The sequence below is a fragment of the Silene latifolia genome, chromosome 5, assembly GCF_048544455.1.
Source record: "Silene latifolia isolate original U9 population chromosome 5, ASM4854445v1, whole genome shotgun sequence".
Lineage (NCBI taxonomy): Eukaryota > Viridiplantae > Streptophyta > Magnoliopsida > Caryophyllales > Caryophyllaceae > Silene > Silene latifolia.
This window is the reverse complement of record NC_133530.1, coordinates 26,042,723-26,114,811: the sequence shown is the minus strand read 5'-3', so window position 1 is coordinate 26,114,811 and position 72,089 is coordinate 26,042,723. Positions and strand designations below refer to the sequence as shown.

The following is a 72,089-nucleotide window of genomic DNA, read 5'->3' as shown; positions in this document are numbered from 1 at the left end:
CTGCACCTCTCGCAAACCACCCGGTGATGATTGGGCCGCATGTTTGCTACGCGGAACGATTTGTGACAGTTCGTAAGTTTATCGTCAAGTGATTGCTCAAATACTAATGTCTACCTCTTAGTTGTCATCTACGTGCCGATACGGTCGTTTTGGCAGTAATTAGAGTACATTTGGAGTCCGGACCTAAAACCGTCTTCATTTTCTGATAACCGTTAAATCCCGAGTCAGAATGTTCTGGAATGTTCCGGATATTTCTATTCCATATTTTATAAATATTTCACAATCTTTAATCTTTGGTAAACAATTTCCCGTAATATTCACATAAGATATTAAGGAAAACCAAATTATTCCGTCCTTCTATAACTCAAACACGGAAATCTTTCTTCCGCAGGAGGAAACCCCTTGGGAACAGACGCAGCAGGTGCTGCGCCTCTTCCAGGAGACGCAGTGACTCCTGCGCCTCTTCCCAGGTCCTTTTCTACGTAATTTTCGTATCTTTTTCATATCTTTCCGAGATTCACTTCCAAAGACTCTTCGAAACCCTAATTCATTCACGTGATTAGTATAAATAGGAGCCTTCGCTCCTCATATTTCTCACGCGAGTGTCCGCCCTTCTCTTCTCCCTTTGCATTCTAGACCTTTGTTCTAACTTTTTGGCGTCTACGTGCTTGAACATTCGACCACGTAAGCTCGGATCCTTCTGAGTACCAGCCTCGTTTGCATGACCGACCAATTTTACCAACTCCACAACAATCAACTTAATTAATCTAATCGTTTTTCTCTTACGAGGGCACTTTCGTATTTGCATTATAGTTCGAGTCGAGCATCGCTAATCGATAACTTAGTCCTTCTTGTTTCGTCAAACATGTAAGTCTGAGGGTGTAAATCTCTCCTTTTATTTATTGTTATTTATCTTTTTGTACCACTATTGTAAGGTTTATGTCGAAAATACCAATTAAAACCGATTTCTGAAACCGTGCTTTAAAACCTCTTTTTACGGATTTCCAGAAGACAGACCGTCGAGAAAGGACGTAGCAACTGTTGCGCCTCTTCGAAGGAGCGCAGTTCCTGCTGCGCCTCTTCGTGAGGCTGCCGCAGTTCCTGCTTCCTTTCTTCTTCCTTCGTCCTCTGTAATTCGTTCGTCTTTGTTTTGTTTCGTTTGTTTTCTCTAATTCTTTGATACAATAGTCTAATAATTTCATGTATGTTATTTATCATTCATTCATACGTATAATTCATCATTAAGTCTGACTTAAATCCCTTATAATCTCATATTTGCGGGTTTTTCATCATAAAATTCAATCCGGGTTGTAGGGATTCGATTTGTTCATATTGAGTTTCTGGAATTCGACCTTTGACATATTTTCATCTGTTTATTGTCATGTTCATCGCATGTTTGCCATTAATTTGTCATTAATTCATCATGTTTAGTCTATTTCATTCACCCATGTCACTAATCAATCATTCTTCCATGTAAATAATTAGTAATATTCCGTCTCATCCATGTTTATTGCTTTTATGACCATTAATCACATGTAGTTAACCTGATAATCAGTTTCATCTGAGTAAATATCATTAATCAACCATTAAATTAACCCAATTTACATTAATGATTTGCAGTTCCGGCTTCACAGCCAGAACTCACTCTTGGAACAGACGTAGCAATCGCCGCGCCTCTTCAGGGCGCTTGATCTCTGCGCATTGTTCCAGGATGATTTCTGTCTCTGAACTCCGTTGTTGCCTGACCTAGTTTATTTAGCTTACGTATAATTAACTATTATCCGTATTATCACCTTCTGACTTGTTCGTTAATTTATTCCTTTATTCGTTTTTCCGAATTATCCGTTTTAAAGGTATTTTCGACATAAATCGCCTAATCCATTGTAATTATTGTAATTTTCGTTATTGTAATTTTCTTTTATTGTATTTATCATATTTCCTGTATCATTTGTATGTTTTCACATGTAATTGAGCATAAATTCCTACTTCGACATCAATTGTATGATTAAACTACGTGTTAACCGACTTAGCCTAATTCTCGCATGTTAGGATTAAAACTTGGATGTCGCATTGCATGCATATAATCGACGATATATCGAGTATAGATGATATCCCTAATCATTAGTAGAGGCCGCTATCGAGGCGGGCGGGATTAGGTGTTCGATCAAAAGAGCTTCCTAATACGTACCCTCACTCCTTACTCTAGATCTCTGTGAACATCCGTGTTCATTGGCATCCACGAGAGTCATTCTAGACATAGAATGCTAAGGGTAACGATTGCTTGGTGTTCATGTCTCTACTTTGTGTCTTGACATGGCACGAGGTATTCGAACGGTTCCAATTTCCCATAAAAATTGGTGGCGACTCCAACAAAAATGCAAACGTTTGTTCTCTTCCTCCCAAGCGCCCCCGTGGGCCCCCGCTGTCCACAAACATGCACGAGATGGCCCTTAATCAGGGCATAGGGGCACAGCTAGCTCAGCCTGTCTGGTGGAGAGGACCTGGAGTGGACACGGGAGTCTACCACAGCTACGGAGTTGATCCCGGTTTTTGGAGGCCACCTGAGGAGACCGAGTTTGGCTGACTCGCGGGACCGTGGGGAGCCAACTACGGCAGCCAGCTAGGAGAGGACTATTCAGTAGCAGCGGGTTTTCAAGGAGCAGGTACTTTTGGTGCAGGTGGTGATGAGAACATGGAGGAGGGTCCTAGCTTCTGATCCTTTTTTTGTATTTCTTGGATTCGTTTCATTTGTGTTGGATACTTATCTTCCGGATTTATCTTTTACTTTTGGATGACTGTACTCGGCCATAAGGCCGCTACTTATTTAACATGCTGTGTGGTGACTTATTTGATTTGGATATGCTTGGTAGTGTGGTAGTTAAGTTTGGTTGCAGGTGAATATGTGGATGCATTGTGTCGAATTGCCAGAAAAAGCTCTCTGCCTGTAAAAACTCGACCGAGTATAGGTACTACTCGACCGAGTAGAGCTTACTCGGCCGAGTATGCTATTATACTCGACCGAGTAGAGCTTACTCGACCGAGTAACCACTTACACTCGGTCGATTATTACTGTTACAGGAACTTCTTCTGTTCATATTTTAGATCAACAGATTTCTTTTGGATATTTATATATATATATATATATATATATATATATATATATATATATATATAAGCTTGCGGGTGCCTAATAGTGTCGTTTAGCGTAACCGATTGTCCCGGTATGAAATGCGATCGTGTTATATGGATGTATGTGCTTTGATAATACGTCAAAATATGAATGTTTTGTCACCTTGCCATGGCTAACATGAATGCTTTTTACTTTGTTCAAAGTGCTGCATTTGGGTGTACATATATAAGTTGTGTGGGTAATGACTATATAATGACAAGAGAGTATTGTAGCTGTCACGAGTACTATACATGTATATGTTTGGTTATCTAACGTAATCTTTCGTGGTGTCTATGATTGATTATCATTATAACAGGTCAAATTGGATGAGTGAAACTCAATGGCTATAATTTTGTAACATGAATTACGTGACTAAATAACAGATAATTGATAAAATTACTATTATTCAGTAATAACATCTCGAGAAATATATTACCTAATTTTCGTCAGATTCTGTTGTTATGAATTGTGGCTGTGTAATGTCATAGTTTAGATTCCGTCAGCAGGAATCAATGTTGGTTGCAGTTTGCGAGTAATGTCAGTAGACGGATATAAGTGTCAATTTAGGATCGGAGAAGCGGTTTTGTGGTAAACTTCGGGGACGAAGTTCCTTAAAAAGGGGAAGAGTAATGTCGCAGAAACAAATGATGAAATTATGTCTATGTTATTGGAATTGTATTCATGTCATGTCTATGTTATTGGAATTGTATTTATGTTACGTGTTATTGTAATTGTATTTATGTTACAGTGTTTTGGTACTTGGTGGCATTTTGAGTTATATGAACGAGAGTTTGAACAACTTTGTATGATCGTTAGTGGTTGGTGTTTAATGAAACATATTTTGTCAAGAATCTATGATAGGATTATTTTGCTGTATGTTTTGGTAAGTGATAGTTGTTGGCCGGTAATACATAGAGGTATAGTTCTGTGGTCGTATGGACGTTTTTCTGAATAATGGGATGTAGTGGTGGTATAAGTGATGGCCAAAGTTCATATGTCTTCATGCATGTGGATCGTGTTCATGATGCGTGACCTCGCTGTTGGAGTCGTGTGGGTTGAACTTTGGGGACGAAGTTCTTTTTAAGGTGGGAAGATTGTAATACCCAGGATATTTAAGGACTCTGATGACCGACTCTTTGACCAAGAAAGACCTTAGGGAGGAATGGTGAGAGACTAAGATTGGAACATGTACTATATAGATTGGTGACTCGACCTAGTAGAGGCTACTCGGCCGAATATCATCTATACTCGACCGAGTAGAGCCTACTCGGCCGAGTACGCTAGTACTCGACTGAGTATGGCTACTGTTGACGCGTTAATATAAAAACGCAAGTTCGCGAGATTCATCTCATTTCTCATTTTCCCGACATTTCCTCTTTCTCTAACCCTAGCCTACCATTCTCTCCTATCACCCCTACCTCCATACACTCTCATGTACATAGCCTAAACCTCCACCATGGGAAGGATGGGATTTGCTTAGGAAGGATGCGTGCATGGTCGTCGTCCGTGTCATCGTCGATTCGCGTTATTAGGTAAGTTTCTACCTTGTGTCTCTTTTGGTTGGTTATTGAGGATAGTTGTATAATAGGGGATGGTTATCGTTGTAGGATGCATGTCGGAGTCTTGCTTGGCTATATGTGGATGCTTGTCATGATTGGCAATGAGGCAGGGTTTCCCTACTCAGTTACTGTTAAATTGATTTAAAATTGTGTGGTTTTGTAATTGTTGTTATCTGCTGATCATCGGAGTATGGGTGTTGTGGTGACGGTGGTGATGTGGTTGTGTTGTGATGGTTGTGGTGTTGTGACAGCTGTGATGCTGTGGTGTGGTGATGATTGTTTTGATTGTGGTGGGGTCACTTGCGGGAGTGGCTTCACACCCTAGTTCGCCCTCCGTGGAACTTGTCACGGGAGGGGATATGCACATTAAGGGACAGGGTTGTCGCTCGTTGATGAGCGGGACTTAGGTGGGGATGGGCTGCGGTCCCCCACCGGTGGAGTGGATTACCTGTTGCGATGGGTAATTCGGCAGGGCTACACACTTCGGTGTGTCGTCAGTTACTGTGGAGGATGATCAGCCGGCTACATTGTTTGTTTGACTTTTGTTGATTGGATAGTACTGACCCCGTTGTTTTTGTTTTGTGGTATCTGCTGTGATCCATTCGGGGATGGTGAGCAGTTGGCTTAGCAGGTACTGTTGGTTTGTGGCTGCTGGGCTTGGAGGGATCGAGTCATTACATTGCTGGTTTAGAAGTGCTAAATCACGTGTTATTGTAGTCTCTATCATTATATATACTTAGTTGTACTGAGTTGTAAAGAGTACGGTAATGTATTATAAATGTTCTTTTATTGTCTATTTGATCTACTACCTCGGGTAACCGAGATGGTAACACCTTCATATACTGGGACGGTCCTTGGTACGACATCCTGGTGTACGGGGGTGTTACAAGGTATCCCTTACGGTCTTATCTTAAGACTAGAAAATGCCAACATTTTTTAATAGAAAGTAACTATTTAATGATATAATGTTATAACTGAAATTGTCACTTTTAATAATAAACTGATGTAAATATTTTATCAGGAAATATTTATATTTTCGTAAAATGGTTTCGTCAAAAACAAGGATTAGCCTTTTATGGAGACATAGTTAAGCGTTTTCAGAACATGAGATCTCGCCGGGTTTGTATATGTAACTTTTTTTTAATATTTGTATTTTTCTTTTGGGCGTGTCGTTTAATATTTAATCACTTTATATTAAACGAATTTTTTTTCCAACTGTGCACTCCCATTCTAAAAGCTCTGGGTCCGCCACTGTTTCTTATCCCCTCCATATCACACAAATGGTAACACTGAGAATCTTGACATTATTCATGGTCGTTAGAGAATATTCGATATTATTCTTAATCTGTAAGACAAAATATACATGTGAAATCTTGTTTGATTTATCGTCATGAATGCTATAAAAATATCAAATATTTTTAATTTTTAATAATGTGTAATTAAAGATAATCACGTTGTAAAACGTGTCCAAGTGAGAAAAAGTTAATGTTACTATTGGAGTATTATTCTCTCTACTAAAAGAAAAAAATAAAATGGTAACAACTGCCAAATTAACATTTAATATTGCTTTACAATCAAAATCTCCCATTTATTTAAGAATACAAATAATGTATAATGGTTTAAAAAACATTACTAGTATAGTTTCCGTGCTAAAGCATAGTTTTTTTAGGCTGTACTGATCGAGATATTAACTATTAATTAATTAAAATTTTAATGTTCTTTTTATCTTTAACATTTATAATTGATGACGCGTTGTATTATGAGCTAGAATAGATAAAATTTGACTATTTTAACAAGAATAAAATTGACCCTTTAAATTGTATTAGGCTCAATCATAAAACCTTTAATATTAGGACAACTTATATCTAGATTAACCCCCAACAAATAAGGCCAAACTTCTTGCTTGATACTTTAAGCGCGAAAATATCTAACTTTTTTATTCTCTTAATATTATAGAGGATTCTTCCTTAAACTAAGAGTATAAAATCGCTTTACAAAATAAAATCATTCAAAAGAAATATTATTTTTCCTTAAACTAATATAAGAATACAGTTAAGTTTTTGCCAAACTCAACTACCGTATAATATATAATTTGATTTTTTATTTAAAATTAATATAAAATAACTTCACAAAAATAAAATTGTACTTTTGTTACTGTAAAATATATATATATACTAGTTTTCTTACCCGTGCGTTGCACGGATATTAAAATAATGTGTGATAAATTTCACAATAAAATGGAATATAGACATATAGTACATCGTTCATGTCTAAAATTTTATGTATGCCGCATGACCAACAAATAATTCCCGTTAACATAATATTGACATAAGAATAAAATAGTGTTTGATTAATAAAATACTTTTTTTAGGAAAATAAAACCAATATGAAGTTTATATATATGATACTTGGACTGATAGTTTTAAGAATTTGTTCATTAATACCTGTTTATTTTTCAATTGGTCAAGGAAAACAATAATATCTACTCTGCATAATCAACTCAATGATGCAACAAATCTCCTTCTTTCGAATAACAACCATAATTTAATCATTGCTGGATCAAATTGTAATTATGTAAAAACATTTAGAGGTAGTTAGATGTTACATCTCCCGGTCAAACTATAGAAGTACGTTTGAATGTGAACCAAATTCTGACGCAATACTACATGCTTAGGGCTGCATATGACCCCCCTCTCTATAACAATAGTCTTGGCCTCCATCTTCTCATTTGAAACAAAATATTTCACGCAGACCCCTATTTTTCTTCCATATTCACACACATGATCTAAAACAATCTTATCCCTTGAAAGATCGATCCTTGTCTCCGAAACTTATCTCATATTTATCCAATCAAGTGAAAAACTAAACCCCTACTTCTAGAAAAATTCACCATCCAATGGAAACTAACCCTTGCTCTCGACAATGTTGTTTTTTTAGGAAAATAAAACCAACATGAAGTTTATATATATGATACTTGGGACTGAGAGTTTTGAGTTTTTAAATTTTGTTCATTAATACCTGTTTGTTTTTCAATTGGTCAAGGAAAACAATAATATCTACTTTGCACAATCAACTCAATGATGCAACAAATCTCCTTCCTTAGAATAACAACCATAATTTAATCATTGTTGGGTCAAATGGTAGTTACGTAAAAACATTTACAGGTAGTTAAATGTTATATCTCCCGGTCAAACTATAGACGTACCTTTGAATGTGAACCAAATTCCAACGCAATACTACATGGCTGGGGCTGCTTATGACACCCCCTTATAACAATAGTCTTGCCCTCATCTTCTCATTTGAAACAAAATCCTTCACGTAGACCCCTATTTTTCTTCCCTATTCACACACATGATCTAAAACAATTTGATCTCATCCCTTGAAAGATCGATCCTTGTCTTCGAAACTTCTCTCAACTTTATCCAACCAAGTGAAAAACTAAACTCCTACTTCTAGAAAAATCTACAATCCAATGAAAACTAACCCTTGCTCTAGACAATGTTGTTAGAATTAAGATTTTACTTTAATTTGGATTGATGGGGTCAAGATTAAGTTTATCAGTATGATATTTTGAGGTTTCTGGTTATTATTCATGTTACCTATATGTTTTAATGCAAGCGATATTTTGTTGATAAATAACCTTATTTATTATTACTATCCTCATTAAACTCATCACCCTCCACAGATGCACCCTCCCTCCACCCCACTAATTTACCCGCAAAATAAAACATCAGCCACTGTGATTAGTTCTTACTACTTGAAACAACCTTGAATCCACTACCACTATCACTACCTTTCTGCCACGTTTTACATCTATGAAGTCATAAATCACATTCACCTTTATGAAAATATGGATCCCCGTCTCCCTTATCGAAGACAATTTATTTCTCCTTCAACAAAGAAAAGTTTAAGAAGCAATCTTCCCTCTTATCTCTCTCCTTTTCCCTTCCTAGTCTTTTTCTCGACCCCTCCCCTACCTCAATTCCATATACTCAAACAAAGTGTTTGGGTACTATGTTTGTAAACTGAATAAGTTTGAATATTATATATATACACGAATTTTGCTATTTATTTCATTTTTCATAAATAAATCTTACTACCTCCATCTCATTTTTATTGTCATTTTTTCTTCAAATTTTATTATCTCATAATTATTATCCTCTTTCTAGATCTAGTAAGGAAAAACTTTAGTCAACCAACTCGTCGCAATGAACCTCATTCCCACTCAAAACAACCTTTAGCCCACTACTTAATCCATTCGGTTCACACATAAAACGGTCTAAAATGCAAAACTTTCATCTCTCTCTTGAAAAGTCCATCTAACTAACAGAAACCTAACCGCTACTTTATGAACTTCATCATTTTTACATCCCGTAAAGATTAAGTTGAACATGACAAAAAAAATGCAGAAACTTAGGTTTTGTTTGATAACACGACAGATTGAACATTTTTTTTAGCATTTTGAGAGTTTTTGCACTATTTAAATAATAAATGTGCTATTTTGAGTGTTGATCATCGACATATTGAAATAGTTTTTTTTTATCTCTCAGGAAATTAAAGATCAAACTTTATCTTTATCATATTTATAATTAATATTCTTCACTTAAAATATATAAATTTAAGCAAGTTCAAATAAGTTAGCTAAAAATTATAAATCACACATTGTACGAAGCTGTATAATCATTTTTTTATTAATATGAAATAAATGTCATAAACTTCATGAGAATATTAATGCGGTAGAGAACTATAAAAGAGTTGGCAAGTACGTGACCCCCTTTTATGCATAATCAACTTAAAGTAAAACAATCGCCCAATAAAGTTTTTCAAAACATTTACTCATTTGTTATAATATGATATTTCGATTTGCAAATTAGCGACAACTTTCTTTATCTTTTAATACTCCTTGAAAAATAGATACTAAACTTTTTACTTATCAATAATTTGTAATATCTTATTTATATTTTGATTAATATACTTTTATATAATGACAAATGAATGTAAATAATATAATAATAAATTATCAATAGAAGTTGAGTGTATTGTGAGAGAAATAACTTTAAAATTAGTAGGGAAAATACATATGACATTTGAAAAATAAACTTCGTATTATGTATAATTAAATATGACATTAGCAATAACAAAAGACGTAGGGGCATATTTCAGCGTTCATTTTACTCTTTACATGAGTAAATTCCATGTAGTACGTATTATGCATGCACATTTTGTCACAACCCAGTTCGGCCTAGAGCCTTTTAACCTCATAATACCTCATTTTTTTAATCGGAAGTTGTTATAAAATTGGATATTATAAATATATCAAAGGTTTTTTGGCCTTCTAATTTAATAAAACGTGAACAAATACTAATGAATAATTTTTTAATATTAATAAATTGAAGATAATTAATTTATTTCCTGTTTTTAATAATAAAATTGTAAAATAATTAATTAATTCTCATTTCTAATAGGAAATCATATTCCTAATTATAATAGAAAAATTTTAAATAATTATTATCTCCTAATTCTAATAGTATAATTAGGAAAAATAAGCCTTAATAAATTGTTACTTTATTTCCTATTTCTAATAGGAAAATTGTAAAATAATTAATTAATTCTCATTTCTAATAGGAAAATTATATTCCTATAGAAAAATTGTAAATAATTAATTATCTCCTAATTCTAATGCTAATAGTATAATTAGAAAAAAAAGCCTCCTTTAGTTATATACTAGATTTAATGCCCGTGCAATGCACGGGTCTATTTGTAGTATTCTATATATAATATACTCCGTTATAACTGTAAAATGTTAAAGTTTATTCCTAATCAGATGGTTGTTTATTTTCGCAACACATATTTAGGACCACTTAGATTTAAAGTCCTGTTCTTTTGGAACTACTTTTGATGAACTGATCAACTGAAATTATAGGAGCTTAAATTTTCTGAGCTGAATTTATTATAGGAGTTGAATTGAACTTATAGAGATGAGTTGAGCTATGCACCGAGCTGAAATTATAGGAGTTAAACGGAATTTATATGAGTTGAACATAACTTGTATGAGTTGAACTGAACTATTATCCTCTTAATAGTAAGAGGGGTGTAAATTGTAGTCTAATCACTTTAATGTAGAACTCTACTTTCACATTTGTACTAAACTTAGGATTCGAAAAAATTAAGAAGTCATTTGGTAGTATATGTTACGTAACTATTAAAAAACTACTATTACTCTAATCAAATTAAGATCACATCATGCATAGTGTACACCCTTTTTATGAATCGTGCGTGTGATCAATTGTCCAAATTCTTTATTCTTAGTTGTTAACTAAACAAAAGAAACTACTTCATAAATTACTTCGTATTTGTCTAGCACTCCGTACTTTTCTTTGATACTTTTATTTTCTATACATACTTGAAGATATCTAATACTCCGTATTTAATGTAAGTGAATGTTTCTAACATAATTAAAAATATGAGAATTTGTAACCCTATTAGGGAAAATACTTGTGTCCTCCGAAAGAACATCCTCCTTATATCCAAAGGAGGAAGACCATGCTCCCGAGGGACACATCCTTTGGGTGTAAGGAAGACGTCCTCCCGGAGAACACAAGTATTTCTCCCCTATTAGAAGGTTTTATATTTTTATGGCACTTTGACCATTTTATTCCGCATACATATGTTACTTTTTGTTTGCCTTGAAATACGAAGTAATATTTTGTGAAAGATGTTCATAATAAATGTAAATATTTCAATTTTGATAATTTCTATAAGTAGGAGGGAAAAAAAAGAATAGAGTGTGTATAAACAATACTCCTAATATCTTACAAAGGAAATATGGTTTCAAAGTTCAAATCTAACTGTCACATAGCTTGTTAGCTTCCCTACACATTAACCTAAGCCTTATAACTTGGTTCCATCATGATTAGCACGGGACAATGAAGGTGAGTAAACAAAATCAATATGAAACTAAGTCGATCAAAGTAACTCATTGTGATAAGATTGGAAAAAGTGAAAACCCTTACAAAAATAAGGGGCAATATACTCCATATACAGTAGTTAGAGACTCCAAATTAAAATATATAATATGATTTACATACTTCAATCCCATGCACGGATTAGTAACAAAATCTATTGTCTTCATCCTAATGTACCCTCCAAAACACAGTCCAAATAGATAGTCCGTATTACTCTAATATTTTGATTTAGACCTACAAAAAAAAGAATCAAAGTGTCAGTATATTTAACAAAAACCAATGCAAACTCAAAGCTTTAATTAAGTAACACCAATTACAGGTTAAAAACAAAATGTATAAAATATTGCACAATGAAATATTGAATTAAACAACATTAATAACAATTAATAAATACAGAAAAAACGGTTAATCCTTAAAAGTTGGGTGTTGCGACTTGCCGTCTTGGTCGACCTATTTATAGTGGGAGAGAGTTAACATAATAGTAGGGCACAATTACTCCAAATATTATGAGGAGATGAGGAGTTTTTATTAAAAAGAATTAGTTACTAAACTCTATCCTAACAAAGTAGGTCTCGAATTAGTTACAGAAGTCGGTCTCCAACATAATAAGGAGTATAATGCATATGAAATACAAACAATAAATAACGTCTCAAGAGATAGAAATTCTATTTAATATCATTGAAACTCTATCGTATAAATCATTTAGTTTGTATATCTTTCAAACTCTATCACATAAATTATTTATTTATTAAAATTATTAAATAAAATAAAGATTTATTTTATGTGGCATGCTAAAATTGGACTCTCTATAAACGCTCGAAAAAAGCTTCCTTTATTAATATAAATAGATATTGATTTTGTTAGGGTTATTTGATAGGAATACTCTGAACTATAAGAGTGCTTCTCAAAATACTTCAAACTTAAGTTTAAGTACCAATAATCCCAACTTATACACACCTTCTCTTATATTAGAATATGTGGATAGACTACCTGTTGAGTAGGTAAAAATGTTTTAATGCCTTCGTTAACCCCTCGTTTTCTTTTCTAATATCATTGTCTTTCCTTTTCTTTTCCTGTACCAATGATAATAAACAGTGACACATTATCCCTCTCTCTTCATTTTCCCCAATTCAGACCACCATGTCGTATCTTCCGGCTCTGTCCTCCTCTTCCTCCATCATGTTTCTCTTTTTATGACAAAAAAAATTATCATCTCTTTCTTTCTTTCAAATTGCAAACCCTAGAAATCAAATCCAAAATCAAAAATAAAATTTTCCTTTAGTTGAACTTGTATATTTTCCTTTGCATCTCCTATCGTACCAATTGTATTCGTGATTTCTTCAATCGAAGTTGTAAATTGTGTTTCAGACCCTTTTATCTAATTTGGGGAAAGTTAACTACCGAGTTTTTCAATTTAGGGTTTCCAAAATACAATCTGTGCATAAGTTCTATATATTTGAAGTATGGTGCTATATTTATCAGGTTTTATTTGTAGCTTTAATTGGGTTATGTGGATGTGAATAAGGAGTAGAATGATTAAAATTGGGAAATTTGAGGGAAATGATGTCGTCAGTTCTAGTAGTTGCTAGTAGGACGGATGAATTTGTATTGGCTCTTAGTTGGTGGTGATGATGGTGGTGGTTTTGTGGGAAAAGTGTCAAAGAGCCATTATTATAGGAGTTTGGATGTGTTTACAACTTTACATGTACAAACAAGTGATTTATGATAGTCAGCTGGCTAGAATGTATCCGCGTAGTAGAGGATACCTTTAGTTTGATTTATTATTCTAGAAACTTTTTGTATTTTGTGATAATATGTGCATGCCATTATTATACAGCAACTGTTTTAGCTTCTTTTCGTCATCCTCATCATTTTTTTTAAATTTCCAGAATAGTCCTTTCTCTTTCAATATAGAGAATACACGATCTGATTAGGAATTATGATTGAAAAACATGGCAGCTTGCAATGAATGTAAGTGTGCGATGTTTTTAGTTTAATGATTTTTGAATAAATGTATTTGGATGTAAAGAGAAAGAATCACAAAAAAAAATTAACATGAAAGTTTACAGAGAGAACAGTGGGAGATGAAGACAGATTAGAGGGATAATAGTGGGCCAGTGCAACAAATTACCTGCTACACCAAGTTAACAAACTACCTATTCTATTCATAGAGGACGGGGGTAAAAGTTTGTATTATTAGTAATTAAAATAGAGTTTGGAGTAATTTGAGAAGCACCCTAATAGTTCAGAGTATTCCTATTAAATTTTATTAAATTAAAGAAATGTGCCTCATGTCCTACGTATCACGGGATGCCGTGTCATGTGTATGTGTTTATATTATTTTGGTGCTCCCTACATTATTTCTACTCTATTATCTCGCTTTAGTAGACCTATATTATTACAATTGGCCTCCCTTTTGACGGGTTATCATTTGTGGCGGATATTTTGTGAGATAAAATGGTAACAAAATGGGTTAGTGGAGAAAGGGGACCACATGAATAATGTTGCAGAGAGAGAAAAAGTGGGTACTTTGTGAGGTAAAATGATATCCATCACAAGCTTGTGACGGATATGTCATGTCTTCAATGAGATTTTGTGATATTATTATTATTATTATTGTATATGGATATTAAGTTATTTTTTAACATTATCTTCAACCCGAGCACGCTTATAAGTGAAGGTGGCTAATTAGGAAGTCCCCAAGAAGATGCAACTGCGATAGATGATTTACCGAGCTTGTTAGGCATAAAAGAAGGCGGACTTGCCGGATAGATGTTGAACAACACAAGGTGAATAAGAAGTGTCTCGATAAATTGGGAAGCACGGAGGACGGGAAGGCACCACCCACTCACCACTAATGGATGAAATTGTCAATATTTCATAAATTTTAATGCTATTATATGCCCACCAATCTCTTATAATAATTGTTTTCACACTACTAGTCATCTACATTGTCATTGTTTATTTGTGGTCGTAATAATAAATTGTTATGTATGCTTGGTAAACGGTTTGTCCAAGTAACGTATGAGCTGGGTCAATTATGAGAACATACGTACAACTAACTACTAACATAGAAAATAATAGCAAATAAGTTTAACTCAATAGTATAAAAGATGGTGTAAACAAATGCTAAATCATTTGTTGGAAACACCTAGCCAAATTCGAGTCCTCGCTAAATCGTTGTAACTCGTGTCTATACTTGATATGTATTGAAGTTCGTCATAAATTAATTGATAAATTTTAATACATAACCCTTGGTAAAGGAGAAAGTAAAAAATATAAAGAGATAATTGTTTATTATTTGATGCATATCAATACTATATATTAAATCCAGAAACCAAGGGACTTCAATGTAATTAAAGAAAGTTATACAAATTAATTATATTATATAGTTTTAAATCACTAGCACCGTGTGATGGACCCGATTAAGGGATCTCAATGCAAATATTATATAGTTTGAGTTAAAATTAAATTATATAGAAGCTTGGTAATTTTCCTAATTGTAAGAGACTAAAACATGGTTAATTTCTTAAAATAAAATAATTAATTAAGGTCAATTCCTTTAAAATAAAATAATTAATTAAGATGGTCAATTTCAATGAGATTAAAAGAAAGAAGATGCTTGGTAATTTTCCTAAATATTTATAGAAGACTAGAAGATGGTCAATTTCCTTAAAATAAAATAATTAATTTGTATAAACATGTACACTTATGATATTAATTATTATCATCATAAAATTATGTATTAAATTTAAAATCTATCCCATTTTATTAAACTATATAGTTTAATAGATGTATAGATGTTAATTATTTAACATACAAAAATATAATAAGTAGGTTATAAATAATTCAAGTTAGATTTCATAATATATAATATTGCATAATTTTTTCGATTTGATTTAATGCATAATCCTCTTAAAATTGCATGACTAAGTAGTAAAAGTAATTTCGTCAGTAAAGAAAAGAATTGTAGTAACATTGGATATAGTTATATGATAGTAATCACTCATTTGAATAGTAAAAGTAACAATATTATCAGCAAGATTAGTGAGAGTGGTAGAAACAACAACGGGAGTAGTGAAATAATCCATATTAATACGGCAATAGTTAGTGAAGGTAAGAATAATTACGGCGGGAGTGGTGAAATTATCAATATTAATCCGGCAGTAGTGAAAATAACAATAATTACGGCGGAAGTAGTGAAAGTAATAACAATAATTACGGGCAAGTAGTGAAATGTTATTACTATTGTTTCTTTAATAAGAGTAAAATATAAATAGCAGGAGTAGTGAATTGTCTCAAAATTTATTTCTGTAATGGATATGTCATAGAAAATATATTAATGATTAATTTATGGGTTATATAACTTTAAGTAATTTTATTTAATGAAGAAAAATAATAATGGTAAGTAGAGGTAGCCCGGGCGAAGCCGGGCACCAATACTAGTTACAAGTAAATTAGAGGCCTTTATATAGCCTTACATATGACATTTTAACGTAGAAACTAAATATATAAAATAAATACTTCTACGTTTCTATCATAAACTATAACTTAATCTCAACATTAGCACACTAACTCATAATATCAATAACTCACCTTTATACTAACGCATTATTATTGTAATAACTTATTTGAAGCATTATTCAACACACCCCCTTGCTTCAAAGCTTGCAAACACCCATCTGTGATCGGAAATCATCAACTTTTTCTATTGAAAGTGACTTCGTTAGGATATCTGCTACTTGTTGATTTGTTCCACAAAACTTGAGCTCGATCATTCCTTTTGCAACCATGTCACGAATGAAATGATGACGAATATCAATGTGCTTAATTAGTCCTGCTGTAAAAAACGGCATTCTTCGACAGTGATATTGCCGCTTTATTGTCACAGTAAATAGTTGTAGGAGACTTTCGCTCGGAGGAGATCTTTTAGCAACCGTCTAAGCCAAATTGCCGCATACTCTGCTTCAGATGAGGATAAAGCTACCGTCTCTTGCTTCTTTGAACTCCATGAAATAGCTCTTTATTTTTGAAGGAAAATGCCCAAGGGCATTACTCAATAGAATTACGGTCGAAAATTACAGCAGCATTCACAGACGGCGGTAATCTCGCGTCCCAAAGAACCTTACCTACAGCACGTGGAAATAAATGAGCTAGCTCGTGCGCAACACAATTGTTTGTTCGACTTACATGTAACCAAATAATAGACTCAAGCTGTAAACTAAGATCGATAATTTCGTCAATATACAAAGAAAAGACACTCCGACCAGTCCTCCGCTCTCTAATAGCATCCACCACGGGCAAACAATCGCTTTCAACTTCGACTTTGGTGATCCCTCGGCTAGCTGCTTTCTCGAGCCCATCAAGAATCGCCATAGCTTCCACAAAGTGAGCCTCCCATTCCTGCAAGCGAGTAACAGACAAGCCCCATAACACCGACCCTCTTGAATCTTGACACACCACTCCCGTCCCCACCCCTTCACCCTCTTTCACACCCGCGTCCACATTTAGTTTCACATAGCCTTCCTTCGCTGGTTTCCATCCTTGCTCCTCCCCATTGCTCCTCCATCTTTGTTGTCGGGCAGAACGCAGACCACCAGCTCCCTCCCCCGAGTCTCTCACACCCTCAAGAAGCACGTCCCTGGCTCGTCGAATAATCATCTCCGGATCCACCACCACATTATCAAACACAACTTTATTGCGGAATTCCCACATCGCCCAGCAGCCGATCATAAACTTCACACATTCGTCTACACCCATATTCCTCCAACAGTCCTCCACCCATGACTTAACATCACCCCCCAGCCGCCGTCACTCCCTCAACACCCAACCCATCCCACACCCAATTAGGGACCCCACAATCCCTAAATAAGTGAAGACTTGACTCAATATGTGAAAGACAAAAAGGACAAAAAGAGAACTCACCTCCAATTCGAGCTGCAATGTTTGCTCTTGTCGCTAAAGCTTCGCTACACAGTTGCCAGACGAAAAGTTTGATTCGGGGCCAAACCACAGTGCTCCAAAGTCTGTTCCAAAGCCAGCGTTCTCGTTCCCAAGTCGAACCACCCGCCATATCCCCTGGGTCTCCAGCGAGCATTTTGTAGGCACTCCGAACCGTGTATAACCCATCTTTTTCGAAGCACCAGTACCATATATCTCTCCGACTAACATTTCTAATCCGAATATTAAGGACTCGTTCACGTTCAAATGGTAGAAGAAGGCCCAATTTCTCCATGTCCCAACCCCCTCCATTCGGCAAAAGCAACTCCGCCACCCGCATGCTCTCATAACCTCGTAAACACGGTGAAATATTCCTGCCCGATTGAGTATTAGGAACCTAGGCGTGCCCCCACACCATCGTCTCCATCCCGTCACCAATCCTCCTTCTCAGGCCTCGGCTCAAAACTTCTCCCGCTTCAAGAATACTACGCCACGTGTAGCTCGGATTATGTCCCAAATTAGCAATCATGAACTCCCCGGTTGGAAAATATTTTGCTCGCATCAATCTCGCCCAAAGACTATCCGTGTTAGTGACCAATCGCCATGCTTGTTTAGCTAAGAGCGCAAGATTGAAAAGATGGAAATCACGAAACTCAATACCTCCCGTGCCTTTTGGTCTCGCCATTTTTCGCCAAGCCACCCAGTGAATTCCCCTCTTGTTCTCGTCATGTCCCCACCAAAAACGAGCCACCAAGGATCGAAGTTCATCACAAAAATTTAGCGGGATGTTAAACACACTCATCACATAGGTAGGGAGTGAATTGGCCACGGCCTTTATAAGAACCTCATTACCAGCCCTCGACAACATTTTCCCACGCCATCCTTGTAACATTTTACGCAATTTATCGCAGATAATATCCGTGATAATTTTCTTCGATCGACCTATTACCGTGGGGAGACCAAGGTACCTAGCATGCTCTTTCACCTCCCTTACCCCCAATCTGGACGCCACCAAGGTGCGTTGGGTAGCCCCCACCCCCTTGCTAAACGAGACCATCGTCTTCTCCAGGCTCACTAATTGTCTCGAAGCTTCCTCATATTTTCGAAGAATAGAATTAATGATATCCGCCTCCTTTACATTAGCTCGCACAAAAAATATACTATCATCCGCAAAAAGAAGGTGAGAAATGGCTGGGGCCGAGCTCGAGATACGTATGCCATGCAGAGAATTGTTCTCGACCGCCCTCCGTAACATATTAGATAAGGCCTCCGCACAAAGGAGAAAGAGATATGGGGATAACGGGTCTCCTTAACGTAACCCACGGCTTGGCTGAAATTCATCGCTAGGGGAGCTATTTATAAGGACCGAGAATGTCACAGTAGATACACAGCTCATAACTCGTTGAACCCAATGAGAATCAAATCCCATAGTCACCAAAACCCGACGCAAAATTCCCACTCCACCCTATCATAAGCCTTTGGCATATCAAGTTTGATGGCCATATGTCCCTCCGTTTGTCTATTGTTCTTCATAAAATGAAAAAGCTCAAGCGCAATAAAAATATTATCAGAAATAAGACGGCCCGGAGTAAAAGCACTCTAATTTTTCAATATAATTTCACCAAGAAAAAGCTTCAAGCGATTGGCCAAAACCTTCGAGACGAGTTTATAAGCCATGTTACACAAGCTGATGGGTCTAAAGTCCCGGATTTTGTCAGGTGCTTTTTTCTTCGGAATTAAGACAATATTGGTTTTATTTAATCTCGCGGGCGATTCATGTCCCCGTAAAATAGATAAAGCTTTACTCACCACATTGGGTCCAATTTCATGCCAATATGTCTGGTAAAAAAGACCATTCATCCCATCCGGACCGGGAGCTTTGAACGGGTGCATTTGATTAAGTGCTTTAGTAACCTCGGCCTCACCATATTCATCCCGCAGAAAAGTATTCATCCTATTCGTCACACGCCCCTCAAGACCCGTAAGGACCTCATCGAAATCCGAGGGTGCAGCCGACGTGAAGAGTTCCTGGAAATAATTGTTAGCCACCCTCGCAACTTCATCATTTCCTGTACATTCCCGGCCTCCATCGTCAATAAGCATACCAATAAAATTCTTCGTTCTTCGCTCCCCAGCTCGTGTATGAAAAAACTTCGTGTTTCGATCCACATCCTTAAGCCAAAGAGCCCGCGACCGTTGCCTCCAATATTGCTCCTCCTGTTTGAGTAAACCTGCAATTTCAGCAATAATCTTTTTTCGCTTCTTTACATTGTCCTCAGACCTCGGTCCTTCATTTAATCGAGTCAACCGTCGCCTCTTGTTTTCAATGGATCGATTTATTTTACCAATGCTAATCTTTTTCCAGGCACAAAGCTCCCTCGCACAAGCTGATATGGTATCGACCAAGTCCCCATTACCCCGTTCAATACCTCGTATGACCGTTTCCTCGCACCCCTCTTCCCCAACCCACACTTGTTCGAAGCTAAAGCAAGATCTCGTTTTGCTCCCAATTTCCCGTCTATCAAAAGCCAAGCGTATAGGAGCGTGATTGGACCATTCTCTGTCCAAATGAAAAACTTTTGCATAAGGAAATAAATCAAGCCAGGAATCCGAACACAAAGCTCGATCTAGTAAGCATTGTCGGTTCACATCTCCAGCCTGCCCATTGTCAAAAGTATAAGCATAACCTTCCCATGCCACGGTTCGAAGGCCACAATCATCCATGGCCGCTTGAAAGTTGTTCATTTGACATTGAGCCCGACTCCTTCCTTTCATTTCAGGGAATATAAGATCTCATTAAAGTCCCCAATGCAAATCCATGGTAAAGCTGATTGACTATGTAACAAACGAAGTAACGACAACGAAAGGTGACGGTCCGAACCAGAAGGCCACCCATAGAAGCCGGTAACCCTCCATTCCTTACCTCCCTCCTTAACATGGAAATCCATATGATGAACGGAAGCAGAAATAAACTGACAATCGATTTCCTTCCTCCAAAGAAAAGCAAGACCCCCCGAACGCCCCACACTATCCACTTCCATACCATAATACCCATCCAGTCGTTCTCGCACCCTCCGCATATCACGACCACATAGCTTCGTCTCGCAAAGAAACAACATGGCCGGGGCTTCCTTACGCACAAAGGTACGCAAGGGAAACGCCGTGTCGGGGTTGCCCAATCCCCGACAGTTGAGACTTAAGAGATTCATTGGGCCCGACAGGGTTGAGTACTCTCAACCACCGCCTCAGGTATCAAGACGCCCCCGTCTTCCATTAATTAGAATTTTTTCGTTACCCCGTCACCCTCCTCCTCTGACCTTCCACACTTACTTCCACTCGTGTTCCCTATCATCTCACAATTATCATCCCGTCCCTGCACTCGTGCAAGCTTCTTCCACTCCCTGCATTTTGTCGTCCCCAAACCCATATTCTCTCCCTGGTTCGTACCCACCACAACAGCTCTCTCCACCCTCTCAACCTCGCTATCCCCTCCTATCACCCCCTGTTTTCCAGCTGATCAATACCATTATCCCCCTCTCCCTACTGCTCACAGAAATCGTCTGCCATACACTCCACAACCTGTTTAGAATTCACCTCCTCGCTGCAATTCCCATTGTCCTCAAACCTCTTACCTCGCACATCCCCCTCCCCAGCTTGCATCTTGTCAGAATTATACATTTTGGTACCACTTCTCTTGGTTTTGAAATCAATAGCAATAGCTTGCAGGCGCTCAATCATTAAGGAAATATCCTTCGCCGCTTCACGTTTCCTCTCTGCTTCGAAACCCGGGTTTAAATCCCTTTTAGCCTTTCCCGTCCCTTCACTAACAGTTTTTGTTACCTTCCATAGAAACGCGCGTAACCATTCTCCGTAAACAAGATCCTCATCATCGTATGGGCCATTTTCGCAATCTTTCTCCCCATGTTCCATAACCCCACAGCCATAACAGAAAATAGGCAGTCTCTCGTACTTAACATCAAAGTTAATAACATGACTCTTGAACCAAGAGTAAAAACATAACCCGAAGTGCTTTTTTGATCATCAAGACAACCAGCCCAATCACTATCTGTGTATCCGACTAACTTAAAGTGTGATACTTTTGAATAGAAAATTCCATAATCGATAGTGCCGACTTTATACTTTAAAATTCTTCTAACTGCTCCAAGATGTTGTTTTGACGGATTATGCATAAAACTGGAAACCACACTCACTGAATATGCAATATCAGGCCTAGTGTGACTTAAGTAGTTTAAACCACCTACCATTTGTCGATAGTATCTGACATTAACATCACCAGTGTCATCATTTGATGACAATTTCTCATTTATATTCTTTGGAGTGCTTGAAGTTTTGCAACCCAACAAATTAAACCTTTTAACCAAGTTCACTGCATATTTCTCTTGAGATATAAAAATGCCATTTTCATCTTGCTTTACATCCAAACCAATAAAATAATGTAACAATTCTAAATCCGACATCTCAAATTTATTCATCATAAAAGATTTGAACTCGGCAACAATTGAGTCCGACGATCCCATGTAGATCATGTCATCAACATATAGACATACCACCAAAAAGTCATTACCACATTTTTTCATATAAAGAGTCGGCTCATTTTCGCTCCTTGTAAATCAAGACTCATGGAAATAAGAGTCGATTTTATTATACCATGCGTGCGGAGCTTGTTTAAGACCATACAAAGCCTTTCTCAACTTGTAGACTTTGTCTTCTTCTCCATTTTTCACAAAACCTTCCGGTTGGTACACATATACTTCCTCATTCAATTCTCCATTTAAAAAAGCTGACTTCACATCAAACTGAAAAACAAGCCAATTAAGTTGCGCAGCTAAGGCCAAGAAAGTTCTCACCGTTTCAAAGTGAGCCACGGGTGAGAATGTTTCATCAAAGTCAACTCATCCATATTTTTGTGTATATCCTTTAACAACTAACCGTGCTTTGTGCTTTTGTACACTTCCATCTGTATTATACTTTGTTCTAAACACCCATTTCAACCCTATCACATTCTTCGCTTCGGGTGGATTTACCAACTCCCAAGTAGCATTTTTCTCAATGGATTTCATCTCCTCGTGCATTGCATCCTGCCATTTTTTACTTTCTGCAACATTATCATAAGTAAGAGGATCTGAGGCATATAAAGCAAAATTACAATTTGTGTACACATCTCGAAGTGATCTAAAATGCCTAGGAGGTGTCTCTTCTGACGAGCTTGAAGATGAACTCGTAGGAGATGAATTATTTAATGGTGAGCTGGGCGGTGTTTGAATTATGCTAGCAGAAGGATTTGAAATTGGTGAATTATGGCTAGAGCCACCACCATTTTCCAATGAAGAAGTTGAATTCTCAGGCTCCTCAATTATTGCTTTTGGTATTTCATCATCTTCGGAAAATAGAACCAATATATCATCAGTAATGTTCCATGGCCAGCTAGCATCTTCATTAAACACCACATCTCTACTTATAATAATCTTGCCACTAACAGGATCATATAACCTGTATGCTTTAGATTTCATACTATAACCAATAAACACACATTTCTCAGATTTTTCATCAAGCTTGTGGCGATAGGATTTTATTAAAGCATATGCTACACAACCAAAAACCTTTAAATGACTTACCCGAGGCTTAGAACCTCGACATGCTTCATAAGGTGTTTTGTTAAGAACTGCTTTTGTGGGTGATAAATTTAGAAGATAAACTGTTGTAGCAACTGCTTCTGCCCAGAACTTATTTGAAACCTGTTTTGCCTTTAACATACTTCTGGCCATTTCAACAACAGTACGATTTTTCCGTTCAGCAGTGCCATTTTGTTGCCGAGTACGTGGTGCAGTAAGTTCCCTACGAATACCACGCTCTTCACAAAAGTTATCAAACTCTTGCGTGCAAAACTCACCTCCCCTGTCTGTACGGGGTATCTTTATAACCTTTCCTGACTGTTTTTCTACAAGCACTTCAAAAGAATCAGATTTTAAGGTTAAGAAATATACCCAACTCATTCGACTATAGTCATTAGTATACAGCAAGAAATAATAACTTCTATTCATAGATGGAGTTTTCATTGGTACACACAAATCTGCGTGCACTAGTTCAAGGCATTTAGACGCTCTCCACGATTGCCCAACGGGAAATGAACTTCTGCTATGCTTCCCAAGGACACACCCTTCACAAAATTCTAGGTCAGCAGCCTCTGGCAACCCTAAGACCATGTCTTTCCTTTTTAGGATTTTTAATCCATTTTCATGCAAGTGACCATATCGTAAGTGCCATAATCAGCCTCACATAACTTCTTAGCCATAAGAACCTTCTTTTCAAAACAATTTATGTCTAACGGAAACATCTTATTTTGGGTCATACTAATAGTAACTACAGTTTGCCCGGATTTCTTATCTAAGATTGTGCAGCTATCATCATCAAATAAGACCTTATACCCACTAGACATCAACTGTCCCACACTCAATAAATTATGAGCTAAACTAGGCACAAACAACACATTATGAATTAATTTCTTCTTACCAGGGCTAGTGGAAAGAGTAATTGTACCTTTACCTTCGACTTGTACTACCTTGTCATCACCAAAGGCGTACTTCTGATTTTTGTGAGGTATATAAATCCATGAACAAACACTGTGAACCAGAAATATGGTTTGAACAACCACTATCAACAAACCAGACATCACCCGAGACTGCATTGTCATGAAAGTGTGCCATTAAAGAGTTTCCACCTCTTCTTTTTCTTCAAAATTTGCTTGATTTTATTTTTGATTTTGTGCCTTTATCCAACAATTTGCTTCTTTGTGACCGAATTTAGTACAATGATGACATTGAATGGACGACTTTTGTCCATGTTGTCGCTGCCCAAAATGTTGGCCACGGCCTCTGCCACCACCACGACCTCGACCGCGGAAACCACCTCTATCGTTTCCACGTCCACCAAAATTATTATTGTCATTTTCTTTTGAAGATTTTCCCTTCACCTGAAATGCTTTTTCTTCATTCTTTTGTTTTGAATGATTTAATCGTTCTTCATGAACTTGCAAAGAACTCATTAATTCATCAAAAGAATAAGTTGACATATCATGAGTTTCTTCAATTGCAGCGACAATAGAATCAAATCTAGAAGTAAGACTTCTCAAAATTTTTGGAACCACTGTTTTATTTGAAATATTTTCCCCATAAGACTTCATTTTATTCACAATTGTACTAGCTCTAGATAGGTAATCCTGCACGTACTCATTATTTTGCATATTTAAAGTTTCAAAATCGCGGCGTAGCGTTTGAAGCTTAACAGCGATTACCTTATCCGAGCCTTTGAATTCAGTTTTTAAAATTTGCCATGCCTCCTTCGAAGTTGCTGATGATGCAATTCTGGAGAAAATATTTTCATGAACAGATGATTGAACAAATAGGAGCGCTTTTGCATCTTTTTTTCTATTTTCTTTCAATCTTTGTTGTTCGATATCCGAGTCGTCAAAACCGTCTTCAACTAAATCCCATAGCTCTTGAGATTTAAACAAAGTTCTCATTTTAATTGACCAAAACTCGTATTTATCCCCATCAAAACTGGGAATTAATGGTTGAGAAATGAAGACTCCATTAGTGGCCATGACACTCTAAAAATTATTTTATGGGAAAACTCCGTATATTTCACTCACTAATTTTTTATTTGATCTTACCTGATTTAGACAGAGAGGAGCTGCGTTGCTCTTCAAATTCCTCTCTTGCCTATAGTGCTCTTGAGACCAAAACTTGTTGGTAAAGGAGAAAGTAAAAAATATAAAGAGATAATTGTTTATTATTTGATGCATATTACAAGTAAATTAGAGGCCTTTATATAGCCTTACATATGACATTTTAACGTAGAAACTAAACATATAAAATAAATACTTCTACGTTTCTATCATAAACTATAACTTAATCTCAACATTAACACACTAACTCATAATATCAATAACTCACCTTTATACTAACGCATTATTATTGTAATAACTTATTTGAAGCATTATTCAACAATAACAAGTACTTCCTCCGTCTCAATGAATAATTTACGTTTGTTTTATTTTATGAGGGAAAACTAAAACAATTGATCGGGACAGAGGGAGTATTCCCTACATTCAATTCCAAACACATTATTTATCTTTTTTTTTTTTTGAGGAAAAAAGATGTATTATTAATTAGCTAAAGGACGACATGAAATCAGCTGATACAATATCTGCGATTAACTCCGGACACGAGGCAACCCATATTCTAGTCGAGTAATCTAAAGGGGAGTAGTGAGCCATGCTATGAGCGGCCTTATTTCCATTCCGCTTTACAAAACTGAAAGCACATGACCCAAATTCTTCACTTAGCCTAAGGATTCCTTGCACCACATTTCCAAGATTGCTATTCTCTACCTTACGAGTCTTAAGTAGCGTAACTAGGACCAGAGAATCAGACTCCAAAATGACGGACTCGATACCCATTTGACGTGCCATTTGCAGTCCTAAAAACGCCGCCTTCGCCTCAGTGATGTTTACCTCCCACTGAGCCCTCACCTGCTTCACCCTTGCTTTTCCAACCGAGCCTTCGTGATCCCGAATAACCACCCCCATTCCACATCCCTTCTCATTAAAAATTGCTGCATCCACGTTGACTTTCCAAGAGCCTTCCGGTGGTGGCGACCATTGATTTGTTGCTGCAATGCAGCCCCCATGGTTTCCTTTTTTCTCCCTCATCAAGCCTGCAAATGATTCTAGATATTTCAAAGCGTTATCGACGATAGTAGATGGGTTGTTAGGCTCACCCCCATGAAGGACATGGTTTCTCTCGTTCCAAATAGCCCACAATAATATGAATTTCTTACTCGCTTCAGTTTGATCACTGCGCTTCACGACAAGCCGAGCCCACTCCTCCATATTATGCACCCCACTCCATTCATCATCAACATCTACTCCAAAGCACTCCCATATTAGTTTCACAGTAGGACACAAAATAAGGGCATGTAAATCAGTTTCCTCAACAAGTTTGCATCTGCAACAAGTAGGATCCATTTCTTGTATGCGTCTGTTTAAATTTGCACCGCTAGGAAGAGCCCTAGAGCAAGCACGCCACAACAACGTTCTCACCTTCGCGGGGGGTGGGGGGGGGGGGGGGGTGGGGGTGTTGATTTTCCAAATATTACTCCAGAACATATCCATGGCAAGGCTACTTCCCGAAGCGATTTCGTGCTCCATCTTCCATCTTATAAAGGAATAATCGGTCTTAACCGAGTAGTCTCCATTCTTAGAAAAATGCCACACCAACTCATCGTCTCCCTCAAGATCATGTATGGGTATTTTTAAAATATCTTCTACCTCCAAAGCCATAAGGTTTTGACGTAGTTTATCTTCATCCCACCCATATTCGGACACCCATTCATTCACCAAGCTATCTGGATTACCTTTACATGGGGACCAAATACGGAAAGTAGGGGACGTGAGAGTCCATCTATCATGCCAAAATCGGATATTATGACCGCTTCGGACCAACCATCTGCACCCCTCCTTTAAAACCCATTGAGCTTCGACAAGGCTACGCCAAATGAAGGACGGGTGATGACCCAAACTGGCCCCAATACTTGGGTAATATCGAGCCTTCATTAGCCTAGCCGCGAGGGAGTTCGGTTGATTTATTAGCCGCCACAATTTTTTTGTAAGAAGAGCCATATTAAAAGTCTCAATGTAACGAAATCCCAGCCCTCCTTCAGTCTTGCTCTTACAAAGGCTTTTCCACGCGACCCAATGTATATGCCTTTTATCATCTTTATGCCCCTGATCGGTCCGTTTCGTGTTCACAATTAAAGGTGTGGTCGTTGGGTCACGTCCGAATCAAAACACAATTTATAGCTTCACAAACAACTCTACAATTAGTAAAGAGGCAAGTAAAGGTCGGATCCCAAGGGACGGGTATTGAAATGAGATTTCTATTGCAACTAGTGGTGTCTAAGGGGTGTCACAAATTGGGTTGGTGTAGAAGGTCACTAAACTAAAATAGCAATAAAAATAAACAAGCAAGATGAATTAAAGGGGTGTAAACAATTGATTAAAAAGCACTAGGGTGTCATGGGATCATAGGGGAATCATGGGAATTGATCATACAAACATGTTCTCAAATTATAAGCAAGCAATTATTGTTGTGATGGATTGAGTTGGGTTATATCTTACAATCCTAGGAAAGTTTGGGTCGGAGCCGAATCGATTAGATTGTACAACACCTACAAGTCGACTTAATCTTCCCTACTCAACAACATGCATGGTCTAATGAGACTCGAGTTGGGTTATGTCTTACAAGTCTCATTGAAAAGATAGAAGATGATAGTAAATGCAAGGATTCATAGGCTTAGCATTTCATCAAATATAACATGTGCATGAGTTGAGATCAAAACAAGCAAGCAAATAAAACATGAAAGCATATTAATTTAAGCATGAATCATTCCCCATGTTGGTTTCCCCTAATCACCCATTTAACCCTAGCTAAGAGACTACTCACTCATTATCATGTTGATCATGCTAGCAAGGTTGTCAATCATACCAACAATATGAAACATGATGAATAAATGAAAGTAATTAACAATAATTAAAAGGGATTAAGAGAATTATACCTACTAATGATTCCAATAATAAAGCAAAGATAAAAGAAGTACTTGAATGCTTGATTGAGAGGTTGTCAATCTCCCAACAATAACCCAAATAATCTTCAATTACCCAAAATAAAGGATGAACAAAAGAGAGATTAAGGAAATAAAACTTGTATTAGAACTTGATTAATTTTTGATTACAATACTAAAGAGATATTTGATTGATATTAACTACTCTAATTATTGATAAGAAGAACATGCTCCTCTAATTAGACTAATGGGGTATTTATAGTGGAAATTAGGGAGGATGCATTAGGGTTAACTAAGGGCTAAACTAGTAATTACACTTTTTAGATTGAGCAAGGAGGAGCCGGTATTTTTCGAAGGAAGGGCTTCTTTCTTTTTAACTTGGAGAAGAGGAAATCACGCTGTGCTGGAATCTGGGCGGAATAAGGTCGGGACGGGCGGATTCTGGCGATGGGGTCCGAGCGGATTTGAGGGAATCCGGGCGGATTGTGGAGGTGGAATCCGAGCGGATTAGAGGAAAGCCGCACGGATTGTGCAGCTGGGGGACGGCCGGATTGGGGACAATCCGCACGGATTGTCACTTAGCAAGACATCTTCTTCTTTTCTTCCCTTTTCTTCATAAATTCCTTGGGGATTTCCTTGGGGACTCAAGAATCCTTTCTCAACATTGCTCTTCTACTATAATATGTACAAAGGCCTTCTAATCTTGTCTCTCCTTGATGCTTGGTCATTGAATTCGATCAATTTAGTCTCGTTTTGCCATGAAAATGCAAGATTCTTACTCCTTTCCTACCAAGGGATCAAAATCTCAAAGAATATGCAAAACAAAGAACTAAAGATAAGAAATGACCCAAATATGCACTAAAAAGCATGGGAACAAGGCTAATTCGGGGACTAAATATGCGCTAATTATGGTCACATCAAATATCCCTAAACCGAACCTTTGCTCGTCCCGAGTAAAGAGGTGACAAAGACTAGGACCAATACTAACCTATCCTAATAATATAGCCGATATGAGACAATTAGCGGGTCTCACTCCGCCCCTTCAACTCACAACAAGACAACCATGAGGTAGGATGCCTTCTTGCAAGGCAAGGTGGGTCTTGCCAAAATGGCGACACATCCAAACATTAAGCACACAAAATCACATAATGGATGCATCTACAAAAGAATAGCCACTTCCTCATCAAGTGGTGGAGGCACTAAAGAGGAACAAATTTAAGAGCATGTAATCCTTCACAAATACTAGTTCAACAAATTACTAAGTCTAAGAGGATGGCACTAAATCACCTCCAAATGGTGTTAAACTAGACTACTTTCATCCTCAATTTCCAAACGCTTTCGTCAAGAGCGATCGGATGGTGGTGGAATGATGATCCCTATGATGCTAGTAGCATATGACATGACAAGTCTCGAATTCTCTACAAAAGTAAAGGTCATGGATCGTCCCAAGCTCGACCAAGTGGCTTGACAAAAAGGCTTTTTGGGAATGAAATGCTCAAATCTTTATTCACAACGGGTGGATATGACTACTATTCAAAATTGTCCTCATTTCACTTTCACATTTCAAATTTAAGATGGGGTTTGTCCCTTCCGGTCTAGTGTCCTTTGCTTTCGCCAATCGCTTATTAGGCAACCGGTTAACCTCTAGACAATAGCTTTTCGGGGTGATAGTCACTCTGTCTCTGGGCAGCCGAATTCACAGCCGTATGGGGGGCCCAATTCAATGGATCCCGCACCAAAGCACATCGAAGTGGTACGCCTCTATCAAAACAACTTAAATTTCTCAACTTTCAACAATTCATAACATTTGAGGTTCCTTGGCATTAGATTACTTCCACATGACAAAATTCTTTGAAATGAGCACTTCAAGCTTATTGATAGAAAATATTTTTGGGTTGCCTTACCACAAGGTCAAACAAGGTCACCTAGACAAGTTAACCAAGTCCACATCGCATCACGGGGTTGGATAGGTGACTCACATGCAAACCCTTGACTAGGCTTTGGGTCATGGGTCAAAAGATACTAGTATGACACTATGTAGGGTATTTTACAACCATTCTTGTAGGCAAAGTCTTAAGTTGAACAAGTATTTGTAATGGCTTAGTTGCTCTTGTCAAAGTTCCTAAATAGACATTTTTCAAAACATTTCTAACATGCAACTACATGCCATGATGCAACTAATATAAACATCCTAATGCAAGTGATTCTATCAACTAATATGACATATAAACTAAATGCAAGTCCTAAGTTCACATTGTTATACCGCATCAATCAAAATAAAGCCACATAGTCATTAACATAAAGAGGAAAAAGGAGGTTGGAAAGATCATACCATGCGGTCTTCATAATCCTCATGTCTCGGATGTGGCGTAGTCAATCAATGTGAACAAGGATAGAACAAGCACAATATATACAATATTATATATACAAGACTACAAAAGGAAATAAACATGTTTTTTTGGGTTTTCAATTTTCAAATTTTTATGATTTTTGAACTTTTTTTCAAATTTTTGGATTTTTGAATAAGAGTTAAATGTTAGAATTCCCATCCCCACACTAATATGGGCATTGTCCTCAATGGCCAAAATGATGGAAATTATGCAAAGATGATGCATGATTTCTACACTAAATGCAATCTACACTAAGCTACACTACATGATGCATGGTTTTTGTTACGACGGAGAGGATAATTTAGATTACCTCCCGTTGTGTATGCATTAACTTCCCCAAACCGAGTGAGACACTATTGCTAATGTCCAAGAATGGGTGTAGTTCATGCACACACTATGCAATGCATGAAACTAATTTGTCATTTTGGATTTTGAAAATGGGAACAATAAAATGAGAACACCTCAATGGTACCGAGGTGTGAGTCCTTTATGGTGCTAGGACTACTCCAACAATGATCAAAATTAATGAAAATACAAGGTAACAAGACACAAACTTCTTTTCATGAAACTTTGAAAAATAAAGAGGAGAGATGAGAAAACTTCACTTGAACTTAGGTGGGTGCCTCTTGCCCGCTCCACCTAGTGATGAAGTAGTCTTCTAGACATCGGCATCATCTCCCTCTATATCGCTATCCCAAATATCCTTTGAAGCATCACTCAAACTTGGGTCCATGAATTCGTCTTCCTCACTCTCAAGTTCCACCGTGTAACCTCCACAAGAATTGCCACTCTCCCCCTCTTGTCTACCGTTCGCCCCTTCATTAGCTCTCTCCGAGTTGGGGAAGAGCAAATCCATTTGAGCCCATGAGGGGAAAGCTCCTTCCTCACTAATCCGTCCTTTTCGAACCATCTCATGGTATTGGGGGTAAAGAGCATAGTAAGTGTCCACGGAGGTCTCGTATTGACGGTAGTGTAGATCTTATAAGATTCCCGTGACAAAGTCGTCACGGGGGAGGATGAAGGGATTTGGATGGTTATACGGTTGGTAGGGAAAGGGGTAGTGAGGCACTTTTATCTTCTCATTTTGGGTTTGTTGTTCTTGTTGTTGTGGTGGTGGATTTTGGGGTGGTGGTGCTTGCCTTGTTCGACTTGGGATGAGGTAGGAGGGCATTGGAGACAAGTTTCCTCTTCTTGGGGAGACCCGTGGTAGATCGGTCATTGAGAGATAAATCGGATTGCTTCCTTTTGTCAACCACTTTATCCGCTTATCGACCCCCTCAAGGGTTATCCAATGGTGTTGGACGAGAAGGAGATCTTCATTAATTCTCGTGCTCCCCGTAAGTGGAGTGTACTCATTGTTCTCATTGAACCTTGGGTTGAAGTGGTTTGCAAGTCTAGTTATGAGTCCTCCATTCACTATGTGCTTCATTCCATCATCGTCCCCATTTCTAAACTTTGCCCATTTCTCTAGCAAAACTAGAGGTGCATTGAAGTGATACCCATCTCTCCTTTGAATGTTGAGGTAAGATTCCATAAACACAAGGTCTAATTGGTTCACGATGGCCGGATCTCGGCGGGCAAGTAGAGTGCCCGAAAGAAATCGATATGTAAGCCTCAAGATCGGGTTTTGGATATGAAAAGCAAGACATTCCTTGGTAAGAATGAAATCCCGGCCCGTCATGGCCCTCCACAAAGGTGCAACACTATACTTTTTGGGTTTCGATGTTCGGGTAGGCGAAACATCAAGTCCAAACACATTTGCGAATTCTACAAGGGTCATCATCCTAGAAACATTCTCCAACCTAAACTCTATGCATATCACTTTGTTCAAGGTTCTAATCTTCAAAAAGCTCAAGCATTCAAGCACAAGGGACCGATAGGTTGGTTCATACATGCGAAAAAGGGTTGAAAGACCAAAAACCTCAAAGAGAGCTTCCACTTGGTGATAAATCCTAAGTTTTCTCAAGGTAGCATGACATAAAAATTTAGTGGGAAGAATATTCTTATTTAGAAGCCGGTGGAAGACTAATCTCTGCACATCATTGAGGAATTCCACATTTGAGAAATCATCAAGCCTTGTGAGATCTACAATCTCTTCATGTTCCCTTCTAATGGTGTTGAGATGGGAGGTAGAAGAACTTCCCATCATCCTTGGTCTTCTCGCACTCCTAAAAGAGGATCTCCTTGGTGCCATTCTTGATTCTTTTGTTGGGTTCTTTTGATTTGTGAAAGGGTAAGGATGTTCCTTGTTGATTTAGTGTTGGAAACCCTAGAAAATTGGGGCTTTTTGATTTTGTGGGTAAAGAGAGTGATTTGGATATGTATGGGAGTCATAAGGAGGTGGGTTTTATAGTGCAATTGGAAGGAGTAGTGATGTGTCACTGTATGAGTGGTGGGGTGTATTTTAATTAGGGAAAAGTCGGGTCAAAACACCGTGAGAAGACGAGCGGATTCGAGCTGAAGACGCTCGGATTCGTGCTTCTCGGGACGGGCGGATTCTGGGCAATACGCCCGGATTCTGTCACAGCGAGAATTTCCAAAATTTGACACCTCAGAGACGGGCGTCCCGAGCATAAAACGCTCGGATTCTTTTATGATGGGACGGGCGTCTTCTTCTGAAGATGGACGGATTCTTCTACAGATATTTTCTTTGAAATGCACAGGTAGAAAGACGGGCGTCTTTCTTCAAATCCGGCCGGATTCTACAAGACGGGCGTTTTTCCTCTTTGGACGCTCGGATTCAACCTCAGTCCAAAAATCTTCAAATTTTCAGCGTAGCTAGACAGACGGTTTCTCCTCAGAACGCCCGGATTCCAGCAAGCCGGCCGGATTCCAGGGAATCCGCACGGATTCAGGCTGCGAGTTTTGACTTCTTCTCCTCTCTTAGATGCGTCCCCACACTTGAGAATTCGTTCCTTCCTTCATTCAAAATTCATTAGTAACCCTCCCTCACTTAAGCTCATGAAAAGAGTTCATGCTTTTTATTAAAACAAATGCAATAAATACAAGTTAGAGGGTTAGTATATTTACATGTGGTGGTTTAGGGAGGATTCCACCAAACTCTCCCTTAGATGGTCCTATCAAGGGGAAGGAGGCCCGAGGTAGGTAGCCTCGACCTCTCCAACAAACGCTCCTTCATAGTATGGCTTCAACCTTTGACCATTTACCTTGAACTTGCTTCCATCTTCCGCCTTGAGTTCGAAATCTCCATATTTTCTAACTTCGGTTATCACATAGGGACCCATCCATATAGAGTTCAATTTTCCCGGAAATAGTCGATAGCGGGAATTGAATAGAAGGACTTTGTCTCCCTTGTGCAAGGCCTTTTGTCTAATTCTCTTATCATGAAGCAATTTTGTTCTTTCTTTGTAAATCTTTGCATTCTCATAGGATTGTAGTCGGAACTCCTCCAACTCTTGGATTTGAATCATCCTCCTTTGACCGCTCAATTTGAGATCAAGATTAAGTGCTCGGATTGCCCAATAAGCTTTGTACTCCAATTCGATTGGCAAATAACATGCTTTTCCATAGACAAGCTTGTAGGGGGAGGCTCCTATGGGAGTCTTATAGGCCGTCCTATAAGCCCAAAGAGCATCATCAAGCTTTGTGCTCCAATCTTTCCGAGTCTTGTTCACAACTTTTTCAAGGATTTGCTTGATCTCTCTATTTGAAATTTCAACTTGACCGCTTGTTTGAGGATGATATCCCAAGCCGGTTCTATGTTGGACACCATATTTGGTCAAAAGGGATGCAAGTTTTTTCTCATGGAAATGCGTTCCTCCATCACTAATGATCGCTCTAGGAACTCCAAATCTTGGGAAAATTATCTTCTTGAAAAGCTTGGTGACCGTTTTTGCATCATCATTTGGGGTGGCAATTGCCTCCACCCACTTTGAGACATAATCTACGGCCACAAGGATGTATTTATTCCCATTGGATGTCACAAAGGGCCCTTGGTAGTCGATTCCCCAAACATCGAAGATCTCCACCTCTAGAATGCCCCTTTGTGGCATTTCGTTCCTCCAAGAGATATTCTCCGTTCTTTGACAAGCATCACAATGAATGATGCATTCTCTTGTATCTTGAAACATTGTAGGCCAATAGAAGCCCGATTGGAGAATTTTTGCAACGATTCTCCTTGCTCCATGGTGCCCACCGTAGGGTGATGAATGACATCCTTCCAAGATTCCTTGGATTTCCCATTGAGGGATGCGTCTCCGGTAGAGCCCATCACTACACTCCTTGTAGAGGTTTGGGTCATCCCAAAAGTACCTCTTCACTTCGAATAGGAATCTCTTCCTTTGGTTGTGGTTCAAATTTGGAGGGAGTACCTTTCCAACAATATAATTGGCATAATCGGCAAACCATGGGGTGATGTGCCTCTCAAGTTGTGTTTGAATAGCCATCAAAATATCGTCGGGAAATGAGTCATTGATCGGGGTTTCTCCATTTTCATCATGAAACCGGATCCTTGACAAGTGATCCGCCACTACATTCTCGGCTCCTTTCTTGTCTCTTATTTCCAAGTCAAATTCTTGAAGAAGCAAAATCCATCTCAACAATCTTGGTTTTGCCTCCTTATTTATCAAGAGGTGTCGGAGAGCACGGTGATCCGAAAATACAATCACCTTGGATCCAAGTAAGTAGGAACGGAATTTATCCAAAGCATATACAATGGCAAGAAGCTCCTTTTCGGTTGTGTCATAATTCACTTGGGAGGGGTCGAGGGTCTTGCTTATGTAATAGATGGCGTGAAGAGCTCTCCCTACCCGTTGGCCAAGAACCGCTCCAACGGCGTAGTTGCTAGCGTCACACATAATCTCGAAAGGTAACTCCCAATTCAGGGGTTGGATGATTGGTGCCGAGATTAGTGCTTCTTTGATCCTATTAAAAGCTTCAACACACTCATTAGTGAAGAGGAATTGGGCATCTTTAAGCAAAAGTTGAGTGAGAGGTTTCGCTATTTTTGAAAAATCCTTTATGAAACGACGATAGAAACCCGCGTGACCGAGAAAACTTCTCACCCCTCTAACATTCACGGGAGGTAGGAGTTTCTCTATCACCTCAACTTTAGCTTTATCGACCTCGATGCCCTTTTTCGAAATCAAATGACCTAAGACAATTCCTTCATTGACCATGAAGTGACACTTTTCCCAATTTAAAACAAGACTAACATCTTCACACTTTTGCAACACAAGAGAAAGATTATGCAAACATGAGTCAAAGTCCTTTCCATAAACACTAAAATCGTCCATAAAAACTTCCATTATGGTCTCTAGGTAATCGGAGAAGACACTCATCATGCATCTTTGGAAAGTGGCGGGGGCATTACATAAACCAAAAGGCATCCTCCTATATGCAAAAGTGCCATAAGGGCATGTGAAGGTGGTCTTATGTTGGCCATCCGGGTTTATAGGGATTTGGAAGAATCCCGAATACCCGTCAAGGTAACAAAAGAATTTGTTGGAGGCTAACCTCTCAAGCATTTGGTCAATGAATGGTAAGGGGAAGTGATCCTTTCTTGTTGCGGAGTTTAATTTCCGGTAGTCAATGCACATACGCCAACCGGTGATCATTCTTGTGGGTATTAATTCATTCTTTTCATTTGTCACTACCGTAGTACCTCCTTTCTTAGGTACCACTTGGACGGGGCTAACCCACAAAGAATCCGATATGGGATATATGATTCCCGCATCAAGTAATTTCATGACTTCTCCTTTGACAACTTCTTGCATGTGGGGGTTCAATCTTCTTTGGGGTTGAATGGTAGGTCTATGGTCTTCCTCTAGATGAATTCTATGCATGCAAAAGTTGGGACTTATCCCCTTAAGGTCATCTAGACTATAACCTATAGCCTTCTCACGTTGTTTCAACACATCAAGCAATTTTCCCAATTGGTCATCATCAAGTCTATCATTAAAAATCACGGGTTTGGTCTTTGATTCATCAAGGTAAGCATATTTCAAATTTGGGGGAAGGGGTTTCAAAGTAGGAGTTTGTACCTCACTCTCCTCCTTTGAAGTTTCGTTGAGAATTTGCTCCATCTCCATTAGACATTCCATTCTCATAGCATACTCAACTTCACTTTCATCAACCTCATCATATTCAAATTCCATGACGGATTCCTCTTGCTCTTGAGCTTGTAAAATATCCTCTAGGATGGATTGCTCATCCTCTATGGGTTGACATGCTTCCACTAGAATATTATGCACTAATTCGTATTGTGCACGAGTAAGTTTCTTGTTAGCTAGAGCGGCCTCAAAGAGATCCACCTCCAACTCCCAATACATGCTCTTAGCCTCACTTGCTTCCAAGGCTTCCAATGCTTGCATGGGATCCTTGAAGTAAGGTATACTCAAGTGGTCCTCTACAAAACAATCTATGAAATCCATCTCGCAAAATATCAAACAACTTGAAAATGATTAGAGCAAACCTTGAGGGGTTTTACTTCCCCAAGGCGAAGAAAGACACAACTAATAACAATAAAAAGGAAATCTAAATCAAACAAACACCGTCCCCGGCAACGGTGCCATTTTTGATCGGTCCGTTTCGTGTTCACAATTAAAGGTGTGGTCGCTGGGTCACGTCCGAATCAAAACACAATTTATAGCTTCACAAACAACTCTACAATTAGTAAAGAGGCAAGTAAAGGTCGGATCCCAAGGGACGGGTATTGAAATGAGATTTCTATTGCAACTAGTGGTGTCTAAGGGGTGTCACAAATTGGGTTGGTGTAGAAGGTCACTAAACTAAAATAGCAATGAAAATAAACAAGCAAGATGAATTAAAGGGGTGTAAACAATTGATTAAAAAGCACTAGGGTGTCATGGGATCATAGGGGAATCATGGGAATTGATCATACAAACATGTTCTCAAATTATAAGCAAGCAATTATTGTTGTGATGGATTGAGTTGGGTTATATCTTACAATCCTAGGAAAGTTTGGGTCCCGGAGCCGAATCGATTAGATTGTACAACACCTACAAGTCGACTTAATCTTCCCTACTCAACAACATGCATGGTCTAATGAGACTCGAGTTGGGTTATGTCTTACAAGTCTCATTGAAAAGATAGAAGATGATAGTAAATGCAAGGATTCATAGGCTTAGCATTTCATCAAATATAACATGTGCATGAGTTGAGATCAAAACAAGCAAGCAAATAAAACATGAAAGCATATTAATTTAAGCATGAATCATTCCCCATGTTGGTTTCCCCTAATCACCCATTTAACCCTAGCTAAGAGACTACTCACTCATTATCATGTTGATCATGCTAGCAAGGTTGTCAATCATACCAACAATATGAAACATGATGAATAAATGAAAGTAATTAACAATAATTAAAAGGGATTAAGAGAATTATACCTACTAATGATTCCAATAATAAAGCAAAGATAAAAGAAGTACTTGAATGCTTGATTGAGAGGTTGTCAATCTCCCAACAATAACCCAAATAATCTTCAATTACCCAAAATAAAGGATGAACAAAAGAGAGATTAAGGAAATAAAACTTGTATTAGAACTTGATTAATTGTTGATTACAATACTAAAGAGAGATTTGATTGATATTAACTACTCTAATTATTGATAAGAAGAACATGCTCCTCTAATTAGACTAATGGGGTATTTATAGTGGAAATTAGGGAGGATGCATTAGGGTTAACTAAGGGCTAAACTAGTAATTACACTTTTTAGATTGAGCAAGGAGGAGCCGGTATTTTTCGAAGGAAAGGCTTCTTTCTTTTTAACTTGGAGAAGAGGAAATCATTTGTCTTTGGAATCGGGCGGAATAAGGTCAGGACGGGCGGATTCTGGCGATGGGGTCCGAGCGGATTCGAGGAAATCCGGGCGGATTGTGGAGGTGGAATCCGAGCGGATTAGAGGAAAGCCGCACGGATTGTGCAGCTGGGGGACGGCCGGATTGAGGACAATCCGCACGGATTGTCACTCAGCAAGACATCTTCTTCTTTTCTTCCCTTTTCTTCATAAATTCCTTGGGGATTTCCTTGGGGACTCAAGGATCCTTTCTCAACATTGCTCTTCTACTATAATATGTACAAAGGCCTTCTAATCTTGTCTCTCCTTGATGCTTGGTCATTGAATTCGATCAATTTAGTCTCGTTTTGCCATGAAAATGCAAGATTCTTACTCCTTTCCTACCAAGGGATCAAAATCTCAAAGAATATGCAAAACAAAGAAGTAAAGATAAGAAATGACCCAAATATGCACTAAAAAGCATGGGAACAAGGCTAATTCGGGGGCTAAATATGCGCTAATTATGGTCACATCAACCCCCACCAAAACTTCGCCATCAAACCATTAATCGACGTACACAGGGTCTTAGGAAGTTTAAACAGTCCCATAGTATAGGTAGGAATCGCTTGGGCAACCGCCTTCAAAAGGATTCTCTACCCAAAAATGAGAGATATTTCTCCTTCCAACCCTTTATTTTCTTCCAAATCCTCTCTTTTAACGGATTAAAGGCTGCGTTTTTTTCCCTCCCAATGATAGCAGGTAAGCCTAAATATTCTCTTGGTTCCGTAACAATCTCGGCATCCAAAACCTGGCTAACTTGCTCCCTGTGCACCAATGATGCGATCCCGCTAAGTGTTCACAATTTAAGATGTGGTCGTTGGTCACGGTCGAATCAAAACACAATTTATAGCTCCACAAACAACTCTACAATTAGTAAAGAGGCAAGTAAAGGTCGGATCCCAAGGGACGGGTATTGAAATGAGATTTCTATTGCAACTAGTGGTGTCTAAGGGGTGTCACAAATTGGGTTGATGTAGAAGGTTACTAAACTAAAATAGCAATGAAAATAAACAAGCAAGATGAATTAAAGGGGTGTATACAATTGATTAAAGGCACTAGGGTGTCATGGGGTCATAGGGGAATCATGGGATATGATCATACAAACATGTTCTCAAATTATAAGCAAGCAATTATTGTTGTGATGGATTGAGTTGGGTTATATCTTACAATCCTAGGAAAGTTTGGGTCCCGGAGCCGAATCGATTAGATTGTACAACACCTACAAGTCGACTTAATCTTCCCTACTCAACAACATGCATGGTCTAATGAGACTCAAGTTAGGTTATGTCTTACAAGTCTCATTGAAAAGATAGAAGATGATAGTAAATGCAAGGATTCATAGGCTTAGCATTTCATCAAATATAACATGTGCATGAGTTGAGATCAAAACAAGCAAGCAAATAAAACATGAAAGCATATTAATTTAAGTATGAATCATTCCGCATGTTGGTTTCCCCTAATCACCTATTAACCCTAGCTAAGAGACTACTCACTCATTATCATGTTGATCATGCTAGCAAGGTTGTCAATCATACCAACAATATGAAACATGATGAATAAATGAAAGTAATTAACAATAATTAAAAAGGGATTAAGAGATTATACCTACTAATGATTCCAATAATAAAGCAAAGATAAAAGAAGTACTTGAATGCTTGATTGAGAGGTTGTCAATCTCCCAACAATAACCCAAAATAATCTTCAATTACCCAAAATAAAGGATGAACAAAAGAGAGATTGAAGAACTAAAACTTGGATTAAAACTTGATTAATACTTGATTACAATCTTAAAGAGAGATTTGATTGATATTAACTACACTAATTATTGATAAGAAGAACATGCTCCTCTAATTAGAGTAATGGGGTATTTATAGTGGAAATTAGGGAGGATGCATTAGGGTTAACTAAGGGCTAAACTAGTAATTACACTTTTTAAGTTGAGCAAGAAAGAGCCGGTATTTTCTGAGAGAAGGGCTTCTTTCTTCGTAGCTTGGAGAAGACAATCCGTGCTGTGCTAGAATCCGTGCGGAATAGGGTCGGGACGGGCGGATTCTGGCTTTGGAATCCGAGCGGATTCAGGGGAATCCGAGCGGATTCAGGGGAATCCGGGCGGATTGTGGAGGGGGAATCCGAGCGGATTGTGGCATAGCCGCTCGGATTGTGCTGCTGCGGGACGGACGGATTGGTGACAATCCGCTCGGATTGTCAATCAGCAACAAATCTTCTTCTTTTCTTCCCTTTTCTTCATAAATTCCTTGGGGATTTCCTTGGGGACTCAAGGATCTTTTCTCAACATTGCTCTTCTACTATGATATGTACAAAGGCCTTCTAATCTTGTCTCTCCTTGATGCTTGGTCATTGAATTCGATCAATTTAGTCTCGTTTTGCCATGAAAATGCAAGATTCTTACTCCTTTCCTACCAAGGGATCAAAATCTCAAAGAATATACAAAACAAAGAACTAAAGATAAGAAATGACCCAAATAAGCACTAAAAAGCACGGGAACAAGGCTAATTCGGGGGCTAAATATGCGCCAATTATGGTCACATCAAATATCCCCAAACCGAACCTTTGCTCGTCCCGAGTAAAGAGGTGACAAAGACTAGGACCAATACTAACCTATCCTAATAATATAGCCGATATGAGACAATTAGCGGGTCTCACTCCGCCCCTTCAACTCACAATAAGACAACCATGAGGTAGGATGCCTTCTTGCAAAGCAAGGTGGGTCTTGCCAAAATGGCGACACATCCAAACATTAAGCACACAAAAACACATAATGGATGCATCTACAAAAAGAATAGCCACTCCCTCATCAAGTGGCGGAGGCACTAAAGAGGAACAAATTTAAGAGCATGTAATCCTTCACAAATACTAGTTCAACAAATTACTATGTCTAAGAGGATGGCACTAAATCACCTCCAAATGGTGTTAAACTAGACTACTTTCATCCTCAATTTCCAAATGCTTTCGTCAAGAGCGATCGGATGGTGGCGGAATGATGATCCCTATGATGCTAGTAGCATATGAAATGACAAGTCTCGAATTCTCTACAAAAGTAAAGGTCATGGATCGTCCCAAGCTCGACCAAGTGGCTTGACAAAAGGCTTTTTGGGAATGAAATGCTCAAATCTTTATTCATAACGGGTGGATATGACTAGTATTCAAAATTGTCCTCATTTCACTTTCACATTTCAAAAATTTAAGATGGGGTTTGTCCCTTCCGGGCTAGTGTCCATTGCTTTCGCCAATCGCTTATTAGGCAACCGTTTAACCTCTAGACAATAGCTTTTCGGGGTGATAGTCACTCTGTCTCTGGGCGGCCGAATTCACAACCGTATGGGGGCCCAATTCAATGGATCCCGCACCAAAGCACATCGAAGTGGTACGCCTCCATCAAAACAACTTAAATTTCTCAACTTTTAACAATTCATAACATTTGAGGTTTCCTTGGCATTACATTACTTCCACATGACAAAATTTCTTTGGAATGAGCACTTCAAGCTTATTGATAGAAAATATTTTTGGGTTGCCTTACCACAAGGTCAAACAAGGTCACCTAGACAAGTTAACCAAGTCCACATCGCATCACGGGGTTGGATAGGTGACTCACATGCAAACCCTTGACTAGGCCTTGGGTCATGGGTCAAAAGACACTAGTATGACACTATCTAGGGTGTTTTACAACCATTCTAGTAGGCAAAGTCTTAAGTTGAACAAGTATTTATAATGGGTTAGTTGCTCTTGTCAAAGTTCCTAAATAGGCATTTTTCAAAACATTTCTAACATGCAACTACATGCCATGATGCAACTAATATAAACATCCTAATGCAAGTGATTCTATCAACTAATATGACATATAAACTAAATACAAGTCCTAAATTCACATTGTTATACCGCATCAATCAAAATAAAGCCACATAGTCATTAACATAAAGAGAAAAAAGGAGATTGGAAAGATCATACCATGCGGTCTTCAATATCCTCATGTCTCGGATGTGGCGTAGTCAATCAATGTGAACAAGGATAGAACAAACATAATATATACAAGACAATATATACAAGACTACAAAAGGAAATAAACATGTTTTTGGGTTTTCAATTTTCAAATTTTTATGATTTTTGAAATTTTTCAATTTTTTTGGATTTTTGAATAAGAGTTAAATGTTAGAATTCCCATCCCCACACTAATATGGGCATTGTCCTCAATGGCCAAAATGATGGAAACTATGCAAAGATGATGCATGATTTCTATACTAAATGCAATCTATACTAAGCTACACTACATGATGCATGGTTTTTGTTATGACGGAGAGGATAATTTAGATTACCTCCCGTTGCGTATGCATTAACTTCCCCAAACCGAGTGAGACACTATTGCTAATGTCCAAGGATGGATATAGTTCATGCACACACTATGCTATGCATGAAACTAATTTGTCATTTTGGATTTTGAAAACGGGAACAATAGAATGAGAACACCTCAATGGTACCGAGGTGTGAGTCCTCTAATGAGGCTAGGACTACTCCAACAATGATCAAAATAAAATACAAAGAGAGAAATAGACAAACCATGAGAGTGTAGGAGTCTCCAAGGCTTGCTAATCTTCCATCATGCTATCACCATCACTTCCCTCATGAGAAGTGGTCACATTGCCACTTTCCTTGTGATTTGCTTCTTCACTTTCTTCCTCATCTTCCTCATCATCATCTTCACCATCCTTTTCTCCTTCACTTGCTTCTTCCTCAATATTATCATCAACTTCCTCATCATTTCCAACAACCTCATTGTCACCCATAACGACCCTAGATGCACCCGGAAATAAGACTTCTCTATCCGCCCAACTAGGCAAAGGACAAGATGGATCAAGTAGTCCTTGCCTAGCTAAATGTAGGAGGGGTGGATATTGAGCCAAGTAGGCATTTTTCCGATCTTCATAGGCTTGCTTGTGCCTTGCTTGCATGAGAAGAGTCACATAGTCTTTCCCAACTTCAACTCCTTCCGGCTTGAACTCTTCATACTTAAAGGGGTAAGGTGGTATGACAATGGAAGAGGAGGGCATTTCAAGATCACCCTTTTGTTGTTGAATTATATACTCGGCTTCTTTGGAAAGGGGAAGTAGATAATTGGTCCGGTGGACGCTTAGACGGCAAATCTTTGAAGGCAAGGTGAACGATCTAGCTTCACTAGTGAGCCATCCATACTTAGTGTCAAGGGGGTTATGGCAACCCACTTGAACTTGTGAATCATAGTATGCATATCAACAAGATGGCCACCCTCCTTTGCTTTGTACTTGTTATCCTTATTGAAGTTAGGATCAAAGTGCTTAGATAGGAGTGTGACTAGGCCGCCATTGACAATAACGGTCGTGCCCTTCTTCCCACAATCGATGTTGAGCCATCTATCTACCAAGAGCCTCAAAGAATTGTAAGGCTTGGTGTGCACTCTTCCGATATTCAAAGCCGATTCAAGGAGAATAAAATCAAGTCTTGTGAAATGGTTGGTATCTTTCCTAGCAATTATGGTGTTACCCACGACCTTGTGCCATACTCTTATGCCCGGATGGTGGACCAAAAGAGCACGACTCGCATGAAAATCCTCAAATTTCTTCCCGGAGATTGCCTCCCAAAGAGGTTCGGGGTCATACTTTCCATAACTCTTAAAATAACTCGGTTCATCACTAAGACCCAAAATTTCACCCAATTCCCTAAAGGTAATGCGTCTACTAACATTAGCTAGACGAAACTTGATATTCTCCCTATTCTCAACTTTGGTGACTTTCAAGGAACTTAAAAATTCCAAGGTAAGGGAGGGGTATGTCAATTCCCTTGTTTCAAACAATTTCTTCAACCCCATGGCATTGAAAAAGGCTTTTGTTTGTTCAAGAACACCCAATTTTTCTAAGGTATCTTCACATATGAATTTGGTGGATTGTAATGACTTCATAGCAAACTTGACAAAGGTATTTCTATGGGTATCGGAAATAAAAGTTACCTCCGGATAATGCAAAAGTTGATCAATTACCGGAGTAGAAGGTGTTGTTGCTCCCATAGAAGGTTGTTGTTGTTGTTGCACTTCCAAGTTTGGTGTTGCTACCACCATAGCGAATGCTTTCTTTGTTTGAAGAGCCTTTTGCCTTTGTGAGAGTGCCTTAGCCTTTGGTGCCTTTGTTGCCTTTGTTGCTCCCTTAGTCCTTGCCATTGATGAACTAACCAAGTAAAGAATGAAAAATCTTCAATTTGTAGTATGCCCAAATCGATTTGAAGGTGAAAGGCTTTGCCTTTATGAAATCAAAAATCGACTCAAAGGTTGAAGATTTTGTGCTTGGTTTTGATTTTTGTTGAGGAAGGAGTGATTAATTTGTTGTTGGAAGGATGGTTTGATTTGTATTTGGTGAATGTTGTTGAGGGTTTTTGTTTTTGTGATGGAGAGGATGAGGGTTTTGATGTTGTGGGTAGTGTTTATGAATGAATGAATGAATGAATGAAGGTGGGAGGGGTTTTAAAGAGACCAAAATTTTCGAATCTGCAGGGGCAATCCGTGCGGATTCTGCCCAATCCGTGCGGATTCTGCTCTTTCTGAACTTTGCAAAACTCGCCTAAAGACGGGAGGATTTGTGACAATCCGCTCGGATTTGCTGAACACGGGACGAGCGGATTTGCTTGAAGACGGACGGATTTCAGTCCAGAAAATTTTGCTTGTTTTCCTCAGCTGCAAAGACGGACGTCTTTCTTACAAGACGGACGGATTCCTCAAGACGGGCGGATTCTTCACAGGACGCGCGGATTCACTCACAGTCAAGAAATTTTCAAAATTCAGCTCAGTTCAGGACGTGCGTCTTTTCTGCAATACGCTCGGATTCTGTAAGACGGGCGGATTCTCAGGAATCCGCTCGGATTCTTCCCCTGTGTACACGGATTCAGTTCCATCCGTGCACACTGCATTTCCCATACCGTTCTTCCATTCTTTCTTCAAGTCTTGTGTTCGTCGTTGTGGGGGCACTACTAAGGCATGGATAGCCTAGGCAATTGCCATCCCCACACTAAGCTAAAAGTACTACACATCAATTGAAATCGTTAGTCCCTCCCTCACTTCTCTCAAACATGTCAATTATTTTGATCAAAGTAAATAAAAATCCAAAGATGACAAAAATGCAATACAAGAATTGAAATGTAAGTTAGGGAGTTAGAAATATTTACATGTGGTGGTTTAGGGAGGACTCCACCAAACTCTCATTCTTGATGAGATGTCAAGGGGGCATGTCCAAGGTGTTGTTGATGTTGCTCAACACCTTGAAGAAGTAATCAAAAGCTTGTTCATTATCATGGTAGAGGTTCTCAATAGACCTTGGCCCTTGTTGTTGATCTTGATCGATGGCATTACCAATGTAGGGATTAAAAATCCCTTCAAACTCGTCGTCCCAAAGACCACAAACTTCATTGAGTTGATCATTGAAAATCTCTTGCTTAGATGGAGACAATTCTCCCAATTTCTTCTCTTGGCCAATGAGGCCGTCCTCTTCTTCCTTGGTTGATTTTGATGAGCTTTGCAAGCTCTCCTTGTCACAATTCACTTGCTCTTTGAATGGAGCATCTTCAACTTTCTTTTTCCATTGGAGTTCCGATTTCTTCCTTTCATCCTTTCGGCTATAATGATCAATCATGAAACACGGCTCATGCAAACGAGGAGCTCTCATGGTCTTGTCAAGATTAAAAGTTATGCTTTCATCTCCCACTTCTAGAGTGAGCTCACCATGTTTCACATCAATCACCGCACTGGCGGTGTGTAGGAAAGGTCTTCCTAGGATGATTGGAATGTTGGAATCTTCCTCCATATCAACAATGACAAAGTCCACCGGGATGAAAACCTTCCCAATTCGCACGGGGACATCTTCCCATATCCCTAACGGTGTCTTCGTCGATCTATCGGCTATTTGGAGTGTGATGTTGGTGCATTTAAGCTCTCCCATCCCCAACCTTTTACTTACCGAGTACGGCATGACACTCACACTAGCCCCTAGATCACATAAGGCTTTGTTGATCGTTGTGTCACCAATGGTACACGGTATTGAGAAGCTTCCCGGATCCTTTAACTTTGGAGGTGAACTCCCTTGAAGTATTGCACTACTCACCTTAGTGAAGGCGATAGTCTCAAGCTTCCGGATCGACTTCTTCTTTGTGAGGATATCTTTCATGTATTTCGCATAGGTAGGGAACGTGATTGATTAATTCCGTGAAAGGAATTGAGACTTCCAAATTCTTCACAATTTCCATGAACTTTCCAAGTTGATCATCAAATTTGGGCTTGGCTTGACGACTTGGGAAAGGAAGTCTAATCATAATGGGCTCCTTCTCCTTGGCCTTATCTTCATTTTTCTTTGAACTTTCTTCTTTTGATGATTCTCCATCTTTGGAGTTTTGCACAATTTCTTCCTTTTCACTAGCTTCCACAACTTCATCCTCAACTTGCTTCTTCGGTGCTTCATACCTTGTACCACTTCTCAAGTGAATGGCACTAACCGTTTCATGTCTATGAGGATTACTTTGAGGTGGTAATTGCCCCTTTTGTCTTTGTGAGCTTGAAGATGCTAGTTGAGTCAATTGTGTTTCCAACATCTTGGTGTGAGCTAGAATGTTGTTGATGGTGGTTTCCTTTGCTTGGCTATCTTTTTGCATTTGAGTGAAAAATTCTTGTTGATTCTTTTGCATTTGGAGGACCGCTTTTTGGACATCAAAACCTTGGTCATTTTGGTGATTGTATGGATTTTGATTTTGGTAACCTTGGTTTTGATTGTAAAAGGGTCTTTGATTTTGGTTTCTCATGGGTGGTGGAGTGTATGTTGTTTGAGGGTTTTGAACATTTTGGCTTTTGTATGAGAGATTTGGATGGAATTTGGTGTTTTCATTGTAAAAGTCGGAATAAGGGGTACCCCTCTTGTATGCTTGGAAAGCATTCACTTGTTCATTTGTTCCTCTACATTCACCTTGGTCATGTCCCAAAGTTCCACAATTCTCACATATCCCACTTGGGATTGATGAGGATGCCGTCATGGCATTAACATGATGCTTTGATGATTTTGAGTTTTCCTCAAGTCTAGCCATAGCTTGTTCAAACTTCAAGTTGATTGTGTCAATGTGAGCACTAAGTTGAGCACCCAATTGAGTAACGGAGTCCACTTCATGCTTTCCTCCTCTAGTAGCCTTGCGAGGTCTACTATATTGTGAGTTATGGACCGCCATTTCCTCAATCTTGTTCCATGTTTGATTGTCATCAACTTCGGTGAACATTCCATTTGATCCCATATTGAGAATGTTCCTAGAATCTTCATATAAACCATTCCAAAATTGTTGCACCAAAAACCATTCGCTAAGTCCATGGTGAGGACATGAGCGACAAATTCCCTTGAACCGCTCCCAAGCTTCATACAAAGACTCTTCATCCCTTTGCTTAAAACCCGTAATTTGAGCTCTTAGCATGTTAGTCTTTTCCGGTGGGTAGAATTTTTTGTAGAAAGCTAGAGCCAACTTCTTCCAAGAATCTATTCCAAGGGTGGCCTTATCAAGGCCCTTCAACCATTGCTTCGCGGTGCCGATTAAGGAAAAAGGAAATAAGACCCATCTAATTTGGTCTTGAGTCACGCCCGTTTGAGAGATAGCATCACAGTAGTCGCAAAAGGTTTCCATATGAGAATGAGGGTCCTCACTAGGCATCGCCCCGAATTGGCTCCTCTCAACTAATTGGATGAAGGCGGACTTGGCAATAAAATTTCCGGTTAGATGTTGCAGTGTAGGAGTACCATTTGGTAGATTCTCCTCGGTGGGTACGGAGTGTGACGAGAATTTTGGCATTATAGGTGGATTTTGTGGGGTATTGTGTAATGGGTTTTCTTCTCCTTCTATTGCGAAAGGATTGACAAACTCACTAGTGGGTTGGACAACTTCACTAATACCTCTTAAATTCCTCCTAACAACTCTCCTATTGTTCGTCAAGGTTCTTTCGATTTCACGGTCAAAAGGTAACAAATCACCTTGTAACCTTCTAGACATGCAAAATATCAAACAACTCGAAAACAATTAGAACAATCCTTGAGGAGTTTTACTTCCTCAAGGCGAAGAAAGACACAACTAATAACAATAAAAAGAAATCTAAATCAAACAAACACCGTCCCCGGCAACGGCGCCATTTTTTATGCGATCCCGCTAAGTGTTCACAATTTAAGATGTGGTCGTTGGTCACGGTCGAATCAAAACACAATTTATAGCTCCACAAACAACTCTACAATTAGTAAAGAGGCAAGTAAAGGTCGGATCCCAAGGGACGGGAGTTGAAATGAGATTTCTATTGCAACTAGTGGTGTCTAAGGGGTGTCACAAATTGGGTTGATGTAGAAGGTTACTAAACTAAAATAGCAATGAAAATAAACAAGCAAGATGAATTAAAGGGGTGTAAACAATTGATTAAAGGCACTAGGGTGTCATGGGGTCATAGGGGTATCATGGGATATGATCATACAAACATGTTCTCAAATTATAAGCAAGCAATTATTGTTGTGATGGATTGAGTTGGGTTATATCTTACGATCCTAGGAAAGTTTGGGTCCCGGAGCCGAATCGATTAGATTGTACAACACCTACAAGTCGACTTAATCTTCCCTACTCAACAACATGCATGGTCTAATGAGACTCGAGTTGGGTTATGTCTTACAAGTCTCATTGAAAAGATAGAAGATGATAGTAAATGCAAGGATTCATAGGCTTAGCATTTCATCAAATATAACATGTGCATGAGTTGAGATCAAAACAAGCAAGCAAATAAAACATGAAAGCATATTAATTTAAGTATGAATCATTCCCCATGTTGGTTTCCCCTAATCACCCATTAACCCTAGCTAAGAGACTACTCACTCATTATCATGTTGATCATGCTAGCAAGGTTGTCAATCATACCAACAATATGAAACATGATGAATAAATGAAAGTAATTAACAATAATTAAAAAGGGATTAAGAGATTATACCTACTAATGATTCCAATAATAAAGCAAAGATAAAAGAATTACTTGAATGCTTGATTGAGAGGTTGTCAATCTCCCAACAATAACCCAAAATAATCTTCAATTACCCAAAATAAAGGATGAACAAAAGAGAGATTGATAAACTAAAACTTGGATTAAAACTTGATTAATACTTGATTACAATATTAAAGAGAGATTTGATTGATATTAACTACACTAATTATTGATAAGAAGAACATGCTCCTCTAATTAGACTAATGGGGTATTTATAGTGGAAATTAGGGAGGATGCATTAGGGTTAACTAAGGGCTAAACTAGTAATTACACTTTTTAAGTTGAGCAAGGAGGAGCCGGTATTTTCTGAGAGAAGGGCTTCTTTCTTCGTAGCTTGGAGAAGACAATCCGTGCTGTGCTAGAATCCGGGCGGAATAGGGTCGGGACGGGCGGATTATGGCTTTGGAATCCGAGCGGATTCAGGGGAATCCGGGCGGATTGTGGAGGGGGAATCCGAGCGGATTGTGGCAAAGCCGCTCGGATTGTGCTGCTGCGGGACGGACGGATTGGTGACAATCCGCTCGGATTATCAGTCAGCAACAAATCTTCTTCTTTTCTTCCCTTTTCTTCATAAATTCCTTGGGGATTTCCTTGGGGACTCAAGGATCTTTTCTCAACATTGCTCTTCTACTATGATATGTACAAAGGCCTTCTAATCTTGTCTCTCCTTGATGCTTGGTCATTGAATTCGATCAATTTAGTCTCGTTTTGCCATGAAAATGCAAGATTCTTACTCCTTTCCTACCAAGGGATCAAAATCTCAAAGAATATGCAAAACAAAGAACTAAAGATAAGAAATGACCCAAATAAGCACTAAAAAGCACGGGAACAAGGCTAATTCGGAGGCTAAATATGCGCCAATTATGGTCACATCAACCAACTTAGTATTAGGGTTGAAGTACATTTCAGATAATTTAAACATATTTATTCTCTGCCCCGATGCTTTTTCGTATATGGATATAATGGACTGAATTGCTTCCGCATTTCGCTTATCTGCTTTGGTAAATATAATTGTATCATCTGCGAAAAATAGATGAGATATCACCGGGGCATTTCGACAAATACGAACTCCTTCCAAACTTTTATTGTGCACACCTCGTGTTAACAAACTTGCGAATGCCTCTGCACACATAATGAATAAATACGGCGACAACGGGTCACCTTGTCTCAATCCCTGTTCCAACTTGAAAGTATCCGTGGGAACACCATTCACCAACGTCCGAGACGAGACCGTGGTTACGCACCTCATTACTTTATCGACCCATGCCCTGTTAAAGCCCATTCTCAACATGACCCGCTCCAGAAACGGCCATTCTAGACGGTCATAAGCTTTAATTTACTCATATCGAGCTTGAAATCCATGAACCCCTTGTCCCCATTATTATGAGATTTCAAGTAATGAAAAACCTCAAAAGCAATAAGTGAATTATCAGCAATAATTCTACCTGGGACAAAGGCACTTTGTTCCGCTGAAATCAAATTATCCAGGAACTCTTTCATGCGGTTCACCAACATTTTTTATCCTATCTTGTATATAACTTTGCACAAAGATATTGGACGAAGATCAGACATGGCTTAAACTTCAGCCACTTTTTGAATAAGGACCACGTGAGTTTTATTAATATGTGCCATGCTCAGCCTTCCTTCCAAACAGTCCAATACAAGCTTAGTAATGTCCTCTCCCACAATATACCAAAATGTTCTATAAAAATTCGCATTCATACCGTCCGGGCCCGGAGCTTTGCTAGGATGCATCTGGAAAAGCGCGAAGCGAGCTTCTTCAGCAGTGAAAGGTTTCATCAGATTGTCATTCATCTCGGTAATGACTTTTGGTTGAATGCATTCAATAACCTCATCATAATTACTTGGCTGGGTGGATGAAAATAAATCTTGAAAATAGTCATGAACAATTTTTTCAATGTTTTCAGGCTTCATTACCCAATTTCCATCATCTGTTAGCAATTTAGTAATTTTGTTTCTTCTCCGTCTCGCAGAGGCTTTAATATAGAAATATTTAGTGTTTCTGTCCCCTTCCATCATATAGAAGATTCTCGAGCACTGCCGCCAATACACTTCCTCCTGTGTCAATAATTTGTCCAGCTCGACACTCAAAGACCTACGCTCCGCAACCATATCTGATGACGGGGGGTATGTATCAAGAAAACACATATGTTTTCGCACATCACCCAGTTTCTTTGTGATCATTCCAAATTCAGTTTGCTCCACGAAATAAGCTTCTTTGCGCAGATGTTAATTTTATTTAGAACGTCATCCCCACTCAGCACTTCACCAAGCCCCTCCCAAGCCTCTCTAACAACGCTTTCGCAATTCTCCGAGCTAGTCCACATATCCTCAAATCTGAAAATTTTCTTTTTCTTCCTACCGTGACCCTTATCTCGACATAGCTTCAACGGGACATGGTCAGATCGCTCCCGCTCAAGATGTTTAAGAGACAGGGCAGGATGCATATCTAACCATTCGGGTGAAGCTACACCGCGGTCAAGTCTCTCAAAAATAGCATGTGGTTCAGGCCTTTTATTCCACCAGGTGAACATATTGCCCGAGTATCCAATATCCAGCAGTCCGCAATCTCCAATAGCATCTCTAAACTCATCCATCTCTCCTTGCGCCCTAGGTGCACCTCCCTCTTTTTTGGTCTCAAAAAGAATCTAATTAAAATCCCCAATTACAAGCCAAAGTAAGTTCGAAAAATGCTTTAATTCCCTAAGAAGGGCCCATGAACAACTCTTTTTCTCACTACCCACCCATCCATAAAAACCCGTTAGTCTCCACTTGTTTTCACTGAACAAACCTTCAATTTCCACATCAACATGATGAGCTGAGGTGGATAAGAAGTTTACTGTAACACCATTGCGCCAAATAATAGCAACGCCAGCCTTTCGTTCTATCGAGTCTCCAAATATGTCTTCAAAATTCCCGAGTCTATCTACTAATCCAGCCATTTCAACACCACTGAGCTTTGTCTCCGTAAGAACTGCTACGTCCACATTCTCTCTATTCAGCAACTTGCGTAAACTTACAACTGTCGGGCCGTTGCCAAGCCCTTGACAGTTGTAGCATAGGAGATTCATGGCGACCGGCGGGGTTGCATCATTGCAACCTCCGCCGATTTAGAATTGTCATTACAACTCCCCTAAGAATTATGGCCTGAGTTACTTTTCTCCTCATGTTCCCCGTCCGTACCACCCTCACCCTCCATTTCTCCACCGCCCTTCCACCCCCATCTATTCTCCTGCGCTTCACCCATATTCACGTCAAACGGTTCGGCTGAAAAGTTCATACGCTTGGAATTGGTTTGGCAATCATCATTTTCCCATCCTCTAATTCGTTTCCCCCCTCCCTTACTCTTATCGAGGAGCGCCACACCATCCTGATCAGCCCTATCCCACCGCTTCCACGTGCTCCCCTTATGTTTAACGCTATTCTGTAATGGTTGGGTCTTGCTAGCAAAAATCGTATCGTTTACATCAGGTCTTGCTTCATTAGAGCTCAGAGGGTCGTCTCCTTGATCCGTCTTATTTTGAGTAGAGATAGGGACCATATGGCACCCCTCCACCAACGTCCTTTCCTTTCCTTTTGCACCATTTATATTATCATTTATAATAATGGCCTCCTCCTTCTTCTTCTTCTTCAAGGACAAAGATATATTTAGAAGTTTAGTCACCATATTCTCAATGGCCTCAGATTCCTCCTCAGCTTTGATCTTCTCAAATTCTTTGCTAAGGTCCCTTCCACACTTAGGATGATCATTGTTATCTACTCTTTTTGGCTTCCATGGTGAAGCTCGAATCCATGCTCCAAACTTATGAGTTCCTTCTTCATAAGGCCCGTTCTCGCAATCCTTCTCGCCGTGCCCCATTAAACCACAATCGTAACAAAATAGAGGGAGTCTTTCATACTTTATGGCAAAGTCAACAATTTTTCCTCCTTTCATTCTAATAGACACATGCTTCTTCAGCTCTTGCCTTACATCATGTAACACCCGAATTCTTATCGCTCTATCCAACTTAGGGTAGCCTGACATATCGCGGCTAACAAATATTCCCACTTGATTCCCGATTTTACGACAATTCTCCTCATTGTTCCTCCCCTCCAATGGCAGGTCATAAACACGTACCCAAAAAGGTACAAATGTGAGTGGCACATCCCGTAAATTACCATTATTATTGGGTTCGTTTAGAGACCAAACAAAAGAATCAAAATGCGAGGGTTGGCCTTCCATAACCCTAGTCTTGTCTTTTAAGTCCTTAAAATGAAATATAAAAGTTTTTGATTTGTTATTAATGATGTTACCTGTTACCTCTTGCTTTACTCCCCAAAGTTTGCACATGGTTTCTATCGTAGCTTTTATGTTAATAGATTTTTGCCCCCATAGTCTACCTATGAGCGACAATGCAGATGGAGCCTCTTGACCAAAATCTCCTCCAGCATCCCAATCAAACGCGTTTTCCTCATTTTCCTCCTGTTCTCTTCCATTTACGTCGCCAGCCATAGTTTTTGATTTAAGGGCGACGTTAGACTTAAAGTGCAGTAGTGATTTTTGATGAATCCCAGAAAGAATGAGACGAAAATACCAAGACAGAAAGGACAGAGGACACGCTCACAGAAAAAACCCTAGAGCGACCTTCACATTATTTATCTTTTGCACATTTGTCAATGCACATAATGCATTTTATAAAAAAAAGGGAAATGATAAATACAGCCCTTAGGGCTGTATTTAATGTAACAAAAAAGGAAAGAAAAGCTTAAATCAAGCATTAATGAGATCAATTTACGCGTAATTGTATCATAAATTCCGAATTTAATTCTATTTTGGGAAGTAATTTAGTTCTTAAATATACAGCCTTTAGGACTGTATTTATCATTACCCAAAAAAAATTAGTATTTTTGTTGTTAACTTAAAGGCAAATCAAGAAATATCTTGCAGAGTTGCAGGGCTATACTTTTTTCTTATACATTGTAAGAAATCGTAAACATTTTCTTCGATCATTAATAGTGTCATATCGCAATTGGTGTATTCGAGTATGAATGAATAGAGTACTCCGTTCGTATAAGATTACAATTCCAATAGCAAAAAGATATTTTAAAATACTCCATATATTCCATATATAAGAGAGAATTATTATTGACACGTCTGTCGCGTACCTGTCAAAAATAACCAACTGGCTCTAACTAATATAGCTAGGGAAGTCGGGTCGAATCCACAGAGAGGTAGGAAATTGTCAGCTAAATCTAAGTTCGTCAAGGTAACCAAATTGGGGGGTTTTTAAATGTGATATTCTAAACTAATAAGAATAAGGAAGAGAAAATAAGAAAAAAGAATTAAGCAGACAAAGAGAAACAACTAAGACAAACGGTTCACCATAATCATTCAGTCAAGTAATCTAGGTCTCAGGTCAATGCAAATACGGTCTAAGGAGCAGTGAATATCTCCTTTCGGTCTCAATTCGCCCTAAAGCGTAAATAGCTTAGCTTTCGCCCTCACTACAATACCCTATTGTTCGCTACTAGTCTTGCCTTTTTCAACCTTTCGGTCCAGGTCAAGGATCACTGAGATATAAATGCCTAATCGCGTCGACTCAATTAGACAGATACAGATAATTGCAGCATTTAAACAACAAAGACTATACCAGCATTAACCCAATAAATCAATTACCATCCCTTCATAATTATGGATCCCCTATAGTCTTAGCAGAAGGAAATTAGCCACTCATCGCCATCGATGTATCAATAACAACAAATAGGTAATAAAGAGAATTAAACATGGTAGATAAACTTAGCAAGAATTGAATTAAAGCAAGAATGATAACAATAAAAGAGAGAAGGAAGTTAAAGCAATAAAAAGGATTAAAAGTTCAAAGAAGAATAATAATCCCAATCCAATCTGAATCCGAGTAGCGGAAATGTAAAAGAAGAACAAAATTCAACGAACAGTAACCAAGTATAGAGTGAAAGTGCCCAGATCCCAGAGAAGAGAGGAGTAACGTAGTCCCTATACTCTATCTTATACGAAAAATCCATCCTAAACCTAATCTATGGACTAATTACAAAATCCCATAAATTAATTAGGCGGAAAATAACTAAAGCAGGACAAACCACTCGATCGAGTAGAAATAAACTACTCGATCGAGCCAAACTAACACCAGGCCACTCGATCGAGTAGAAATAAACTACTCGATCGAGCACTTCTTGCTTTGTCTCCTCTTGTGTATACTCGAAAGTGGTCGATCGAGCATCCTTAGGTATATAGAGCATTCGACCGAGCATAAAATCTACTCGATCGAACTGTTTAAGCACGTTAGACCTTGAAACACTTCTCGAATCCAGCTCACGCGTCTTCCAAGTGTTAGATTTCCAAACTCTAACTCCTCATTCTCCATAAATGCATGCAAATGGGACGGATTAAGGCTCGGTTTAGATCCTCTTTGGTCAATTCCTACAAATTACATAAAACGAATCAAAGTAGGATATTCGGGGGTATTTGTAGCTAGAGGCTACATAAAAAGTACAGAAATGCGTGTAAAAATGAGGTAAAAACCTTATATAAAAGAGACGCATCAAATCTCCCCAAACCAAACCTTTGCTTGTCCCCAAACAAAAATGAATGCAACTAAGAATAAACAATGGAACGGGACCAACGCATCAGCTACAAATCACCCCCTAAAACCAATTTAATGCAACAGCTGATAGAGTGGCAAAAGAAAAGTGCAAACGAGTTAAATCAATGTTTCAAACTTACTGAACCGTCGACCTTGCAAGACTCAAAAGATATCGGACTCTCACGGGTCGCTCGTCACTCAAAAATAGGCACTGGGTGAGTATATATGTGAAGGATAGAAAGAAGTAAGACACTCACCTAACTCGACCTATAAGAGCATGCATGCAGTTAACATGAATAAAGTCTCTACAACCGTACATATGCATTCCAACCATACTAGTGACCAAGACACATGTCGAGGACTTGCATTTGGGTAAGCAAGGTAATGGGTAAGAAGGGGCTAAGATGAATTTGGATATGTGGAGTTAATAGCCAGGCTAGCAACAACGGATCCAAACATAAACTGCATCCCAACTTCGTACTCAATATAACAAGATGAAACGGTGCAAAAACCATGCACTAAACTCACAAAACACTAAGAACTCGTCAAATCCCCGTAAGATATAAGTAAGGCATGGGAGTGAACATCATTATACAATTCTCATTTTTCTTCACACAAGATTTTTTCTTTCTTTTTCTTCTTTTCTTATTTCGCTTTTTTTTTCATTCTCTTCTCTTTTTTTTTTCTTTTTCGTTCCATTTTTTCATCATTTCTTTTTTCTTCAACAATTCTTTTTCTTACATTCCCTTCAATTCTTCCACCATCTTCTGAAATCAGATAAAATAACCATACTTCAATAAAGCATTCCAACAACTACTCGTCACTATCTCGGCTAGGGTAGGAAGTATTATAGAAAGTAGTTAATAGGACAAAAAGGCAATTTGGCTATGTGAGGCTCATGGGTAGAATGAAATAAAGGGAACTGCCTCTCCTAACATGTGTCACCATCCACAGACCGAATGCATACAGGTATTAAGAAGACTAGACTCATGCTTATGCAAATTGATGTTACATGCCTTAAAGAGAGTACTACTCACATCCTAAATGAAACCGGTCATGAATGTCACCAGTTTATAAAGCTCTAACCTCAGAATCTAATGTAGCTTGCCGACATAATGAATCAAGTCTATTCGTTCAGATAAAAAGGAAACAAAAACTCGTAGATTATGCACATAATCACGCCACTAAATGTCAAGAATATGCAAGGCTCAAGTAAGGGTTCAAAGCAGCGTCAATGTTCAAACGTTCCGACTTAAATTAAACGTGAATTTTTTTTTAATTTTATGACTTTTTTTTTTTAATTAATTAAAACAACAATGCATGTGAAAATAATTAAACGTGCAAGCGAAAATGCAAGAAAACATGCAGACAGACATAGATATGGATGCATACCTCCCCAAACCAAACCGTACAATGCCCTCATTGTACCAAAAATAGAGAAAGAAATGCAAACTGAAAAGAAAAGGAGAAGTGGAGTCGGAAAACTTACAAAACGTCATATAGAGGGACCTCCCCAAACCGACCATGATCATGAGAGGTCAAAGAAAGCCAAGCAGTAGCTCAATAGACGTAAAACGGCCGTTAGAAGACGAAACTGCTCGATCGAGCAACTTCTAACAGCTCAATCGAGTAAACTGGCAAATGGAGGGACTCGATCGAGTAGAAAACCAGTCGATCGAGTAAATGCATTTTCTGCTTTGGTCGATCGAGTAAAATACCACTCGATCGACTGACAAATTCCTCAAAAAGCGCTCGATCGAGTATAAAACTACTCGATCGAGTGAAGTAACCAGCAAAACACGCATTTCAAAGCAAAGAAAGCATAAAGAGTTCGTAAAACAGCGTCTAAAGTTCAACATAAAGCTAGAGAAAAATAAATAGTTCAACAAAAGTACAAAAAACAGTCCGGGCTGCCTCCCGGAGAGCGCTGGTTTAAGAGGTCCCGCACGACCTTTCTGGCATCAAATAACTGGCGCGTTGATGCGTGTCTTTTATATAAGGTTTTTACCTCATTTTTACACGCATTTCTGTACTATTTATGTAGCATCTAGCTACAAATACCCCCGAATATCCTACTTTGGTTCTTTTTATGTAATTTGCAGGAATTAACCGAAGAGGAGCTAAATCGAGCCTTTTACCGTCCTTTTAGCATGCATTTGGAGGAAGAGTGAATTTGGAGCGGGAATGTAGCTATTTTGGGATGTGCAAAGAAGAAAGATAGCTGGGCGAGCAAGGGAAGAACTTCAAATTGCTAAGTGCCTAATTTGGAGAGCCATATCTCGAGTTCTACAGCAGATATTCAGGTTATTCCAATTGGAGATGAAAGTTTGTCCTTTTAGCTTTCCAACGCCACCGGAATCGCCCTATTTTCCCAAGTAACGAAGAAATGGCAGCCGTTTGAAGTTCAGTGCGCAAAGCAGGGAATTGTTGCTGAAAACTACTCGATCGAGTAGTTTCATTTTAGGACTTGCTCGATCGAGTCCTCTTTCTCCTCGATCGACCAGTTTCATATTTGGGTTTGCTCGATCGAGTCCTTTTTCTACTCGATCGAGGGGTTTAAGCTCTAGTTTGGTCGATCGAGTGGTTTTAATCCACTCGATCGAGTGGTTTTGATGGGTTTGGGCTTTAATTAGCCCGCGTGATGTTTTATTTCGCTAAACTTGTTTCTTTTGCTATTTAAGCACACTTTACTAGGTTAATCAGGATCATCTTTCCATATTATAAAACACTCTACTGTAAACCTTGTTACGTTGCTTCTTCCTCTTCTCTGTTACTTTATTTCGGGATTGATTTCACTTGGAATTTGTGTTCTTTACGCCGGATTCGCTTGGATTGTAATTCCTTTCTCCTTCTTAATAATAATTAATCATTTGGTTGCTTTAATTTCTCTATGTTATTACTTCTTTTGCCCTAATTTACTTTTATGCGATCTATTGCTTATTTTATAATGTTTATTGCTGGAAATTTAATTGCTGTTAGTTTAATCAGCGATATGAGTAGCTAATTCCCCTTATGCTAAGACTATAGGGGATCCATAATTATGAAGGGAGAGTAATTGATTTATTTGGTTAATGCTAGTGTAGTCTTTGTTGGTTAAATGCTACATTTAATTGTATCTTTCTAATTGAGTCGACGCAATTAGACATATCATTCCTAGTGACCTCGACCTGGACCGAAAGGTTGGAAGAGGCGAGACTTGTAGCGAACAATAGAGTATTGCAGTGAGGGCGAAAGTTAAGCTGTTTACACTTTAGGGTGAATTAAGGACCGAAAGGTGACGTTCGTTACCCCTTAGACCGTATTTGCATTGACCTGAGACCTAGATTACTTGACCGGATGATTATGGTGAACCGTTTGTCTTAGCTGTTCCTCTTTATCTGTTTGCTTCCTTCTTTTTATTTCCCTCTCTCTTATTCTCTTTAGTTTAGAATATCACTTTTATAACCCCCACATTGTGACATCCGACAGACCAAATTAAACAGATAGATAGCAACTTAGCCTCCCTGTGGAGATCGACCCTACTTACCGCTGACTTCTGTTAGTAGTAACTTAGGTATTTATTTTTGGTACGAAACGACAGTATCAAATTTTGGCGTCGTTGCCGGGGAGGCGACGCTTTTTATCTGTTTTATTTTGTCTGTTTTTCACCTCAAGGGAAGACTAAGTACCTTGAGACCGTTCTAATCTTTTTCTTCAGCGCTATTTTGATAGGTCTACAGGTTTATTAGTCAGTTTTTAGAGAAAGATTATCGAAGGGAAGGCTTGAGTACCTTCGATTCTTTGCCAAGATGACGTCCGTTTCCCGACTTATTGCTCAGTTTGAAGCTCAAACTGAAAAATCTGCCAATTGGGAGAGGAAAGATTCTTGGGGTTGTGGTAATTACTATGATGTCGCTCCTCGACCGCAACCGTTGATGCAACAAGGCTATCAACAGCCTTGTTATTTGTTTCCACCGCAACCAACCCCTTCACCTACTAGGAATGATGAGGTGGAAGAACTGAAGTCAACAATATTGGCACTTGCACTACAGTGTCATAATTCTAGTGCGGAATTTGATAGCCGTATGAAGAAGCTAGAGACTTGGTATGATCAATTAATTACCGAGCAAGGGCAATGTGAGACGGTGTATGCTATCAACACCGACACCATTCCGTTTCATGAAGATACCCCGGAGGATGATTTAGACGAGTTTTTGGAATTAATACTTGCTGCGTGCAATGCAGACACTCGATCGAGTGAAAAATCAACTCGATCGAGTGAACTTATTCATCCCATCACTCGATCGAGTGATAATTATGGTCGATCAAGCATTACAGAAATTGAGGATGGTCGATCGAGTGGAATTTTTACTCGATCGATGAAATTCTTGAAGAAATCACTCGATCGAGTGATAAAACCGGTCGATCGAACGAGGACGATCTTTGTAACCCTCGATCGAGAGGATGTAAACACTCGATCAAAGACTCTTGAGGAAGAAGCGTTCATTCAGCCAGTCACTGATCCTCAACCGACTATAGATGATGAGGAAACTACTCGATCGAGTAGTATTACGGTTCAGTCAATTCCTTATCCACAACGACTGATGCCACACCGTAGATTTCTGGACCGCATACGAGCTTTCAATGTCGCTGCTCATTACGATGAGATGATCACTCAGGTACCTACTTATGCTAATTTTATTTCTCAAATTGATTGGTCTGAGAGGGATGCTAGTGAGACGGTAATGAATGTTGCTATGACTGAAGAGTGCAGCGCACTTCTTCGAAATGGGACCCCGCCCAAAATGTCTGACCCAGTTCGTTTTTCTATACCATGTTCTATAGAGACCCATTCGTTTGATAATGCTTTATGTGACCTCGATTCTAGTGTCAACATTTTACCTTTGTCGCTGGCGTTGAAATTGGGACTGACTAAGTTTACGCGCGCTAGAACGACTGTCCAGTTGGCTGATTACTCCTATGTACGGGTCAAAGGAGCTTTACATGACGTACCTGTTAGGATCGGGAATTTCTATATTCCCGCAGATTTCATTGTCTTAAACATACCCGAAGACCGTAATGTTCCCATTATTTTGGGACGACCATTTTTGTGCACTGCTGGCGCAATTATCGATGTCGGGGTTGGGACACTTACCTTTCAGGTCGGAGGGGAGGACTTGGTTTTTACTAAGTCTGATGACCCTAGGGAACCCATGCACATCACGCCATGTGAGGATGTCCCTCATGAAGAGTCCTTTGATATACCGTCTGATAGTCCTTCTGAGTCACATATTGTCGCTGCTGTTGTAACACCTCTGCCCCATTCTGGGAGCGAATTGGAGGAACATTTGTTTGTTTCTCTTTCTACAGGTCGCGACAAGTCCAAAGACCCGGGAGGTGAGATGGGTGCTCTTAGCATGAAGTCTGGAACTGCCTGGATAGACGACCCAGGAGGAGGTGTTGATAAAGCTACACCGTCTAGGAAAAATCTGCGTGATGAGGTGATAGATTGGGACCGGATCTTTGTGGGAAGTCTTTGTTCTTACATTGCCAAGTGTGGAGGCGGATGTCCGCTTGACGATTCTTTGAAGCTACGCGTCGATCGAGGCCTAGTAGTAGGCCGATGATTTGTGGTTTTGGATGATCTGGAAAAAGGTCGTGCGGGACCTCATAAACCAGCGCTCTCCGGGAGGCAGCCCGGACTGTTTTATTGTACTTTTGTTGAACTATTTATTTTTCTTTAGCTTTACGTTGAACTTTAGACGCTGTTTTACGAACTTCCCAAGTTTTTTCCTTGCTTTAATTGCGTGTTTTGCAGGTCTAAGTACTCGATCGAGTGGTTTTCAGCTCGATCGAGCACTTTTTGAGGCAGCTTTCACTCGATCGAGTGATATTCTCCTCGATCGACCAGAACCAGACTCACTCCTACTCGATCGAGTGGTTTTTCACTCGATCGAGCCCTTCCAATGCACTGGTTCACTCGATCGAGCTGTTTCAAGAGCTCAGTCGAGTGGTTTTGACTCCCAGCTGATGTTTTCCGTCTATGGAGCTACTGTTTGACTTTCTTTGACCTCCCATGTTCATGGTCGGTTTGGGGAGGTCCCTCCTTATGACGTTTTGTAAGTTTTCCGACTCCACTTCTCCTTTTCTCTTCAGTTTGCATTTCTTTCCCTATTTTTGGTACAATGAGGGCATTGTACGGTTTGGTTTGGGGAGGTATGCATCCATATCTGTGTCTGCATGTTTCTTGCATTTTTGCTTGCACGTTTATTTATTCTCGCATGCATTGTTGTTTTAATTAATTCAAAAAATCATATAAAAATCATAAAATTCAAAAAAAAAATAAATCCAAATTTCATGTTTAAATTGAGTCGGAACATTTGAACATAGACGCTACTTTGAACCCTTACTTGAGCCCTGCATATTCTTGACATTTAGTTGGCATGATTATGTGCACAATCTACGAGTTTTTGTTTCTCTCTTATCTGAACGAATAGACTTGATTCAATATGACGGCAAGCTACATTACATTCTGAGGTTAGAGCTTTATAAACTGGTGACATTCATGACCGGTTTCATTTAGGATGTGAGTAGTACTCTCTTTAAGGCATGTAACATCAATTTGCATAAGCATGAGTCTAGTCTTCTTAATACCTGTATGCATTCGGTTTGTGGATGGTGACACATGTTAGGAGAGGCAGTTCCCTTTATTTCATTCTACCCATGAACCCCACATAACCAAATTGCCTTTTTGTCCTATTAACTACTTTCTATAATACTTCCTACCCTAGCCGAGCTAGTGACGAGTAGTTGTCGGAATGTGTTATTGCAATATGGTTATTTTATCTTATTTCAGAGGATGGTGGAAGAATCGAAGGGAATGAAATAAAAGAATTGTTGAAAAAAAAAAAGAGAACGAAAAAGAAAAAAAAACGAAACAAGAAAAGAAGAAAAAGAAAGAAAAAAAATCATGTGAAAAAGAAATGAGAATTGTACAAAGATTTTCACTCCCAAGTCTTATTTATATCTTATGGGGAGTTGACGATTCCTGGTGTTTTGTGAGTTTAGTGCATAGTTTTGCACCGTTTCATCTTGCTATATTGAGTACGAAGTTGGGATGCAGTTTATATTTGGATTCGTTGTTGCTAGCCTGGCTATTAACCCCACATATCCAAATTCATTTTAGCCCCTTCTTACCCATTACCTCACTTACCCAAATGTAAGTCCTCGGCATGTGTCTTGGTCATTAGTATGGTTGGAATGCATATGTACGGTTGTAGAGACTTTATTCATGTTAACTGCATGCATGTTCTTATAGGTCGAGTTAGGTGAGTGTCTTACTTCTTTCTATCTTTCATATATATACTCGCCTTGTGCCTAATTTTGAGTGATGAGCGACCCGTGAGAGTCCGATATCTTTTGAATCTTGCAAGGTCGACGGTTCAGTAAGTTTGAAACATTGATTTAACTCGTTTGCACTTCCCATTTGCCACTTTGTCAGTTATTGCATTAAATTGGTTTTAGTGGGTGATTTGTAGCTGATGCGTTGGTCCCGTTCCACTGTTGTTTCTTAGTTGCATTCATATTTGCTTGGGGACAAGCAAAGGTTTGGTTTGGGGAGATTTGATGCGTGTCTTTTATATAAGGTTTTTACCTCATTTTTACACGCATTTCTGTACTATTTATGTAGCATCTAGCTACAAATACCCCCGAATATCCTACTTTGGTTCTTTTTATGTAATTTGCAGGAATTAACCGAAGAGGAGCTAAATCGAGCCTTTTACCGTCCTTTTAGCATGCATTTGTAGGAAGAGTGAATTTGGAGCGGGAATGTAGCTATTTTGGGATGTGCAAAGAAGAAAGATAGCTGGGCGAGCAAGGGAAGAACTTCAAATTGCTAAGTGCCTACTTTGGAGAGCCATATCTCGAGTTCTACAGCAGATATTCAGGTGATTCCAATTGGAGATGAAAGTTTGTCCTTTTAGCTTTCCAACGCCACCAGAATCGCCCTATTCGCCCAAGTAACGAAGAAATGGCAGCCATTTGAAGTTCAGTGCGCAAAGCAGGGAATTGTTGCTGAAAACTACTCGATCGAGTAGTTTCATTTTAGGACTTGCTCGATCGAGTCCTCTTTCTCCTCGATCGACCAGTTTCATATTTGGGTTTGCTCGATCGAGTCCTTTTTCTACTCGATCGAGGGGTTTAAGCTCTAGTTTGGTCGATCGAGTGGCTTTAATCCACTCGATCGAGTGGTTTTGATGGGTTTGGGCTTTAATTAGCCCGCGTGATGTTTTATTTCGCTAAACTTGTTTCTTTTGCTATTTAAGCACACTTTACTAGGTTAATCAGGATCATCTTTCCATATTATAAAACACTCTACTGTAAACCTTGTTACGTTGCTTCTTCCTCTTCTCTGTTACTTTATTTCGGGATTGATTTCACTTGGAATTTGTGTTCTTTACGCCGGATTCGCATGGATTGTAATTCCTTTCTCCTTCTTAATAATAATTAATCATTTGGTTGCTTTAATTTCTCGTTTGTGTTATTACTTATTTTGCCCTAATTTACTTTTATGCGATCTATTGCTTATTTTATAATGTTTATTGCTGGAAATTTAATTGCTGTTAGTTTAATCAGCGATATGAGTAGCTAATTCCCCTTATGCTAAGACTATAGGGGATCCATAATTATGAAAGGAGAGTAATTGATTTATTTGGTTAATGCTAGTATAGTCTTTGTTGGTTAAATGCTACATTTAATTGTATCTTTCTAATTGAGTCGACGCAATTAGACATATAATTCCTAGTGATCCTCGACCTGGACCGAAAGGTTGGAAGAGGCGAGACTTGTAGCGAACAATAGAGTATTGCAGTGAGGGCGAAAGTTAAGCTGTTTACACTTTAGGGTGAATTAAGGACCGAAAGGTGACGTTCGTTACCCCTTAGACCGTATTTGCATTGACCTGAGACCTAGATTACTTGACCGGATGATTATGGTGAACCGTTTGTCTTAGTTGTTCCTCTTTATCTGTTTGCTTCCTTCTTTTTATTTCCCTCTCCCTTATTCTCTTTAGTTTAGAATATCACTTTTAAAACCCCCACATTGTGACATCCGACAGACCAAATTAAACAGATAGATAGCAACTTAGCCTCCCTGTGGAGATCGACCCTACTTACCGCTGACTTCTGTTAGTAGTAACTTAGGTATTTATTTTTGGTACGAAACGACAGTATCACGCGTCAAGCGTGTCGAAATACAAGACTTCAACACGATCGTCTGTTTCATTCGCCTCGTGGTAATGCTTCACATATTGGCCATTCACCTTGAACCTATGACCTTCGGAATCTTAGAGCTCCACGGATCCAAATTTGGTAACAGCCGTCACTGTATAAGGACCACTCCACCTGGACTTCAGCTTGCCAGGGAATAATCTCAATCGGGCATTGAAAAGCAGCACCTTTTGCCTAACATGAAACTCACGAGGTAGAATCCTCTTGTCATGCCATCTCTTCGTCTTTTCTTTGTAAATGCGCGAGCTATCATAGGCATTAAGCCTAAACTCTTCCAACTCATCTAGCTGCAAAAGACGATTCTGACCACACAGCTTAGGATCATAGTTAAGCTCACGAATTGCCCACCAAGCCTTACATTCCAATTCAACAGGTAAGTGACACGATTTTCCATAAAATAGCCTATAAGGTGATGCACCAATTGGTGTCTTAAAGGCAGTTCTGTAGGCCCATAATGTGTCATCTAGCTTAAGACTCCAGTCCTTCCGTGATTTAGAAACTACCTTAGACAAGATCTCTTTCAACTCGCGATTAGAGACCTCAACCTGACCACTAGTTTGGGGATGATACCCCAAACCACGCCGGTGTTGGACACCAACTTTAGACAGAATAGAAGTGAGTTTCTTTTCTTTAAAATGCATTCCCCCATCACTAATGACGAAACCCTAGGGACACCAAATCGGGGGAATATGATCTTTTTAAATATCTTTATCACGGTCTTAGCATCACAATGGGGTGAGGCAATTGCCTCAACCCATTTTGACACATAGTCTGACCACTAAGATATACCTGTTACCTTTTTGGATGGGAACGGTGCTTGGAAATCAATGCCCCAGACATCGAAAACCTCAACCTCTAAGATGCCGTTTTGTGGCATCTCATGTCTCTTTGAAATGTTCCCTGATCGTTGGCAAGCATCACAAGCTGAAACAAAAGACTTAGCGTCAGCAAACAAAGAAGGCCAGTAAAAACCAGACTGAAGTACCTTAGCCACGGTGCGCGATGGACCGTGGTGACCACCATATGAAGAGGAGTAACAGCCCTCCAGGACTACTTTGTTCTCCCACTGCGGAATACACCGTCTGTAGAGAGACGCCGCACATTCCTTAAACAAGTAAGGATCATCCAGTAGTATTGCTTAGCGTTGTGAAAACGCTTCCTTTGCTGGGATGAGAAAGGTCGGTGCGACTTTGCCACCGACAACGAAGTTAGCTATATCGCATACCAAGGTTCTTGGTTAACAATAGACGATATAACATCAATTAAAGTATCGTCAGGAAAAGAATCATCAATAGGTAGAGAATCTTCCCCTTCTTGTCGCATCAGTCGCGACAAGTGATCACCGCGACGTTCTCGGCTCCTTTCTTGTCCTTAATCTCGCAAATCAAACTCCCGAAGGAGGAGTATCCATCTCAATAGCCGTGGTTTAGCCTCCTTCTTAGCAAGGAGATGCCTCAAAGCTGCATGGTCAGTAAAAACAGAACTTCCGACCCAACTAAATAAGTACGAAACTTCTCTAAGGCATAAACTACAATTAGCGACTCTTTCTCGATGGTAGTGTACTTCACTTGAGCCTCATCCAGAGTTCGGCTCGCATAGTAGATAGCATTCAAAGCTTTGTCTTTCCTTTGGCCTAGCACCGTTCCTAGTGCATAGTCACTCGCATCACACATAATCTCAAACGGCAAGTCCCAGTCGGGAGGCTTTATGATCGGCGCAGGGACTAAAGCCTGCTTTAACTTTGTTAAAAGCGAGAAAGACAATCATCGTAAACACAAAAGGGGCATCCTTAAGTAGCAGTTGTGTAAGTGGTTTAGCAATTTTTGAGAAGTCCTTGATAAACCGGCGATAAAAGCCAGTGTGACCAAGGAAACTCCTCACCCCCTTAACATTAACAGGAGGTGGTAATTGCTGAATCACTTCCACCTTTACTTTATCAACCTCTATTCCCCTATCAGAAACTAAGTGCCCTAAAACAACTCCCTCGTTGACCATAAAGTGGCACTTCTCCTAGTTCAGCACAAGGTTAACCTCAATACACTGTTGCAACACTTTCTCAAGGTTAGACAGACGTTAGAAAAATCACTTCCATATACACTGAAATCGTCCATAAAAACTTCCATAATAGACTCAATATACTCTGAAAATATCCCCATCATACACCTTTGAAAGGTGGCAGGGGCATTACACAAACCAAAAGGCATCCTGCGATAAGCAAAAACGCCCTGAGGACAAGTAAATGTAGTCTTAGCCTGATCGTCTGGGTGGATAGGGATCTGAAAGAACCCGAATACTGTCTAAATAGCAGAAAAATTTATGAGAAGCTAACCTTTCTACCATTTGATCAATAAAAGGAAGGGGAAAGTGATCTTTCTTAGTGGCGGCATTGAGCTGTCTGTAATCTATGCCCATCCGCCACCCAGTCACTACTCGAGTAGGTATTAATTCATTCTTCTCATTCTTAACAACAGTTGTCCCTCCTTTCTTCGGAACCACCTGTACTGGACTCACCCATTTAGAATTACCAACAGAATAAATAATACCTGCATCCAGCAGTTTCATTACCTCAGCCATCATAACATCCTGCATCTTCTGGTTTAGCCGATGCTGACCCTGCCTACAAGGTTTGTGATCTTCCTCCATCTCTATCCTGTGCATACAGACATCGGGACTAATCCCCTTGATATCGTCCAGTGAGTAACCCATTGCTTTCCTGTTTTTCTTAAGTACAGCTAACAAAGAAGTCAGCTGATCGTTATCAAGCTTAGCACTAACAATGACTGGAAATTGCTCAGTATCATCTAAGAAAACATATTTAAGATGAGAAGGGAGAGGCTTACGTTCCGGTACCTTTACCTCAATGGAGCAAAGAGTGCTAATCATTTGTTCCACTTGCTCTCCCTCATGCTCATCTAAATCATCAACAAGCAAATCCAACGCAGCGTCATCGTCGTGCCAGGTTATCTGCAGACTCATCAAAAAGCATAAGAGCTTCTAGTGGGTCCTTCATAAAAGAACCCGACCAGAAGTCATAGATAGACTCGTCAATAATGTCAACCGAATAGCAAGTATCCTCTATCATTGGCCGAGCCAAAGTGCTAGACAGATTGAAGGTGATCGCGTCATCCCCTACTGCAAGAGTCAAACGTCCTTGTTTGACATCAATAACGGCCCCAGCTGTACAAAGGAATGGTCTTCCTAAGATAATTTGGGTCCGGGTGTCCTCAGCTATATCTAAAACAATGAAATCAACTGGGATAAAGAGCTTGCCTATTTTCACAGGCACGTCCTCTAAGACACCTAAGGGCTTCCTAACAGATCTATCAGCCATCTGTAGGGTAATGTTAGTCACTTTAAAATGACTCATGTTCAGTTTCTTGCAGACAGGAAGAGGCATGACGCTAACACTGGCTTCTAAGTCACAAAGAGCCTGATCAATGACCAATTTGCCTATAATACAGGTAATAGAAAAGCTGCCCGGGTCTTTCATTTTTAGAGGAGCCTTATTCAAAAGTAAATTACTAGACTCTTCCATAAATGAAATCGTCTCAAATTCACTTAAATTTCTCTTACGCGTCACAATATCTTTCATAAACTTAGCGTAAGTAGGTACCTGAGTAAAAAGTTCGGAGAAAGGGGCAGTTACCTGGAGATTCTTCACGACGTCCACAAACTTACCGTATTGTCGCTCGATCTTTGCGTCCTTCAGACGACCTGGGAAGGGCACTCTGGTAGCAATGAGTGGACCCGCAACTTTCTCCTTACCTTTATCATTGTGTGACACCTCCACAGCAGGGGAAGGTGACACGGTAGCGGGATTAGATAGTAAAATAGGATCTTCGCCACTTCTGGTACTCGATCGAGCAGAATTACCACTCAATCGAGTGGTTTCACATTGCAATATACTCGATCGACCATCTTTATCACTCGATCGAGTGATTTCTCCAGCAGATTCAGTCGATCGAGTAAGAATATCACTCGATCGACCATCTTCAATTTCTGCACTACTCGACCGACCAGTATTTTCACTCGATCGAGTGATGGGATGAATTGATTCACTCGATCGAGTAGATAAATCACTCGATCGAGTGTCTTGATTACACGCAGCAAGTATTTCTTGCAAAAACTCGTCTATATCATCCTCCGAGGCATCTTCAGCTATCAAAGCCTCGTTCTCTGGTACTTTTGGCCCTTCATAAGTAAGGCCAACTTGGAAATTCGTTGCACTAACTGGATTGCACGTCGGTAAAAGCTCGGCTTGGTCTTTCACGAGTGTTAACTGCGCGACTTGTTCTCTCAATTCCGCTATAACCGTTTCTTTCCTATTGCACTTTTCTTCAAACTGTTGTGATATGCTCATCACAATGGATTTTAATTCGGCAATTTCTTCATTTGCGAAGGAGGAACGGTTGCGTTTGGCGTGGAAGGGGTAGAGACATTCTTTATTTCTTCATACAACTGAGAGAAAGGAACTCCCTGCTTGTATTTCTGGTAAGCAAGGACGCGCTCTACACTTTCCATGCATCCAATAAGGTCATGCCCTTCCGTGCCATATCTACCACATGGCTCTATATGCTCAGTAATCGTAGGCATCCTGGCAAATAGACTTTCAAAGCAACGACTAACCTGCAAAACTAAACAAAACTTTGCAGAAATGAGATCAACCTCAAGGAATAAATTCCTTGAGACGAGAGCCAAACTTAATTGAAGCAACAAAATTGCGCCACCTCCCCGGCAACGGCGCCAAAATTTGACACGTCTGTCGCGTACCTATCAAAAATAACCAACTGGCTCTAACTAATATAGCTAGGGAAGTCGGGTCGAATCCACAGAGAGGTAGGAAATTGTCAGCTAAATCTAAGTTCGTCAAGGTAACCAAATTGGGGGGGTTTTTAAATGTGATATTCTAAACTAATAAGAATAATAAAGAAAAAATAAGAAAAAGGAATTAAGCAGACAAAGAGAAACAGCTAAGACAAACGGTTCACCATAATCATTCAGTCAAGTAATCTAGGTCTCAGGTCAATGCAAATACGGTCTAAGGAGCAGTGAATATCTCCTTTCGGTCGCAATTCGCCCTAAAGCGTAAATAGCTTAGCTTTCGCCCTCACTACAATACCCTATTGTTCGCTACTAGTCTTGCCTTTTCCAACCTTTCGGTCCAGGTCAAGGATCACTGAGATATAAATGCCTAATCGCGTCGACTCAATTGGACAGATACAGATAATTGCAGCATTTAAACAACAAAGACTATACCAGCATTAACCCAATAAATCAATTACCATCCCTTCATAATTATGGATCCCCTATAGTCTTAGCAGAAGGAAATTAGCTACTCATAGTCATCGATGTATCAATAACAACAAATAGGTAATAAAGAGAATTAAACATGGTAGATAAACTTAGCAAGAATTGAACTAAAGCAAGAATGATAACAATAAAAGAGAGAAGGAAGTTAAAGCAATAAAAAGGATTAAAAGTTTAAAGGAGAATAATAATACCAATCCAATCTGAATCCGAGTAGCGGAAATGTAAAAGAAGAACAAAATTCAACGAACAGTAACCAAGTATAGAGTGAAAGTGCCCAGATCCCAGAGAAGAGAGGAGTAACGTAGTCCCTATACTCTATCTTATACGAAAAATCCATCCTAAACCTAATCTATGGACTAATTACAAAAGCCCATAAATTAATTAGGCGGAAAATAACTAAAGCAGGACAAACCACTCGATCGAGTAGAAATAAACTACTCGATCGAGCCAAACTAACACCAGGCCACTCGATCGAGTAGAAATAAACTACTCGATCGAGCACTTCTTGCTTTGTCTCCTCTTGTGTATACTCGAAAGTGGTCGATCGAGCATCCTTAGGTATATAGAGCATTCGACCGAGCATAAAATCTACTCGATCGAGCTGTTTAAGCACGTTAGACCTTGAAACACTTCCCGAATCCAGCTCACGCGTCTTCCAATTGTTAGATTTCCAAACTCCAGCTCCTCATTCTCCATAAATGCATGCAAATGGAACGGATTAAGGCTCGGTTTAGATCCTCTTTGGTCAATTCCTACAAATTACATAAAACGAACCAAAGTAGGATATTCGGGGGTATTTGTAGCTAGAGGCTACATAAAAAGTACATAAATGCGTGTAAAAATGAGGTAAAAACCTTATATAAAAGACACGCATCAATTATGAATAATATTCTTTTCAAATATCTTTTTTTTTTTTCCATATACGTGAATAAATTTTTAATGTTGTAGTCTGTAGACAATGGATCCATGTTCGATAAGAAGTAAAATTGTTGTCTCGGATAGCAATCTATTCTATACCACTAAAAACATACTCTCTCCATTCAAATTCAACATCTAATGAATGGATATAGTTAAGATATAAGCAAACATAATGATGTACATAGTACACTATATCACACATAGATAGTCCATTTTGTCTTTCAGCATAATTTAAATAAGAAAAAAACAGTAATTAGTGAGTAAAGCTCGTATGATCTCTACTACTGCCAAAGTGCCAGGGTAATAAGGATAAATTAAGAGCATGATATCTTCTGTGGTGTCGATTTACTCCGTTATCTTCTGTAGTGTTGATTTACTCCGTTTTACCGGCGATATCTTTTTCAGTTGTAGATGTACTACCAT

General features: G+C 39.1%; 4 protein-coding genes and 1 non-coding gene across 5 annotated transcripts; 1 reads left to right on the top strand and 4 right to left on the bottom strand.

The window, feature by feature from the left end:
- Positions 1-16,745: 16,745 nt before the first annotated feature.
- On the bottom strand, positions 16,746-17,453 carry LOC141655103 (uncharacterized). Its single transcript, XM_074462200.1, has one exon. The coding sequence runs from the start codon at positions 17,451-17,453 to the stop codon at positions 16,746-16,748; it is 708 nt and encodes a 235-aa protein (XP_074318301.1).
- Positions 17,454-24,402: 6,949 nt separating this feature from the next.
- On the bottom strand, positions 24,403-25,173 carry LOC141655101 (uncharacterized). Its single transcript, XM_074462199.1, has one exon. The coding sequence runs from the start codon at positions 25,171-25,173 to the stop codon at positions 24,403-24,405; it is 771 nt and encodes a 256-aa protein (XP_074318300.1).
- A 648-nt stretch (positions 25,174-25,821) lies between these two features.
- On the bottom strand, positions 25,822-26,679 carry LOC141655100 (uncharacterized). Its single transcript, XM_074462198.1, has one exon. The coding sequence runs from the start codon at positions 26,677-26,679 to the stop codon at positions 25,822-25,824; it is 858 nt and encodes a 285-aa protein (XP_074318299.1).
- Positions 26,680-47,851: 21,172 nt separating this feature from the next.
- On the top strand, positions 47,852-47,958 carry LOC141658023 (small nucleolar RNA R71). The gene has a single exon (XR_012548934.1). It is a non-coding gene; the product is annotated as a small nucleolar RNA R71 (small nucleolar RNA).
- Positions 47,959-51,750: 3,792 nt separating this feature from the next.
- On the bottom strand, positions 51,751-52,641 carry LOC141655099 (uncharacterized). Its single transcript, XM_074462197.1, has 2 exons — positions 52,315-52,641; positions 51,751-52,218 (listed from the first exon to the last, which is right to left on the bottom strand). Exons 1-2 carry the CDS (start codon positions 52,639-52,641, stop codon positions 51,751-51,753), a joined length of 795 nt encoding a protein of 264 aa, XP_074318298.1.
- Positions 52,642-72,089: the final 19,448 nt, after the last annotated feature.

What these genes read in the sequence shown, in the direction of transcription:
- LOC141655103 (XM_074462200.1), bottom strand. Translation starts at nt 17,453, where the DNA reads ATGGGTGTAGACGAATGTGTGAAGTTTATGATCGGCTGCTGGGCGATG.
- LOC141655101 (XM_074462199.1), bottom strand. Translation starts at nt 25,173, where the DNA reads ATGAGAACTTTGTTTAAATCTCAAGAGCTATGGGATTTAGTTGAAGAC.
- LOC141655100 (XM_074462198.1), bottom strand. Translation starts at nt 26,679, where the DNA reads ATGGATCCTACTTGTTGCAGATGCAAACTTGTTGAGGAAACTGATTTA.
- LOC141655099 (XM_074462197.1), bottom strand. Translation starts at nt 52,641, where the DNA reads ATGAATCTCCTATGCTACAACTGTCAAGGGCTTGGCAACGGCCCGACA. An exon ending in TAACGGGTTTTTATGGATGG is followed by an intron (nt 52,219 to 52,314) that starts GTGGGTAGTGAG and finishes GATTTTAATTAG; the next exon opens with ATTCTTTTTGAGACCAAAAA.